The following is a 56,497-nucleotide window of genomic DNA, read 5'->3' on the forward strand; positions in this document are numbered from 1 at the left end:
AAAAAAAAATTTTAAAAATTGAGTGCATTGGGATTTATTTCACGTGAAGAAGAGTGTAGATTTCAATCATCGAAATTGTAGTGTTATATTTCTTTGTAACATACAACGATGGCAAATGTCTGTAATCCTATTATCCTTTCAAAGTCTTGATGGCTTGCTTGACATACAAAAAACATATGAGAAGTAAAATCCCAGATTGTAATTTTTCAACACTCCATAATCAACATTTTTGTCAAAATGGTTTTCTTACACGCTTTCATAATTTGATTGCAGATGTATGTATTAGTCTGAACCACCCGGACTTCCGGTATAGATAAATTAATGTATTTTGCTTTTGTTATATGTACAGAAACTGAAGTAGTGTTATAAATTTGTAAGTATTTGTCCACACATCCCAGAACTTGGAATTGAATTAATTATGATACAGTGTTTTATTTATTGCTGTGTACTGTTTTAGCCCTATCGGTGAGATATTTCGTGCCCGCACTACGACAGTTTACCAGCCCTTGTCAACTGTTGTACGATCGATTGGTTTCACAGCCTGGCCTGATTCTGCTCTTCAGGTAATATTCACCCAGGTCCTTCCCCTCATAGGAGTACATGTTTGTTCTAACTGTATTATTCTCAAACAAAATATTATAAAGGCACCACTATGGTTGTTGTTCCTATGGCCGCCATCAAAGTCAAAGTCAAAAATATCTTTATTAACATAATCTTTCAAGATTAGTAACAGAGTCATTAACATTAGAATAGTGTTAGTTATCATTTTTCCAATTAAAAAAATTCAGTCAAGGAGTAGAATGGTCGGTCCTGCAGCCCAGTTCTTGAGTTGTCGTCCAAATTGTGAATGTTCAGTTCTCTTGAGTTCGTCCCGGGAGTATATTCCATATCTTGGCACCGATATAGCTTGGTTTCTTTTCAGTGGAGGAAAGTCTGTGAGCAGGAAGATGGTAGTCGTGTGAAAATCTGGTAATATTGTAAGTAGTGAGTTTGTGCTCCCTGTCTTTTACTGTTTTTCTATTGCCTTGATATGAAGTGTAGAGTACTACTTCCAGAACATATAAATCTATCACTGTCAGGATACCGGAGGTCTTTAAAGGCTTGCCTGCAAGATTCTCTGGGCTGTAGGTTTATTTAGGAGTCTAATGGCTCTTTTTTGTAACACAAGAAGTGAGACTCAAAAATGGGCGTAATATGCTGTTTTTTGAGGTTGTCAAGTCACTTATACTTTTCATCCGTCGTATCACGAGTACAATCCGGTGCTAAGTTTTACTGCATAAGTGGTCGATGTGTGATGTCCAAGAGAGTTTGTTTGTCAAAAGTAATTCCAAGATACTTTTGCGGATGAGGTTTCGTCTAGGCCCGGAAGTGTTTCAATGCTTTTGCCATGTCTTCCCATATATCAGATGTTTTTGTTTTATTTTCATTAACAGCAAGTTCATGTTTTGTGGCAGTATTTGTATTGCCATATTTTAGTGCTACAAAAACTATCCACTTCTAGTTGTTCTGGTTTTTGACCACCCAAAAAGAAGGACAGTGTCGTCGGCATACATAAGAGTTTTACTGTAACCTTGCATGAACTCGGGGGAATAGTCATTTGTAAATAATATAAAAAGAACAGGTCCCAGCACTGATCCTTGAGGCACTCCTCGCGTGATTGATTTTGGATCAGAATTCACCGTTTTATTGATTTCTACTATTTTGACTCCTTCCAGTCAGGTAGCTGGTGAACCATGCCTTTGCAGTTTCCTCGTATTCCAAGGCTTGTTAGTTTGTTCAGAAGGTGCTTGTGATCCAGACAATCAAAACGCCTTGCTGTAATCAAGAAAGAATGGCTGCTGCGTTGCTTCCGCTCTCTCGTTGGTCCAACAAAAAAACTCAGCGAGGCTTATAAGGGCGGTTGTTGTGGACCTTCCCTGCTATAAAGCCATGCTGATGTGGTGTTTAGCAGAATGGTTAGAGGAAAGGTGTTCGAGAAGTCGGGCAAGTACTAGTTTTTCAATTATTTTGGATATAGTTGGAATTAGTGAAATGGGGTCGGTAGTTTGCTGCATCAGTTGTTAGGCCCTGTTTGAATTTTTGGATAAACCATTTGCTATCTTCAATTGCTTGCAGGGAAATATTCCTGAACTAAGTGATTTTTTGTAATGTCAATCAATGGGTCTTCTTATTTCATCTTCACACAGCTTTATTAATTTGGATGAGATGTCATCATATCCTTTTGAGGTTTTTGTTTGTATTGACCTGATGGTTTTGGTCATTTCTTGCCTGGATGTCGGTGTTAGAACCAAATTTGGACAGTTTCTGTTGGATTCAGGCAGTGCTGGCGTAGTGGTTTACAGTTCCGATTTCCCTTATTGTTTTTTTTCTGCAATGGAGGTAAAGAATTCATTCAAGTAGTCTGATATTTCTTTAGGGTTTATAAGCTCCTGGTCTTGAATTATGAGTTTATTTAATTGAATGGTTTCTTCTTTCTTCTTCCTCTCATCGTTGATAAACGTTCCAGATTGCTTTGGATTTATTGTTTGCTTCTTGGATTTTATTTACATTAGCTTGTTTTCTTAATTGCCGGAGCTGCAGGTCGTAATCTTTTTTCAAAGATAGTGCCCTTATTTTGTGCTCTTCTTGACCGGGTTGTTTGGTAAGTATTTTGGGCTTTAAGAAACTCTTGTTTTATTTGAGTTACTACAGGTGAAAACCGTACATCGCCGCTCGCACACCCACAGCAAACCATCAGGGAAGCGCGCGCCCAATGATGGCGAACGGCGATGCGGATCAAAACAAAACTAGGTAAAAAAGAAAACACCGTGGTCAGTATACTCAGGTTCATTTACTAAGACACAGCATAGGCCTATCCAGTCAATATAAAAATATATATATATACTATAAATAAAAAAAAAAATATAAAAAGTGCCTGCAGTAGTAGTATACCTCAAACAATCCTTGTCAGGTGCACCTGCATACAAAAATTAGAAACGCCATAATTTGAAACAAGAAATGCCAATTCCACCCGGTATCCTTCTCGGCTAAGGGCGGGCTCCTAATGAAATCCAAGAAATAACTAAATAATATCTAAAACTAACTTAAAATTAAATAACAAAATTTAAACTATATAAATGGCAACAATAACAATAACAAATAAATAAAGAATATGATCAGGGTATCACAGATGTTGACTAGTAGAAATGTCCATCATGGTGGCCGTCCTTCAGCAAGAGCGCAAAAGCGAAGGTTCTCTGCGACCACGCATGATGGAGAGATGACAGCAGAAAATCAACTCATCTCCTGGACCTCATCAGTGAGGGGCCGTAAACTTAGCCGCACATGTCAGAAGGAGAACAGCTCAGCAAAACTAACAAACACTTAAATAAACAAAATATTAAACTGGAGCTACTCCTAACTTGTACACCACGGCTCGGAGTCTCTACCACTCTACCGGAAAGGCCAAACGCCTTCAAAAGGTCAGTGGGCTCTGCAGCCAATAAACCATACACACATACACTATATAAAACACACATGAGCCGGGGAGATATAGGTATTGAACCGGCTCAGACTCTCCCCCCAAAAGGAGGAACTCCCCTCTGTTAATTTCTTCAAAAATGAAGAACCAAAACGAAATGCCTCTCCCCCCCAATGGTTGAAGAATTATAAACCGGAAACCCTGAAGTCTGCAGAAGGGAAAAACCAAGAAAATCCAGTTGGAGGCAAGAAATCACTCCAAGAGTTGCGTGGGTACAAAGAAGAAAACAGGAACCTTGATCAGGAAGAAAGAGCAGAGGTGATCAGGCCTCTGGACCTAAAAACCCTCCCGCACAGACTAAAGAGAAATCACGGATGACTCCGGCAAGGCTTCAGATGGGATATGTGCGCCTTCCTGAAAATCTTCCCGGACTGAGGATCTCCCAGTCGGGCAGTCACCGGAGTCAGAAACTTCAAGATGCGGTGGGGACCAGTCCACACCTGTAGCAAAGTTTAGCAGCTCTTTTATCCACAGCCGAACTGACTGGGTGAGCCTTGCAGTAAACTAGATCCCCCACCTGGAAGGGATTGGCAATACGACCTCGGTTGTACTTCCTCCTTACTAACTCCCTAGCCCGAATGAGATTCCGCCTGGCTGCCTCCCAAGTGGCTTTCACATTGGGAGTTACCAGGAGGTGGCAGAAGATCGCTAATTTTCCAAAGGTTCGCCAAAGGGTTGTTTGGCGGAAAGCCAAATAATAACTCGAAAGGTACCGCCTTGTGACTTTCATGCTGGGCCGTATTAAAGGCAAATTGGATCCAAGGTAGTTTGTTGATCCCAGGTGGTCTGATTTTTCCGCATGAAAGGCAATGAGAGCAGATCGAAGATTGCGATTTAAACCGTTCGGCGTGAGAAGGCTGGAGGATAGAAAGGGAAGTAGTCCACATGGCGGATTCCGTGCCCAAAGCACATTCTTTTAAAGATATTGGAGACAAACTGTGAACCATTATCGGAAACTAAGGTGGCGGGGATTCCAAAGTGTTGAAAAAAATGGTTACGAAGTGCTTGCACCGTGAGCTGCGCGGTAGCACTCCGCAATGGGAACAACCAAACAAACTTGGAGAAGGCATCCACACAAACAAGTAGGAACTTATTTCCGGACTTGCTACGCGGGAGAGGCCCAACATAGTCAATGAAAAACCTTCTCCAAAGGTTTTTCCGCCACCTCAGATGACAAAAGACCCAACTTGGTATTTTGAGCGGGTTTGCTTAGCGAGCACAGTTCACAAGAACGTACTCGAGCTGCAATATCCCGGTCCATACCTTTCCAGATGAACTGATCCCTAATCTTCGCGATGGTCTTATGAATTCCTAGATGTCCGCCCACAGGAGAAGAATGAAAATACTGAAAGACCATCGGAGTAGTATACTTTGGCCGTTCCTGGGACAACGCACCCGAGACCGGATCTGGGACAAACCGTGTGAGACCGAATCTGGGACAGAAAATTGTTAGAGAGCGACTAAGAGTGTGGGAGTACGGGTAGTCAGAACCGCGCCGCGCGAATCACCACGCATGTCATCGCTGTCCCGCCACCGCGCAGACACCACGCGTTGTTACTGTAAGTATACAAGCAATCGGCACGCGCCTCGTCAGCACCGCACCGCGCGACTGCTGAACCGTCACCGCCAAGCAATTGGCACGCGCCTCGTCATCACCGCGCCGCGCGACTGCTGAACCGTCACCACCACCGCGCCGAGTGAGACACCGCGTGTTGTTTCTATAAGTATACATAAACAATCGGTACGCGCCTCGTCACTGTCCAGTCACCGCCGCGCGCCGCGCGAGACACCGCACCTTATAAATTACTAGTTTGGTATAATGTAAGTGTATTGTGGATAGTATCAGGAATTAATGAAGCAGAAAAGTCGGAAAGAAATCCTGCTTCGAGCATTAGAGGTTCATAAACCTGTGGTTAAGCGATTTCCCTAAGAGAAAAATTGTAACTTTGGGTATTGATGATTTGTGGGCTGCAGACCTTGTTGTAATGATTAGGTTTTCAAAGGAAAATGATGGATTCAGATACATACTTAAATGTAATTGATACGTTTTCAAAATATGCGTGGTCAGAACCATTTAAAAACTAAAAAGCTCACAAGAGGTTACTAAATCGTTTGGTAAAATATTAAGAAAGAGCGAAATTGGTTGGTCACAAACCCCCGAACCTTCTTCACACGGATAAAGGACGAGAATTTGTTAATAAGGAATTTAGAGAGTTTTTACACAAAAATCAAATAAAGTTATACCATACTGAAAATGAGGAAAAAAGTTGCCAATTATAGAGCGTTTCCATAGAACTCTCAATGAAAAAATGAAAGTGCACTTTGAAATTCAAAACTCTTTTAGATGGGTGTCACATTTACAGAAGCTTCTACGTCAATATAACAGTAAATTTCATAGCACTATAAAGATGAGCCCATCAGAAGTGAATTCAAGCAATGAACAAACTTTAAGAAACATGTACGCAAACACTGGACGATGTCTAGTATTCAGACCCAGACTTTCGGTTGGAGACCGTGTAAGAATTACTATAAAGAAAGATTTATTTGGAAATAAATACCGCAGAAATTGGACAAGAGAAATTTTTCGGATTGTGGCTGTCAACAAAACTTGCCCTGTTACCTACAAAATCGCAGACCAGTCTGGTGAGGAAATAATAGGATCGTTTTATGAAAAAGAGTTACAAAAAACTATGTTCTAGTTTAGAGTCAAATATATTAATAATGCTCTCATCCTTCCTTCCACTCATCCCACACACCCACCCTCTTCCTACTCCTCTTCCTATTCTCATCCATCCATACCTCATCCTTTTCCATCGTCAATCGCCCATACAGTAAGAGAGTAGCCAGCTCTATAATAATGGTGTTTTCTCCTGCTAGCAAGCAAACAGCATTTCTCAATGCTACGGATGGTCTTCGAAGATCATCAGTCAAGAAATGTCCGAATTGTGGAGAAGAGGGTTACTGCATCTAACCTATCCCGCCCGCCACCAAAAACAAAGAAGTGCATCCATACCTCATCCTTTTCCATCGTCAATCGCCCATACAGTAAGAGAGTAGCCAGCTCTATAATAATGGCGTTTTTTCCTCCTGCTAGCAAGCAAAACAGCATTTCTCAATGCTACGGACGGTCTTCGAAGATCATCAGTCAAGAAATGTCCGAATTGTGGAGCTGAGGTTACTGCATCTAACCTATCCCGCCACCAAAAAAACAAAGAAGTGTATGTCAGCGTCAAATCCACCAGCTTATGCTTCTTCCAACGGATTCAATGAAAAAACCTCCTTCGATGAAACAAGTATGTTCAAGGTGTGGTGCTGAAGTCAGAAACTCCTCCATGTCCCGCCATAAAAAACAAAGAAATGCATGTCCACGTTAGACAGACAAACTCCGGATTTTGATATGTCTATGTTGGAAAACTACGCTGATGCTGTGAGTGACAATCAATTCCAGAACGTGATTGCTGATTTTGATATGTCTATGTTGCCAGAGTCCTATTCAAATCTCAGACCTGAAGAACAAGACGCGATTGCTGATTTTGATATGTCTATGTTGCCAGAGTCCTATTCAAATCTCAGACCTGAAGAACAAGACGCGATTGCTGATTTTGATTTGTCTATGTTAGACACTCCAGATTTCTATTCCAAAATTAGAGCTATAATTGGTCCATCTACAGCTGACGCTCCAAAGTTTGAACCACCAGTAAAAAGGATACACCCCGATTCATCGAAAATTATATCAATACTTGGTCCACCACCATTTGAAGTTCCGGATAAGTCAGACTATTCACTGCATATACCATATAGTCCTGTATACCATTCACCACTACATATCCCAGAGAGTCCAACATACAACGTGCTTAGTCCGACCGATGTACGTGCTCAAATAAAACCCCAGAAGAAACCATGTCCAAAATGCAGTAAGGAAATAACGGTTTCCAACATGGCTCGGCACCAAAAATCTCAGAAATGTGCCAACTACCAGCATGGTATGACATATAACGAACGTCTGAAAAAGATGGAAATCAAACCAGCTCCTAAAAGTAAAATGTGTTGGATTTGTGAAACACCAATAGAGTCATCCAACTGGAACCGTCACAAACAATAGAAACGCCATATCCGTTTGTCAGCACTTCATGAAGGTCCTCGATACAGGAGTGAAATATTACCCATTACGAGACTGACAACAAGACTGCCGGCACCCACTCCAGACATCAACATGCTGGTAAAGAAATACCCAAAACGACCAAGGGAAGTCAAACAAGTAACCGAAGGTCAATACAAACGATATAGCTCTTGAAGCGATGATCCGAAAACCGACTAGACCACAAAAGATTCCTACAGGTGTGAAAAAGATTATTAGTGAGACACCGACTAGTACAATTAATAGTGAGAGTTCGAGTAGCCCTACCATGGAAGAGAGACAGCTTCTGTCTGAAACAGAATCACCTTCAACACCTCATCTGGTTCCGGTACGTACTCCAGAGGAGTCGCAGACAATACTTGATGAAATATCAGAAGTCCAGTCGGCATTCACAGGAAGATTGAAAACGTATGTGATTATGAACAAACGTGGGATCAAAGATCCAAAAATGTTTCTTGAGATATGCAAACCACTCGTTGTTGAAAAACTTCAGGAAGCTGTAAAAGAAAAAAATCTTAAGGTAAACATGGTTTATCATGCTGAATTCAAGAAAATAAATAAACGATGTGGAGGTGACTCAAGTCATGAACTTTAAAACAAAAAATGAAATTCTTTACTCGACAACGTCTCTGTCTGACTATTATAACTCAGCAAAACTTAAGATGTTGGTTGAGATGGAGGAGTTTGAGGCAAACGGTTCTCAATTTTCACTAAAAAGTGTGAAAGACTTGGAGATCAGAGTCAACCGATACGTTTCCTTTTCACGGATCCAGCTATGTGGTTCTACCCAAAACAGATTCAATCCAAAAAGGCTGTTATTAATGTAAAAAACGAAGATCAGAAATGTTTTATGTGGTCTATTCTGGCAGCTTTACATCAAGTTAAGGTTCATCCAGAAAGAATCAGCAATTACGAACCTTTCAAATGAGAGCTGCTTCATGCACTAGCAACTTGCGAATGCCCCATGAAACTTGATGATATAGCAAAGTTTGAAAAGACGTAGTGGAATTTCTGTTAATGTCTATGCTTATGATGACAAGTTTGATATATTCCCGCTAAGAATAACTGATAACGAGATGGAAAAACATGTTAATCTACTGTTTTATCAGAGAAAAAACAAACACTCACTACTGCTGGATCAAAGATATGTCCCGTTTGGTTAGTTCACAGATCTCACGAAATGGACATAAGATGTGGATATGCAATAGGTGTTTGCAACACTTTACGAGAGAGGATTTACTCATCAAGCATAGAGAAGACTGTAACACACACGATGCTGTGAAATTGGAACTACCAGAGCCAGGAACTGTAATTAGATTTAAAGATTTCAATTGCTCAATGAGAGTGCCCTTTGTGTATTACGCAGACTTTGAATGCTGTCTAGCACCTATTTCAACATGTCAACCGTGTAAAGTGGATTGTAATGGTAATCACCAGTCGTTCACTATTAAATATCAGAAACATAATGCCATTTCCTTCTGTATGTATGGTGGTGTCAGAAGACGGCTTTTCCAAACCACCGATTAAATACTTTGGAGACGATGCTGCACATGTATTTGTAAAATCATTGATTGAGGAGTCGATAAGGATTAATGAACTTTACAAGAGTGAAGCAATAGTCCCCATGCAGTTGATGACAAAAGAGCAACAGGAAATGTTTGAATCTACTACTACGTGTCATATCTGTGGAAATTTTCTTGGTGATGATCGTGTTAGAGACCATAACCATTTGACGGGTTTGTTTTAGAGGAGCAGCTCACAGTGTAACATCAATTTCAAAAAAAACCTAGGTTCATTCCTGTTTTCATTCATAATTTAGCAGGTTACGATACTCACCTTTTCATTAAAGAGTTTGGTAAGTTCCAAAATCGCATATCATTGATACCCAACAACGAGGAGCGGTACATTTCCTTTACGGTCAGTGTGGAAGGTGGAATTGAACTACGATTCATCGATTCATTCAAGTTCATATCACACAAAGTCTCGATAGGTTGGCAAAGAATCTGACTAGATTCTCAATTCAAACACATCTCAACATATTACAATTGTAAGGACCTCAATTTATTGCTACGAAAAGGAGTGTACCCTTACGACTACATGGACAGTATAGAAAAATATAGTGAAACATCACTACCTAGTCAAGAAGAATTTTACAATAGACTGAATAAACAACACATAACAAATGAAGATTACAAACATGCGTGCGATGTATGGACCGCCTTTAACATTCAGAACATGAAAGAATATACAATGCTATATAACGAAACCGATGTCTTGCTGCTTGCAGATGTTATGGAAAAACTTCAGGGATGTATGTCTCAATACATACAAATTAGATCCTGCATGGTATTTCACAGCACCTGGGTTGGCTTGGAACGCAATGCTAAAAATTACAAAAGTTGAACTGTCCCTATTGACTGACATCGATATGGTACTCATGGTTGAAAAAGGTATTCGTGGTGGTATTTCACAGTGTTCTCATCGATATGCGAAGGCAAACAATCCCTACATGAAAGACTACAACAAATCGAAACCAAACAACTACCTCATGTACTTGGATGCAAACAACCTGTATGGGTGGGCAATGTCTGTAAAACTACCATATGCAAACTTTCAGTGGAGCAGTACAGACATCGATGTAATGAAAGTTAGTGACGATTCACCCACAGGCTACATATTAGAAGTTGATTTGGAATATCCTGAAGAACTACACGACGTACACTCTGATCTCTACCTCTCGCTCCAGAACGTAGAGTCCCACCAGGATCGAAAATGGCAAAGCTTCTGACAACTCTCTATGGCAAAGAAAAGTATGTCGTACACTACAAAAATTTAAAGCTTTATTTGAGTCTGGGTATGAAACTAAAACATGTTCATAGAGTTCTTAGTTTCAGTCAAAGCAATTGGTTGCAAACCGTACATTAATCTGAATACCATGGAGCGTACAAAGGCGAAAAATGATTTTGAGAAAGACTTTTTTCAAACTTATGAACAACTCAGTTTTTGGAAAAAACTATGGAAAATATGAGAAATCGTGTGTGGACATTCGTTTGGGTACTAAGTCCAAATTAGTGGAAAGATGGGTTAGCAAAACCGAACTTTAAGAGTCGAACCATCTTTACAGAAAACCTAGTTGCTGTACATTTTAGTAAGAAAAAAACTTTTGTTAAATAAACCTATTTTACGTAGGTATGAGTATTCTAGACATATCAAAGACACTGATGTATGATTTTAAACCTATTTACGTAGGTATGAGTATTCTAGACATATCAAAGACACTGATGTATGATTTTCCACTACAATGTAATGAAAGAGAAGTATGGGATCTAACATAAAAATGGTGTACACCGATACCGATTTCCCTGATATATGACATCAAAACGAAAAACTTCTATGAAGACATGAAACATTTAATTGGATTATTTGATACAAGTGACTACCCCAACCCCCCAACCAATATGGGCTTCCCCACGTAAACAAAAAAGTTCTGGGTAAAATGAAAGATGAACTTAATGGTCGAATCATGCGAGAGTTTGTAGGACTACGATCCAAGATGTATGCGAGCAATATAGAAGACAACCATTTCATAAAGAGGTCTAAGGGTGTGAAAAAAGCTGTAGTTGAAAATGAAATTACCTTTAGCAACTATAAAGACTGTTTGTTTAGTAACATCGAGCACTACAAAACGATGAATACAATTCGGAGTCAAGCACACAATCTCTACAGCGTAGAACACCATAAAGTGGTACTTTCATCAAAGGACGACAAGCGTTTCGTACTCGAAGACAATATCCGAACCCTAGCATGGGGTCATTATAGAATATGCGAAAAACTGTTAAATTGTAAATGTATGTAAGAGAACATACTATGGAAATTCAAGTGTATTGCAAAGATAAATTCGAAGACCAATTTTTTTTTACCTAGACCGTTACGGTGTCTTATTGTAGGACCGTCTGGGAGTGGTAAAACGAACTTGTTATTGAATTTCATTTACAACAAAGATGGAGTTCCGTTCAAGAATCTATACGTGTTCAGTCGTTTCAATAGAACAACCTGCATATGTAGATCTGCGTGAAACAATACAGTAGATTAGAAAAAAAACCTTAGAAGACAAATAGCGTTTTTCTATTCGTCCTGTCAAGATCTCATTTCTATCGATGACTGCAAACCAAACTCACTTGTGGTATTTGATGACTGCCTCCTAGAAGAGCAAACTAAAATCAAAGACTATTTCATTAGAGGACGTCATAAAGGGATTTCTTGTGTCTACCTGAAGTCAGAGCTATGGTCGAGTTGATATGCAGGTCATACGAAAACAATGTTAATCTGTTGTGTCTGTTTACAATGAACAAGTACTATACAAAGAGAGTGTTCCAGGACTTTGTAGGTTCTGACATGACTTTCAACCAATTTGAGGCTCTCTGTTTTGAGTGCTGGAAAACACCTCATGGGTTCATATCTATTAATACTACAGCTAAACCACAAAAAAGGAAATATATGTGCAATTTAAAAAGGAAACTAAGTGTTGAATAATACTTCGTTGTAAAACGTACCAGTATAAACGTAATTTGACGTTCATAAACGTAATTTAACGTTCATAAACGTAATTTAACGTTCATAAACGTAATTTGACGTTCATAAACGTAATTTAACGTTCATAAACGTAATTTGACGTTTAAGTATAAACGTTATTTAACGTTCATAAACGTAAATTTGACGTTTAAGTATAAACGTAATTTAACGTTCATAAACGTAATTTGACGTTTAAGTATAAACGTAATTTTAACGTTCATAAACGTAATTTAACGTACATAAACGTAATTTGACGTTTAAGTATAAACGTAATTTAACGTTCATAAACGTAATTTGACGTTTAAGTATATAAACGTAATTTAACGTTCATAAACGTAATTTGACGTTTAAGTATAAACGTAATTTGACGTTTAAGTATAAACGTAATTTGACGTTTAAGTATAAACGTAATTTAACGTTCATAAACGTAATTTGACGTTTAAGTATAAACGTAATTTGACGTTTAAGTATAAACGTAATTTGACGTTTAAGTATAAACGTAATTTGACGTTTAAGTATAAACGTAATTTGACGTTCATAAACATGACTTGAAAGATTTGAAGAATAACTCTGTGTCTATTACTATAAGTATACAACATGGCGAATAAACTAGATGCAAAAGAAGCAAGGCGACTTGAAAGAATTCAGAGTGTCTTGGCTGCAAAGTTCAAACGTGCTGAACAGGATGAATTAAAAAACTTCTCAAGCAAAAATACTATATCATCAAATGCTAATGAGACGTCTGCCAATCGTAACATATCAATAACACATGATCGACCACTCACTGTTTTCTAAAGCTAGAAAGTTGGACGAGTTAAACCGGAAATTACAAAGTGAGTTTGCTCAGACCCATTTTAAAGAGTTAGAAGATGTTCGTGAAAATGAGAAAAAGTACGAACCAATCACCAGAGCCATTAGGGAACAACAACATAGAGAATTGGAAACACAAAAGATACGTAGTCAAAACCGTATGAAACAGTTGGTAAGATTTCAACCTCAAGCATCAGATCGTCGAACGTTTGAGGATGTAGATTACGATGATGAGCCAGAAGTACAACCTCAAGAGCAATCGATGAAACAGTTGATGGATTCTAAAGTAGTAACACTTGGTTCTCTAGGAGCCCGATACCTTCCAAAATCCAACGACAAACAGTTTGGTATTTGGTACGATGAAAAATCTAGAGCAGCCGATGATCGGTTCCGAACCGATTACAATTTGATTATGATGACATTATATTAGTCAGCTCTCAAAAGAAATACAAAGAGACTGAGGGTCTTTGGAGATTGTTGACGAAAAACAATATAGTAGAGAAGGATCTGTACACCGATGAAGACTGGAACTCTTACAAGGACATGTTGGTGAGGACAAACTCGCTTTTCCAAAGAAACAATCCCAAAAGTAATCGTCCCAAATCAAGTCAAGGACTAAAGTGGAAACACATGATAAAACCTATTTGGGATGAGTTGGTGAATGGAAAAGTGGCAACAATTGGTTCAGGGTTAAAGGTTTACAATGAAAGTCCGGTCGAATATAAGTACATAAAGAACTTCAAAGACCTCATTGACAGGTTACACTACATTCAAGCTCAGGAAGAAGCTGGGAACAACAACTTTCATAATGAAAAACTGTCTGTGATTGATTTCCTTCACGATGAAATGGAAGACCTAATTGCTACACCTAAAGGGTTGAAGTACCTAGTCAGATGTTTGTCTGTTTTGCCTGAACATGTTATAGAAGGTAAAAGGGCTTTTGAACGACATCATTAACAAGTTACCATTCGAGTTACATGCGCCCAAGAACTGGAATCTTGATACGTACAACTACTGTGGGCCCGGCACCCAGCTTGACAAGAGACTTGTTAGGGGAGATAAGGGAATTAATCCCCTCGATGAAGCTTGTAAGAAGCATGATATATGGTATAGGGATCATAAAAACACAGAAGACAGGTGGGAGGCGGACAAAATATTACAAAAGAAAGCTTGGGAGAGGGTTACCTCAGATGATGCTGACTTGAATGAGCGTATGGTCGGCCTAGCAACAACAGGAGGAATGTGGTTGAAACGTAAACTCGGTATGGGGTTAGGAACTTCAGGATGTATCTACCCATCAGATATATAAAGCAATGAAAGCAAATATTTTTTACCCTATATATAAGAGAGGATATAATAGAACAGTGATCAGTGGTAAAACCAGTGATGGAGAAACTGTATATTGAATTTTCGAGCGGTATAGCAAGAAGTGAGTATAGAACTGCAATGCCAGTTTCAGAGCTCAACTTCAATGCACCCAACAACAATACAACATTCAAAACTGGATCATGGAGACGCATTTTATGATTCACGCATAATGTACCACATTCAAGGAAAGTATGTGCAAAAATCTGATGGATCTGATTATCAAACTAACTCTACTGTCAAACTGGTAGACAACTTCGCGGCCTTCTTGTTTTCAAGAATAGAGCTGAGGAAACACAATACATTGATCGACACAGTAGAACTCCCCGGCATCACCAGCACTATAAAAGGGGGTTGTTAGTTACAGTAACACTGAAAAACAAAACACTCTCAAGTAGTGGTTTCTCATCATCGTTTACAGGAGGTGGGAAGTTTTGAAGCACTCGGCACACTTGGGCATTTAGGATTAGGGTTCTTTGACCACCTACGTTACCCGATGTACAAGGGAGGTTTTGAAATCACATTTACTAGGAATGAAGATAATGATGCGTTGTTTCACTGGAAAGGGGCAGGGTCCACAGCAACGGATCCTGATGATGGAAAAATTGTGATAGAGTCGTTTGTGTTACGAGTCCCCATAGTCGATTATACCAGCACTTCCAAAATCCAGTTAATTGATGGTTTGAAACATCTGAGTGACAAGGATGCTTTAGTCTACAACTTCTTTCAATGGCAATGCATCGACAAAAGAGGGTGTTCGGTTCATCGTTCAGCTTCGATATTACAAGTGTTTACAGAAATGTGTACAATCCTAGATTTGTTATAATCGCACTTCAGACAAACAGAACAAACACCCAGGCAAAAGATCCTAGTAGATTTGACAGCTGCAACATCAAAAATGTGTCTGTGAAAATTAATGGAGAAAGGTACCCTCAGGAATTGCAGAATTTTGATATTACTAATGGTATATACAGGATCATGTACGATCAGTACCTAGGGTTCCGAAAAATAAACTTCGGAGACAATAACGTGTTAGTAAACCTGAAAGAATTTATTGATAACTCACCTTTGGTTGTAATTGACACACATCTACATCAACCAACAACAGACAGATCTCGAAGTGACATTCAGATTGAATTAGATTTTGTAAAAGCTATTGCATCTCCACAGGGGAGCAGCGGCACCACAGCATATGTTGTCGTTGTATCTGAGGCACATTTCTCATATGGCATTACTCGAAACATAATCAAATTCCTGTAAAAACAAATAAAAAAAACAACAAAAAAACAAAAAAAGTAAAATAAATTTTTTTTTTTCATTAGTAGGCGGCAATTATTGTTTTCATGTAAGTGTTTTGTATATAAGAAAGCGTATAGAATGGAAAGTCAGCATAATTATACAGTTCGGCTATCCGAAGCTCAAAAACGTAAGCTTCGTACAGCGTACAAAAGACGGAAAACCTACAGTAATCAGATTATCTAATGAACAGCTGTCTCACGGAAGTGATCGTATACTTCTTTCTGGAGAGCAACACAAAGCCGTTTCTAGAGCCGTTAAGAACAAAAAAGGTTTACAATTGCTTCTAAGTTACAACCAACTCGTATCTAATAAACAAGGAGGGTTTTTGAAGGAAATTATGGAAATGGTGGATTCGTCAGTTCCTGGAGGTAAACGTTTCATCTCTCCATTAATAAGAAGAAAGGTGGCTCCTTTACTGAGAGAAAAAATTTATACCTTGGTTAAAGAGTTTAGTCGATGAGGAGTTAGACACCATTATTGAAAAAGATCCTACGGGTAGAGGGTTGAAACGACGTATTGGTCGGAAGCTTGATGCATTGTTGTCTGTGAATAAAAAAAAGAGATCTTCCCGCTGTCTCTTGGTGAAATAGAAAAATTAGCAGGTATATTAAACATTAATGAGTTTAGAGGTGTTTTTCATGCGACAGTTACTTCCAGACAAACCTACAAATATTGAACGTGGTATTGTAAATCTTGGTGACCTTTCATCTGGTGGTACTCACTGGACGTGTTATGTGAAACGTGGTGAAAAGAAATTGTATTTTGATTCATATGGCGATGTCAATCCTCCAATAGAAGTAGTCAGGTATTTGGGGCCAAAAGGGTTGGTTTATAACTCAGAGCGTATTCAGGGGTTTGATGATCCCCCTATCTGTGGACATTTGTGCCTGGAGGTTCTACGGACGAGATTCAGCTGGTGAGGACTGGGAACATATTCTTCGTAGTATAAGAAACAATAAAAATGCATGGAAACCGTGGTTTTATTTTCAACAGATTTGGAGAAGAAATTGAAATTGGATCAATACCAACTCAACCCAATTCAGACCCTTCTCCTGACGAGATAATTGAGCTTGCAAGTGATGTATCAAAAGTCTCACAAGATTTATCCGAAGTCAAGATATTATAGAATTCGCATTTGGTAAAATCGGAAAAAATAATAAATGCGATCGAGATTGTCCCCACTAGTACCGTAAATGGTGAAAAGATATGGGGCAGCTTCCTACTGAAAAAACCACCAGAGAATTGGTCAAGTGAGCAAAGCAGTGGAGCCATATGATGTGGTTGTCAAAGTTCAATTGAGTGAATTAGAAGGCAAGATATACATCATGCAGAAAAAATTCAACAACGAAATAAAAAATATATGGAAAGAGGTTTTGAAGACTTCCATGATGGTAGTAACTTCATCTAAAACTTGTATAGAATTATAAGTATATAAAAAACTGCAACCATGCCATTACTCAAACTAACTGGAACTGAGTCTGTATTGACTCTCCATCTAGAAACACCCCATCCACTTGGATCCAAACGTAGAGTATTATATGGCTCTTGTTGGATTTTACTCTGAGAACAACATATACAACTTATTGCAACATGCAAAAGTCTATTTTTGGGACTTGGAAATACATTTCATTCCGAAACCACTGATACTTCAATGCGGTTACTGGACCATTGAAAAACTTGAAAAGAGTTTCAGAGATTACATACAATCGTTGAATCTTAGTGTAAATTCTAACGATTTTAAGATCTTTAAAGATGGTGACAAAATATCAATTAATTCTCCAATTAAATTCTACTTGGATAAAACCGTTAGTGATCTCTTAGGTTTTGAAAAATCGGATGCAACAAACTTACAAAAAGAATCGTCTTACTTCAACTCAAATGAAAATGTAATTGCATCGAATCCACCGAATCTCAGAGCCGTTGATGTCATCGAGATACACTGCAATATTGTCAACAACAGTCTTGTCAATCATGATGTTCACTCTCACAAACATTTGGAGACAGCAATCCTCTACTCCTTTTCCCCTAATGTACCACACGGCTACAAAATATCTCAATCACCTCAAGAAAAACACTACATACCTCTTCGGAGCGGTTTACGAAAGATTCAACAGATCACAATCACACTTGTAGACCAAAAACAACCAACTGCTCCAGAACAACCATGTAAACAACATCGTCTATTTAGATCTGATCAGTAAATCACAAACACATACATACTCACAATTGTGGTAAATAAAAACGCGTGGTGTCTGCGCGGTGGCGGGACAGCGATGACATGCGTGGTGATTCGCGCGGCGCGGTTCTGACTACCCGTACTCACACTCTTAGTCGCTCTCTAACAATTTTCTGTCCCAGATTCGGTCTCACACGGTTTGTCCCAGATCCGGTCTCGGGTGCGTTGTCCCAGGAACGGCCAAAGTATACTACTCATCGGTACAAGAAAGCTTGGCAGCACTAACTTAGGTTTTCTCCGCTGCTTGTCACGGCAGCATAGAGCACCTCGGTACAGAAAATAAGGAGGGTGGGCACCTCCGTTTTTAAGCTCATTGATGATAGCAGTCAGCTCGGGATCCTTAAGTTGGTGTGGAACAATGTCCGAAAATGCCAGAGGAAAGTCTAGGAGCACGCCACAACATGGCGGCTCTGATAAATTCTGGTGGTCGTTGGGTAAGTGATACATGCGTGACAGAGTGTCCGCTATGATATTTTGGGTGCCTCGCACGTGCTGCACTGTGAACTTAAGGGCAGAAATTTGGACTACCCAGCGACCAATCTTCCCGAGCTGACGGGGGTGGGCAAGGAGCCAAGAAAGTGCCTGGTTGTCGGTTTCCAACAAAAATTCTTTATGTTCTAGGTAACGCCTGAACTTATTAATTCCAAACACGACAGCCAAACATTCCAGCTCATAAACAGAACAACTCTTCTTCTCACAAGGGGTTAACGTGCGTGAAGCATAAGCTATGGGCTGCCGGATACCATCTACTTCTTGCGATAAAACAGCAGCAACGGCTAAGGAGGAAGCATCAGTTTGCAAGACGAACTTACGACTGAAATCAGGCATAGCCAAGACTGGAGGCTGCATCACTGCCTCTTTCAGCTGCTCAAAAGCAGTCTGTTGCGCTTCACCCGAATCAAACTTGGCACCCTTTTTCCTAAGAGAGTTCAGAGGGGCCGCCACTTCAGCAACATTGGGGATGAAACGAAGATAAAAATTTATCATTCCCACAAAACGGGCAATCCCCTTGGCATCCTTAGGAGGAGGAAACTCCCTGATTGCCTGGGTTCTCTCTGGATCAATACAAACACCTCGAGAAGAGACAAGATGACCCAGAGAAGAAAGAAACGATATTTCAGGCTGAGCAAAACTCACCTTTTCAGGATTGACGGTAAGGCCAGACTCTCGCAGCCTAGTTAGAACTTCCTCTAGATGAGTCAAGTGCTCCTCATAACTCTCACTGTACACAAGCAGGTCATCCAGATAGTTGAACACGAACTTAAATTTGACATCATGAAAGATAGAATCCAGGAGTCTGGTGAGTGTCTGGGCCCCCACAGCCAAGCCCATTGGCACTCGGGTGAACTGGTACAAATTCCAAGGCACACAAAAGGCAGTGAGAGGTCGAGACTCGTGTTTTAGAGGAATCTGATGATATGCCTGATTAAGATCAAAAATGGAGAAATACTTGGCCTTACCAAACCAGTCGAAAGCAGAATGCAAATCGGGGAGAGGCACGGAGTCAATTTCTATCTGAGCATTGAGCTTTCGATAATCCAGGACCAATCTGGACTTCCCATTAGGTTTCGGCACTAGAAACGCTGGACTGGAAAAATTTGAGCAAGACGGCTCGATTACCCCACTCTTAAGTAAATCATCAATCATATTTCTCAGAATTTCCATCTTGGGCGGAGCAAGCTTATATGGATGGGAACGTACAGGACGGGTGTCTGTAAGACGAATCTCGTATTCCAAGAGATTGGTCGTGCCCAGTTTGTCAGTTAGGACTTCAGGAAAACTGGAACAAATCTGCCTTATGTCCTCAGCCTCTTTCGGCGTAAGATGTCCTAGTTGGTCAGGAGGAGTCAAGCTCTTATCTTCCATCTCTAAGGCAGCAGTCCCACGAGACTCGACATCTGAAAAGGGAACGAGCACCCGCCTGGCGAAAGCAAAGAAAACATGACTGGAGGCCAAATCCAAAATCATGCCAGTTTTTCCGATAAAATCTGCTCCCAAGATGAAAGGAAAAGTCAGGTCCTTAGCCACCAAAAAGCTCCAATCCCAAGAGAAATAATTAATTTTGATGTGAATCTGGGCACTACAGATAATAGGTAAAGGTGTGCGTGAAGCAGTCCAGCAGATAAGTGAACTAGGCTCAACCTGCCGTATTAGCCCAGAGGATTTTAGATCTTCAAAAAACGACAAAGAAATCAGGCTGCGTGCTGACCCAGAATCAACCAGGGCCTTCTGCACCACATTCCCCACAAGTACATCCAGTTGTGGGCAGGTTGAGCGGGCAGCCCTTACTCCCTGCGCAGCCAGAGCAGCAACCTCCCCTCTCGGCCAACGATGATAACTGTCCCCAAGTCTATTTCTTTCTGTTCTGTATTAAACCAGCTACCCTTTTACCATCAAAATCAGGTACATATTTGCCCTCAAAATTACCTTTACGGCACGAGTCGGGCTTACTCGTCCGCAAGCTTACTAGTTTTTTTTATTAAGTGGACAAAACGGTCTAATATGTCCCACTTGCTTGCAGCCATAACAGGTAGGAGGCTGCCTACGGGAAGGAGCAGCTGCTGGCTCAGACTGCACCGGAGCATGGACCGGCCCCGGAGGCAAGTGAGGAAGATGCCTCGACATGGCCTCCCTTTGATCATCCGCATCCCGAACCCCTCTAGAGATGATGGAGAGGCGGTCCAAATCCGCAAAAGATGCGGGACGGCAACAAAAAATCAAACGGGAGCGTTCTTCAGGTTTAATGCCCTCCAAAATAAGGCTCACCAACTCCGTTTCGCTCAAGCTCAAGCGCAACACCCGGGCTACATCCCGTATCTCCCCGACAAAATGGCTCAACGTCTCGTCTGGTGCCTGAGGACGATAAACGCGTTCCACCCGCAAGCGCTCCCTAACCCGAGCAGGTACAAAGAACTCCAAGGTCTCGGCGTGGAACTGGTCAAAGGTGGCACCTCTCAAGGCAGTCTAGAAGGCGATCAAAAAGCGGCCTTAAGGAAAACTGCGCTAAAATCTGCATAAGCATGGCATCTGTCATACCAGGAAATTCTCTTAGCTTAAAAACTTCCAGAAGGAAATGGATAAGTAAATTAGTGTCAAGCCCATCAACTCTGGGGAAAGTGTTGTAAAACACTCCCCAAAGGATGGGGCAGTTTGCCAAAGCTAGAAAAGGAAGGCACAACTATAGATGATGCCTCACCAGCCGCTTCAGGAGGGCCACTACCCATCGGAGACATAGTAACTCTGGGAGGCTCGAAAGAAAGAGCCGGTGGATGGTTAGCAAAAGTAATGGTAGTGGGAACCTCCGTTGGAGTGACAGCGGTAAATAGTACCCCCTTCTCTTTCACCGAGCGCACCTCACTCAAACCATCTAAGGCTTGTTTTAATTTGTTACTGGCCGAAAAAGCCCAACTTTTAATATCAGAGTCTAAACTAGGAGCTGACATAAGTAAAACTATTCTGTCACGCCAATGTAAAAGCTGAGATACCAATCTAGCCTTTGCTGACCCGGACATGGGAAGTGACTCAAAATTCATATCGTCTTCTAATTCCTCCATTCGGGTTTTACAAAACTCAAATTCTGTGTTAATTTGGAACTCTGCATTCCAGCTGCGGTCCAACGCTATACAAGCCCGTAATTGAGCTCTTAATGCCCTCACATCTCCCTCGGGCTTCTGTCCTCTCGCCAGGACCTCAAAAACCAACTCGGGCTTGTGTAGATGTTCAGGCACCAGGGAAAACGCCATAACCAAACAATTAAGACAAATAAATACAACAATAAACAACAAAGCGTACGCAACAATTACTTTGTAACCTAAGTGGACTCAACTCACAAAAGGCTTACACTGACGAGGTCCAAGTGAAGAACTTAATACCTGCTACCTAATAGAAGGATACCCTGCAAATATACACTAACCTCAACCTACAAACACAGAAGCAATAAATATAACAAAACAACACATTGATAGGGGAGAAGTAGAGTACAGTTAGATAAATTTAGCGGTTAAGCAATTTAGAGTCCCTTGCTCCCTGCAAAGGGTAAGTCTGCAGGAAGCAAGACACTAAACCAATTCCACCTGGTATCCTGTGCTAGGGCGAGCTCCTAATGAAAAAAAAGTTGTGTACTCTAACCTCCCCCTACCTAACACTAACCTACACCAACAAACAAAACCAGAACTGAGAGACAGCTGAGAGAGCAGCTAACCACGATCTGCTACCATTGAAACCATACATCGCCGCTCGCACACCCACAGCAAACCATCAGGGAAGCGCGCGCCCATGATGGCGAACGGGATGCCGGATCAAAACAAAACTAGGTAAAAAAGAACACCATGGTCAGTATACTCAGGTTCATTTACTAAGACACAGCATAGGCCTATCCAGTCAATATAAAAATATATATATATACTATAAATAAAAAAAAATAAAAAGTGCCTGCAGTAGTATACCTCAAACAATCCTTGTCAGGTGCACCTGCATACAAAAATTAGAAACGCCATAATTTGAAACAAGAAATGCCAATTCCACCCGGTATCCTTCGGCTAAGGGCGGGCTCCTAATGAAATCCAAGAAATAACTAAATAATATCTAAAACTAACTTAAAATTAAATAACAAAATATAAACTATATAAATGGCAACAATAACAATAACAAATAAATAAAGAATATGATCAGGGTATCACAGATGTTGACTAGTAGAAATGTCCATCATGGTGGCCGTCCTTCAGCAGAGCGCAAAAGCGAAGGTTCTCTGCGACCACGCATGATGGAGAGATGACAGCAGAAAATCAACTCATCTCCTGGACCTCATCAGTGAGGGGCCGTAAACTTAGCCGCACATGTCAGAAGGAGAACAGCTCAGCAAAACTAACAAACACTTAAATAAACAAAATATTAAACTGGAGCTACTCCTAACTTGTACACCACGGCTCGGAGTCTCTACCACTCTACCGGAAAGGCCAAACGCCTTCAAAAGGTCAGTGGGCTCTGCAGCCAATAAACCACACACACATACACTATATAAAACACACATGAGCCGGGGAGATATAGGTATTGAACCGGCTCACAGGGTTGCATAAGACTGTGTAGTTCTTTTTCTTTCTTCGTGTAGAAGTAATGTGAGGGCAACAGTGGTTGAGGGCTCGTTGTAAGGTATTGTTGAACTTGATATAGGCTTCATTAGCATTTTCAGTGTTGTAAACTTCTTCCCAGTTTTCCTGCTTGAGTAGGTCTTTTAGTTTATGTAGGTTTCTGTCATTCATGTTTCTTCTTTTAGAGGTTGACTGAAGAGTAGTGGGTCCTGTGTCTCTTTGGATTCTGCACATCTGTCCTGTATGGTCAGATATTCCTGCATCTATAATTTCCACTTTGATCTCTTCTTCTTCCATGTTTGTACACACGCTGTCAATTGATGACATTGATGTTGGTGTTATTCGAGTTGGCGGCAGGTCTACTCTATACATGCTGTGGCAATTTAATGTATCTCGTAGTCTATAGTAGTCATTCCCCTTGTCAAGACAATCAATGTTGATATCACCCACGAGAATTGTAGGATGTTTTTCTGCACATATGTTGTCAAGTGAATCATAGATTGCTTCCAGTCCTTCTTCAAGGTTGCCATCTGTTCTGTAGACTCCCATAACAAATAGAGATGTTTTACCGGTTTTTAACTTTTACTGTCGCTAGCTCACATGTCATTTCGATACTGACATCCTCACTATCAATTGTTTCTATCTTCCCATCCATTGAATCATGAACATAAATGGCCACTCCACCTTTGCGATGTGACTTTCGGCAGTATGCTGCTTTTAGACTATATCCAATGAGTCTAGTGTTGGCAAGGGCTTCTTCTTTTTGTCCATGCTCTGTGATAATTACTAGGTTGGGTTTTAAGGTATCAAGAAGAGCATTGAGTCTATCAATTTTTTTGGCTATGGTGTCTGCGTTTTGGTGAAAGATGGTTAAAGGCATTCTATTTAATGGGTTTCTGATGAGTTCAACGTTTCCTTCGTTTTCATTTTGGTTTTGATCGTCTTGGCACTGTCTAAAAAATTACTTTGCTGTAGTTGATTTGATGGCTCTGAGGTGGATTCATTGGCTGGTAAAAGCTCTCTGTTCTCCCTGAAGTTATAATGTTGCTTCATGTGTTCTCTATAAAAGTTGATATTGTTTAGAAAGAAGTCATCATAACTTTCATCCCTCTCCTTTATTTTAGCATTTAGTGGTGGAGATTTTTTACTTTTCACTATCTGTGGTATAGAACTAGGGATGGTTCTCTTATATTGCCTTATTTTTGGTGGTGGTGAGTTACTTGATCGAGGTAGTTCTTGAGAACGGGGTTGCCCGTTATGTATATCCCAGTTGATGTTTTCACTTTTTTCCCTCAAAATGGTTATTTGGCGTGGGTTTTCTTGCTTGTTGCGCATTTGAGGGGGATTGAGATGTATTGGTTATGAACACTTTAAAAATGCTTTAGCAGCAATTTCTTGTTCTTTTAGTTTTACTAAGGTTTTTTCGTTCTCTCCCACTTAGCTTTATTAGCCACTTCATTTACTCTTTCTAGTTCATTTTTCAGTTCAGCATTAGAGATAACGAGCTTTTCATTTTCGTTTTTGAGTGATTCATTTTCGTAACCCTTCTTTTTCAGAGTAGCATCAATTTGATCAAATCTGTCTCTCAGTTGTGTGTTGAGTAATATAAGATTGTTTAGCTGGTCTGTGAAGTTTGTTCTCTCATCTTCGGCTTGTCGAATGAAATCATCTCTTATTTTCTTCTCATTTTCGAGCTTTTTGGTCATGAATGTAATTTCACTTTTTAGCTGATTGTTTTCTTCAAGCTGGTCTTTAATAATGCTTTTTGTGTTCTCCAGGGTATCTTCTAGTTCTAGTTCATGCAGTGATTTACTTGATTGTATGTCTTGTACTTTTTGTTTAAGTGTGTTGTTTTCAGACAGAAGGGCGGTTCCAATTTCAGCAGCTAATGTTAAAGATGTTTCGTGGTTGAAGTTTTCTTCCAAGGACAAGTTCTGTATTTTTGTTTGTATGTCTTTCACGTTTGATGAAGTATCATCAAGTGCACAGTTACTGCATTTCCACCTTTTAATGTGTTCTTCTGTCAAATTTTTATGATATTTGTCAGTCCAGTTTAGGCATTTTGAGTGGTACCAATATTTACAGTCTCCAGTGCAAAGTATTCCATTATACCTTACACCAATGCCACACACACCGCATGGGTATTTAGACATGATTAAAGTTGGTCAAGAGGTCCGATTGTTACGGTGAAAAAGCTGGCCAAGATATCAGTTTTTTAAGATTTTGGCTGGTTGTCGGTCAATCTTGAGGTCTGATAAGTCAGTCAAATATAAGAGTTAGTTTAAGTCTGACAGTTCTTAGTGTTTGGTCATTCGCCATGTCATGAATCATGAATTTCTTGTCCTTTCTTGAGTGTCCTTGTCCCTTAGCCTTGAGCAGGATTTTTATTTCCCCAGATTATTGGGGTTACCTGCTCTTCGTTCCCAGCTGCGCCTGTGTGGGAGGGGGACACCACAGAGGGACCTGTGCAGTCTTTCGGGCCGGGGTGCTGCGGAGCGCCCTGATACTCTTTATTAAAACCAGGGACGCTTCCAGAGTAGTTTGCCCTAGACTATTGAGATTGCTTTTTATGAGCTTCAGTTTCAGCAGAATCAGCTTTAGAAAGCACCGATATAAGCATGCACAACCATATACTACTCTGTGGCCGCAGCCACTATGCTGTCATCATGTTTTTCTGTAAGCATATGACAAATCAAGATGAAATTAGACATGCAGATATATTTTCAGATTCCTAATGTTTATTCCAATATTAAATTCAAAATAAGTGCATAACCGTTTTAATTTTTTTACATCTAAAATAAATGTTATGAAAGTGGTATTAATAATGTAAAGTTTATTAGAGCTCTTCAGCAAATTTGTCTTTATTTTCTAGCATAACAGATTTGCCACTCAGTCTTGTTTAACAAAAACGTATACGACTCCATTTAGGCTTTGTTGATTATAATTCTAATTTTTTATACATCTTAAGGAAAATTATACAAATTTAATATAATTATTATTTTAAAAGTACAATAAATCTTTTTTATAAACTCTCCTACCACTTGGGAAGAAATTTTAAGAAAATATATTAAAGAGATCTATGAGAAATAAGCAGTTAACATACCTATTATTTGTCAAAAACAGCTTATTGAACAAAATATCTTAAAATATTCCAGCTATATCATTGTTCACATTATTGATTATTATGAAAGCTAGAAAAACAACTCAAGTGAATCTATGTTATTACATCTCTTTGAAAACTGTAAATTTATATTCATTAAAGTTAAGTTGATAACTTTTGAGATAACTGATGTGAAGTACGACAGCTGATTTTATGTCACCCTCACAATAAATCACCCATCAGAGTGTTGCAGAACGTTTCTTAGACGAGCTGCCAGAGTTGGAGATCAGCAAGGTTCTGGAGCAGGGCATCGTGACAACATTCCAGTACATGCACCAGAGCGTGGTTACGGCCAGCGAGCATTACTTGCAGGTAAGTGGTTTGTTGTATCTAAGATGAGGAAATTATTGAGCAAAGTGTTGAAGCAGGGCATTGTGACAACATTCCAGTACATGCACCAGAGGGTGGTTACGGCTAGCGAGCATTACTTGAAGTAAGTGATTTGTTGTTGTCTCCAAAATGAGGAAATTATTGAGCAAAGTTTTGGAGTAGGGCATTGTGACAACATTCCAGTACATGCACCAGAGGGTGGTTACGGCTAGCGAGCATTACTTGCAGAAAGTGATTTGTTTTTGTCTCCAAGATGAAGAAATTATTGAGCAAAGTTTTGGTTGGAGTAGGGCATTGTGACAACATTCCAGTACATGCACCAGAGGGTGGTTACGGCTAGCGAGCATTACTTGCAGTAAGTGATTTGTTGTTGTCTCCAAGATGAGGAAATTATTGAGCAAAGTGTTGAAGCAAGGCATTGTGACAACATTCCAGTACATGCACCAGAGGGTGGTTACGGCTAGCGAGCATTACTTGCAGTAAGTGATTTGCTGTTGTCTCCAAGATGAGGAAATTATTGAACAAAGTGTTGAAGCAGGGCATTGTGACAACATTCCAGTACATGCACCAGAGGGTGGTTACGGCTAGCGAGCATTACTTGCAGTAAGTGATTTGTTGTTGTCTCCAAGATGAGGAAAATTATTGAGCAAAGTGTTGAAAGCAAGGCATTGTGACAACATTCCAGTACATGCACCAGAGGGTGGTTACGGCTAGCGAGCATTACTTGCAGTAAGTGATTTGCTGTTGTCTCCAAGATGAGGAAATTATTGAGCAAAGTGTTGAAGCAGAGCATTGTGACAACATTCCAGTACATGCACCAGAGGGTGGTTACGGCTAGCGAGCATTACTTGCAGTAAGTGATTTGTTGTTGTCTCCAAGATGAGGAAATTATTGAGCAAAGTTTTGGAGTAGGGCATTGTGACAACATTCCAGTACATGCACCAGAGGGTGGTTACGGCTAGCGAGCATTACTTGCAGTAAGTGATTTGCTGTTGTCTCCAAGATGAGGAAATTATTGAGCAAAGTTTTGGAGTAGGGCATTGTGACAACATTCCAGTACATGCACCAGAGGGTGGTTACGGCCAGCGAGCATTACTTGCAGTAAGTGATTTGCTGTTGTCTCCAAGATGAGGAAATTATTGAGCAAAGTTTTGGAGTTGGGCATTGTGACAACATTCCAGTACATGCATCAGAGGGTGGTTACGGCCAGCGAGCATTACTTGCAGTAAGTGATTTGCTGTTGTCTCCAAGATAAAGAATAATTGTAGTAATTGTGTCAGCTATGCTGCTTCTAGAGCGACCAAGCTGGAGGTGATACCCGTCAGCTTCCTCCTGTCAAACCTGAGAGGCTAGTTGCCCAGAAAATCTGCTCCATATTGTAAGACTTCCCAGAAATGGAAATTTACATTGGAATCTGCAGAAGACTGTCTTTTTCCCATAGACAATATTCCTAATTCATAAATTTTAATTCGAAAATATTTTTCACTATGAAAAATGAGTGTACAAAGTATACAGCTGTCTTATAAATACATGGTGCATGTTTTCTTGGTTCTAGGATCTCCTGAGTAACTCAATTTTGAGGATCTGTCATATTAAAAAATATATGTTATACTCTAATAATCAGGTGAATACATTAATATACTCAAAGTACAAAATCTTAATTTGTATTCGTATATCACATAAACTGAGTAGCGTTACCGTTTTTAAGGTGTGTATGGCTCTTTCTACTTTACCAGTTAGACAAATATTTTCATTTCATTTCAATATTTACTGTTCAATACGTTTTCTGTTATCACAATGTAATAAAATACTGGTACATAGTCAATAATTAAATCTACATAACTAAGCTTATTCTATAACATTACTGTTGATACATATTTATTGATATAAACATTATAAGATATAAAAAACATTGATTAAATCTATGGCTTAAACCCATTTTATAACTTTTTACAAGATATATTTTTACTATTCGTTTTCATCATAAACTGCCTTCAAAGAATTCATTTACACTATAATATGTCTTTTGACAAAGTGCTTCTTTTAATATATTTGTAAATGTAGGCAAAGGAAGTTTTTTATATGTCTGAGGAATATTATTATATAATTTATAACTTAGTTTATGTGCCAGATACTGAAACAAATTACAATGTATTGTGTGATATCTATAATTAAATTTGTATTTTTCAAATTGATCAGGATTTTTATGTACTAATTTAAACATTTCAAAAATATATACACATGGCAAAGTAAAGATGTAACATTTTTTTAATAACGGTTTACATGTTGTTCTTGAGTTGCAATGACCTATTGTTGTAATAATTATTGATTTTTGACTAATAAAGAGTTTTTGCACATCTGAACAATTACCCCACATATTAATTCCATAACTCAACACATCAAGTATACATGGGCATATTCACATTCAATTTCCATAGATGTTATTCTAACTAGTATATTCAAAGCATACCAGGTTGAATTAAGTTTCTTATTTCATTTATTGATATGGTCAGAAAATTTAATTTAGTCTCAAAATGTATCCCTAAAAATTTTACTACATTTATTAGTTTAATGCGTAATTTATTAGTCTTGTCTTGATTTAACAACAGACCGTGAGTAAGGAAAATTTGGTCAGGTTTCTCAATGACATCTCTGGTGTCAAGTTCTAAGTCACAACATTTTTTGTCTAATTAGAACATTTGCATATAAAAAGAGGCTACAAACTTCTTTAGGGAGGTAATTTGGCAGATCATTGACATAAACAATGAATAAAAATGGGCCTAAGATTGACCCTTGGGGTTCATCATGTTTTATATCTGCCCAATTAGAGCAATACTTTTCTGATTTATTAGTAATAACTGGCATCTGTTTACGGTTAAATAAATAAGAATGTAATAGTGTAAGAACTGTGCCTTTGACACCCATTCTTCTTAACTTTGTTAGCAGCAGTGTATGGTTTACACAATCAAAGGCCTTAGATAAGTCACAGAAAATGCCTGCAGTGTAACTTGACTCATCATTACATTGTTTGATACTTCAATGTATTAATTGTCAGTGCAATTGTCCTCTGTATGATTGGATTTTGGTTGTCTTTAAACAGTTTTTAACATTTACAACGGTTTGGTTTTTGGTTTAGCCATTTCACTTACAATGATTGATGATAATAACAAAACCGTTATTGCTGTAGGAGTTATCTCGACACAACTATGTGACCCCGACCTCTTATCTAGAGCTGCTGCAGAGTTTCGCTGCCATGCTGACCAAGAGGAAGGCTGAGATGCTGCAGAGTATCTTACGACTCCAGACTGGCAAGTTCCTCATTATTATCTGTAACTAATTTGTGTACATTTAAAAATAGGATACAAAAAACCTCGAAATGTAGTTGTAATTCCACAATTATGTGAAAGGGATGGTCGTATGATGTAAAAGGAAAGGAAACCAGATTTAGAAGCAAGTTGGAGAAAAGTGTTTCCTTTCCTCAAAGGAACTGGAGGACTTCCTAAGGCCTCAGAAGGCATCAGGAGCTAGTTAGCTTACAATAGACTCTCCACAAATAATTATTTTGTTGGCCAAGATTCAATCGGGTTCTTTTCCTTATATATTCCACTCTCTTTTACCATTCTTTAATACAATAAGGTGGAAGTCCGCCTTGTTCAAATAATAAAGGTGCTATGAGCTAGGGAAGGTACTGCAACGAAAGAATGTACTGAAGTCAAATTTTGTCACCGATGTTTAATGTTAACTTTCCACTCCATAATTTGTTCTCTTTTTACTCTTTGAATAAAGATGCCACACGTTAAAATCTCATATGATTGTACTTAGTTTGTTTATTGATTTATTTATTTTCTCGTTTTTACTATGGTTACATATAAGACCAATGTTAAAATATTCATTAACGCTCAGCCAAATTCCATCTAGTGACATGCATCATCACCGAACTCGATGTTGCCTTTAAAGAAAGGAAGCTTCAAGTTTTAAGTCTATTGATTAGTTCGTTTTCGAGAGATTGTGCGGACAGATAGACAAAACAGAAATAAAACTTTGAAGCCTTTTGAGTGATAAGTTTTTTTAATGCCCAGCCAATAACTATTAATACTGAAGAACATTCAGTATTTTCAAGAGCATATATCCTATTCCTCAAGTTACTAATCAAACTGTTTGTGATCTGAATATGTCATAACTCAAAGATCTCAGTTATTTTGGAATTAATATATCAACTTAATCGTACCTATAATATGGTTCACTGAAGCACTCCCATGAACTTACTATATGAACAAAATGACCAGTAGGCAAAGTAGGAGCTCCATAGAGACAAACATATTTGTATTATGATGATTTTATGAAGACAATACTGTTAGTTATGGTCCTTAAATAAATAAACTAAATCTTTCAATGTTCCTTTCTTATTGTAGTCTTTATGTAGTTGGTATATGTTAAAACGATTGTCTGTACAGGTCTAGACAAGTTGTTTAACACTGCAGAGATGGTGAAGGTGATGCAGAAAGAGTTGGAAGAGATGAAGCCTCAACTGGAATCTGCTCAGGTTGCAGCTCAAGAGATGCTAGTGGAGATTGAAGGAGACAGGGTCAGTGCAATTTGAACAATACAAATTTTATATTTTAACATCTTTCATCTTGAAGCTTCTCAAGCAAAAAATTTGCAGTTTCAGTAATTTTGTTATGTATTTAGAAACTTTTGAGGTTTACTAATAATAAAAATTTCCTCTTCACTCTCTTTATTTAGCTGTAATTCTCTAATACAGTTTTTTCATTGACTCTACAAGTCATAAGCAAGACCTCTAATTGTTGATAATAAATTCAAGTGAACATTTTTTGAACAGCACTGTAATTCCAGAACCGCTCTGGAATTTGTGCTGGTTCAGTTCAATTCAATCCACTAATTCTCAATTTGTAAAGTACAGAACGTATACACAACTATAGAATATACTAGAACGGCGTTAACAAAAATTATAAATTACATAATATATAATTATGGAGTATAAGGCAATAAGCAAAACTGAAAGTATAGAGGCTTACTTTAAATGCAAAATATAAATATCTATTATTTATTTATAATGTTAAAATTAATAGTATAACTAATAGTATTACTTTAGAGTAATAAAAGATCAATAAAATGCTTTTATACATTCCACAAAGTATTAAATAAAGTTTTAAAATATTCATTATTTAGTGGGTTTTCTAAACAAATATTTTTGTTTGAATTTAGTTTTGTTGGTGTTGTTTTTTATATGTTGGCGTAAATAATTACAAAATATGCCACCCTGACATGAAGGAGTCTTTTTTAAAGTACCCGATTTTATGTTGAACAGAATCAACTCCCCCTCTATGTCATGTGTCATAAGTATAGGAGTTTCCCAGATGTGGTAACTTTTCAAATGATTAGTGAAAAGGATTATTGTTTCAAATACGTAATGTGAGTACACAGTTGTAACAGGTCAAATTACGACATTTGAATATTCGCGGGGAATTGGCAGACTGTGACGTCAATGAAATCGGCAGACTGTGACGTCAGTGAATCACATGTTGTCGGAATTGAGATTTATTTAATAACGAAGAAATTTATTGAACTTTATTCGGGGAAAAGATTTGATTAATTAAAATGAAGTAAAACATAACCAAAATTCGTCGTGTTTTACAAAAACATTAAATAGAATTACGCAGAAAAGCCAATTGTGGTATGAATGACTTGTATATTGATGACGTCATAAAGCACATGTTGCTAAAAATTTAAATAAAAAGCTTTGAAAAAAATAATAAAAAGAAAATAGAAATACTTAAATTGATTAATTATAGTAAACGTAATAAATTTCGACAATTATAAAAAAAGAATTAAAATAAATTTATTCGTGAAGACGCTGATTTGAACGAGAGAGGGTATGAGTATTGTTTTGAGTCGGTATCCGTCGTTTTATACAGAGATTCGCTCTTCTTTCACCAGACTCGAAGCAAGGAGGTTGTGTTAGTTCTCCTGGGATAGTAATGATCTGTTGTATAGTATATATTGAAAATTTAATCAAGGATGGGATATTGTTTAGACTTTTCAAATTATCAAAGCACTGCAAGGTGAGTGAAAATTATAATATGTGTTGAGAGTGTGACATTTAATAAATTAATCTCGTGGTCACTTGGTTTGACTTTCTTTAAATATCCCTTTTATAAAAAGTGTGGAGTGATGTTAAATTTTGTAATCATTACTTAACATATTTTTGGAACCCTGACATACACACAGACGTCTCTGGTGATAACACCAGAGACGTTCAAATCTAATAATTTTTGAGTAATACCGAGGGAATACAGCTAGCATTGGGCAAGATGGCGACCGATACCATGATGAGCAACATGGTACAACAACGTGCCACTGGTGACAAGGGGCGTACAACTACATGGTGAGTCAATAACTCTAAAGAACTGACTTTCAGCAAATTATCGCAACCAACGTGGGGGTGACACATAGCAAATTGGCGTTATAATCTGCCACTCTCATCAAATTGACATCACTTCAAATCTGAAATACATCACAGACATATGTTTTGGTCTCTGAAGTGTAATTTTATAGAATTAAAGCAGTAATGTCAATTGTTTTACTTTACTGATTTAACAATGTATATGCATGCATATGTCTTTCTTTCATAAAATCCCGGGGAAGATACAAACACTATCATACTGACATCTGTCACATGTACAGGAGGTGGCAGAGAAGACTCGCCAGGAGGTGGAGGTCCAGGAGGCAGACGCAGCCCAAATGGCAGCTGAATGTCAAGCTATTGCAGATGATGCCCAGGCTGACTTAGGTACATAGAATAGAATATATTTATTTCCATATTTTGCATGTAAATTGTATAACAAGATGAAAAACTTGGAAAAAAATAATAACCCCCATTTACCAGTATTCAGTGGTTATTTTAGTAATTTAATTATAATATAATTACTAATTATTTAATTATAATTTAGTTTTGCCATTATTTATTAGCATTTTTCCACTTTTGAAATTACACAACATTTTACATACGAATAGAGAAAAACCAATTGTTTTTAAATAACTTGAGTACAAATAAATTTGTTCAAAGTAAAATTGTAAGTTTTGTGCAAAATAAGTAACAACATATAAATGCCAATAAATTCCATACGGTATTTTCTGAAATGTGGCCAATAACACCAAAAACTTCTGTTTCTTAAGCTTTAAAACACCTAATACAACTTTAACTTTATTATTGCCCTTCTAATGGTTAATACATCCTGAAAAAACAGGGTGGGCTTAAAACATTACAGTACCGTAGAAGTAGCCAAAGTACAGTTTTAATAACACAGCTAATGTCTGTAAATGTTTTAGTTTTGTATTTAAAAGTGAATTGCTTTCCATAGTTATAAAATACTATGGAAAATTGCGTGAGGGAATAGTAGAAAGAATAAAGAACCTGTACGGCATATGTAAAAACAGGGTAAGAATTGAAGAAAAATATACAGATACTTTTAAAACAGAGAGAGGAGTAAGGCAGGGAAGCATATTGTCACCTTTCCTTTTCAATATTATAATGGATGAAATTATTCTAGAAGTACAAGGAAACAGAGGAGCAGAAGAACTTAAGACAATAGCATATGCGGATGACATAATGATATGGGAAAAATAGGGAAGAAGAGTTAGAACGAGAGTTAAACAAATGGGCAAAAGTGGCGAAGAAATATGGTTTAGAGATGAACATACAAAAATGTAAAGTAATGAAAGTAGAGAGAAGGGATGGAAATAACAAAGACGTGTTAGTTGAAGGAAAAAGACTTGAAAAGGTGAAGGAATTCTGTTATTTAGGAAGTATCATAACAGATAGGGGCACAATAAGAGAAGAGATAGGAAACAGAATATGGAAGAGTGGAAAGTTTTTCAATATGGTAAAGAAGATTGTGTGGAGTTGGAACATTGGGAAAGAATCAAAAGTATTGATGTATAAATCTTATTTCCAACCAATTTTATTATATGGAGCAGAGACGTGGACGTGGACTAAAAATGATTTAAGCAGATTGCAAGCTGCAGAAATGAGATTTTTAAGAGGGATAGAGAAGACTACAAGAAGAGATAGAATAAGGAACGAAATAACCAGAGAAAGATTGAAGGTAGTTTCACTGCAAGAGACAATGGAAGGAAGAAGAATACAGTGGATGGGGCATGTGAAGAGGATGGGAGATAATAGAATGCCTAGAATAGCACTGGAGAAGGAGGAAGGAGGAAGAAGACCAAGAGGAAGACCGAGAGGAAGATGGGAGGACCAAGTGTGGAAAGACATAGAGAGAAGGGGACTACAGAAAATACAGGTGGATGAAGAGGAGACATGGAACGATAGACTAAAGTGGAGGAGGCTGTGTACGACGACCCGTGAGAACGGAAAACGTCTAACGACGATGATGATGATGATGAGTTATAAAATACAACAAAAAGACCTACTCGGATTGGGCAAATCCGTATTCATTGTTAGCAGTTCATGAAGTGGTGTGCACTTCAACTCCCAACCTGCACCAGAAATGCAACCTTGTACTGGTGCAACAGAACAACTCTCCCTCTCTTGGCCTTTTACACAAGTCAAGACAAGAGATGTCCTTTACCCCATGATCCCAAAACACAGATACATATTTTTTGTCCAGCACTAGAAGTTAAAAACACAGAGTTAATATCTTTGCTATTAAGAGTTGTCTTAACGAAAGTACCTACATTTTTCTTTATTCTGTATTCAATTAAAAAATGAAAACTTTTCTACTAATTAGGATTGAAATTGAACACTTAAACATGTTAATTTCATAGTGATACAAAATTTAGTACCTAAACTATGTTTTTCTTAGTTTGACATCATGCGCATAGATTTGTTGTCCAAGATGAAACATTTACTTCTTATTTAGTAATATACATATATTGTGTAAAATGTTATAGAGGAAGCAATGCCAATGCTACGTGTGCTGCCGAGGACAGCCTCAAGGCCCTCAACAAGAATGATATCACTGAGGTCAGAGCCCTCAAGAGACCTCCTGCCGGGGTCATATTGGTATTAGAGGTCATATGCATAGTAAAAGACATCAAGCCAAACAAGGTGTGTTCACCTCTTCTTAGACTTTTACAATGTCTAAATAAATGTGTATGTAGCCTTCTGTTTTGTTTTGTGAACAGGGAGTAGTTTTTATCATCAGAGTACAAGTCTACATAATGACGTACCTACGATATATAACTGTCATCTCATAAAAAAAACATCAATTGAATGTATTATAATACTGAAAAAAGTTATAACATACAATTTTTTATTTTAAAATTTTAAATTAAAAACAGTGAAGGATTTTAGTATCCAATATTTTTTAGTGGTTTACAAAAAAAGAGTACTAGTGACAATAGCTTACTCTTCTTAATGTAATAGGCTGTAAAGTCAAGCACTAACTCCAACATTTTGTGGTTACACGATGGTCCCATAGAGGTCTCAGTAATTGTAAAACGTGGCATAACTGCTGGCAGGTTGGCGGGCTCTAAGCCGGGAGAGAAGGTCCTGGATTACTGGGAGCCGGGCCGCCTCATGCTGTCGGACCCCCGGAGCCTTCCTCACCTCCCTAATGAACTACGACAAGGAAAACATGACAGAGGCGCTCATCGCCAAACTCGAACCCTACATCAACAACCCCCAACTTCCAACCAGCAAAAATCATCACTGTATGTTGACTATGGAATATCAGTTTGTTTTTATATCATCTCCCTATTTAAGAGCTCTTAAGAACTAATCTAACTATTTTATTCCTATTGCGTATACTTAGTAGTCTAGTTTTTTCAGAGGTTTTCGTCTAATTTAAATCAAATAAAATAAAAAAATTTCCGTTCATGTTGTTGAATGAAATTTTTAAGAAGTGTTGTTCAATAGATACTAAATATATCTGCTCAATAACTTCGTCTAATGAATCTAAAATCACAGGAGTGGGCCTAGTTTGATTAAGCTAAGCCTTCGCCAATAATCAAATCGTCACTTAAACTGGTATTTTCTTTCACTTTTACTTGATTGTATGCACATGGAATATTCCTGGATAAATTTTTTTAAGTGTAAATCAACGGCCATTTCTATTAGTACCACTGACTAGATCCAACGAATTCTTTTAAACTGGTCCTAGTAAGGAATCTAAGTATGATGTCTAAATAGATATTGTCTTTTGTTTCAGGTACATCAGGCCTCTCCAGGAAGGATGAAAATACATTTCAGTACCTCTGACTGCTAGTGTTTATAGATTGTAGAGTACAAATAAGTCATAAGCTGCTGGTCACTGTGTTTTACAGGTGTCGAAAGCGTGTACGTCGCTGTGCATGTGGGTGCACGCCATATACAAGTACTACTTTGTGTACCGTGCAGTGATGCCGAAGAAAGCTGCGCTGGCAGTGGCCAAAGCAAAATTGGATGAAACTGAAGCTGTTCTTGCCCAGGCTAAAGCCAGAATGCAACAGGTAAAGTATTTTGCAACTCCATTTTACAGCACAGCTCTTGTAAAAGATTAGGAAAAGAGGATAAGAAACATTAATTGGAGTAGAGCCTGAGGATTAAGACAATCTAAAATGTCTCCTTATGCTAAAGGGTGAGCAGCTCTCCTAGATCAGAGTAAGGAGGATATAAGACTGATATTAGGGATGTTGACAGGACATGGCCCCCTAAGTAAACATCTTATGAGGGTGGGCCTTAACCAGACTGACGAATGTAGACTCTTTGGAGAAGACGAGGAATCAGCAGAGCATATTTGGTTAAATTGTCCTGCCCATATCAAAATTCGGAAAAAATTCCTAGGAGCATATCTCCTCAGCCCCAAGGACATCAGAGAACAGGAGCCGTCAAATCTGATCTGCTTCTGTAAAAGTCTCAGATTCTGAGGACACAAATATAAGTAAGGGAGGCGCAAAGGTCCTTATTAGGACTAAGCGCGCGGGACAAACAGTCTTTTTCCCTCAGGATAAAAAAAAACTTTATTAAAAATTACATGATAATATATTCTATTTGTATAAGACTGAATGAATGAAAACAAAAGTACTTTTTATAAAGAGGACGAAGTGGAAAAAGAATCGAATTTGTTGGATAAGTGGTGTAGAGCAGGCTAAAATGTTTTTCTTTCTAATAGCAATATTGCATATTTGATTACTACTTTAAAAATATTGACATTTATTAAGATATTGAATTGTGAAATAGGTTATTCTCTTGTAACATGTTAATATATGTAATAATGGAATTGTTGTTTTTGATTTTTTACATTCTGTGGTTTGATGATTATCAAGTTATGAGACTCTAGTAATTTATTTTCGCCATTGTTTAGCTCTCATTATAAGTGCATATTTTTTATATTTTTGATGTTTTTGTGGTGCTATAACACATTTATAGGATCCAGCTCATGTCATTGCTTTGAATTTGAAGAGTACCTACATTCCTTGCCCTTGACATTCTATATGCTAGAGTAGATGGAATCATCACTGTTCTTTCTATATTTTTTCCTGCATCGCTTTATGTCTTTTTTCCTGACATTCAGGTGATGGACAGATTGGCAGTGCTGGAACAGACACTGCAGGAGACGATGGACCGCAAGAACGAGCTGGAAGCGAACTCCCGGTTATGTGAAGAGCGCATGAACCGTGCATTCCGATTGGTGAATGGATTGTCAGATGAGCGTTCTGCGCTGGATACAGACCATCGAAAACATCAACGAGAATATGAAGACGTTGGTCGGTGACATTTTGATCAGTGCAGGTGTGCCTTTAATAGCTATTCTATTTTACTTTTTAATGTTTCCCTAGTAAAACTTAAAATCATCCCTTAAAATTAGGAAGTTTCATAAAATATAAACAAAAAGCTTGTCCAATTATTTGGTTATTTGAAGGGTGGCTTCAATGCTTTTTTCTTGACAGTATTCATGCAATATCCAAATCAATTTTGATACTAGTTATAGCGTGTGAAAAAATAAAATTTCTCTCTTGTATATCTCTGCAATATGACTGGTAGCCTTACTCAATATCAAGTAGTTGATTTTTTGTTCTGCACATGCTGTTTTGTTCTGTGTACATATCAGTCCATTTATTTGCTCTCAAAAAGCCCATAATATACTTCTCTGTAAATCTAAGTGGCAGGATTTTTTTTCTCTTAGAGCAAGAAGCTTATAAATTGCACCTAGTCCTATAAGGACCTTTGCGCTGCTTCTGAAGTGACAGGATATTCTGGATGGGTAAGGTTGGGGGTAGAGGCTGCCTATCGAGATCCATAAGGAAGAATTTAGGGCACTAATCTCAAGTCATGTCCCCTCAAAAGAAGGGGAGGCCAGCTCTGAACAGCCTCTCCAGTCAAAGCAGGCAGGGGGTGGCACTCCCTTATGTCAAGGCTGGCAAAAACCTTTGACTCTTAGGGAACAAACCCCACCAACTCCAACATTTATCTCCAGCTGTAGACTAGACCTATTGAATTACCCTTGCGCCCGAGAATCTCGATATTTGCTGTTAGTGAAGTGCCGCTCCTGGACATTAAAAGGTTGCCCAGATTTAAGTGACACGTCGGTTTTAGCTGTGCCCAGTGTGGGTTCAACTGGAAGGTATAAACCAACCAGAAGTGATCCCTGCTAGGTCAGTGGCAGGATTAAACTCTGTAAACTATGTCCACATGTGTTAAGCAGCTAAATTAACGTTGTGCATAAAAAGCATATTTTAATTCTGAAAATTTGAAAGTAGATACTCCAGAAATCAGATTATAAAGTCTGGCTTACAGTATTTGAAATAACCCTAATTTTTAGAAGTATTGAACTGGAAACAATATGACTGTGAGCAGGGTGTGTGGCTTACATGGGTCCGTTCACCGACAAGTAGTACCGACGCGCTCTGTTGGAGGACTGGCACAATGTGGTGACGAATGCTGGAGTCCCCCACACTGCAGACTGTAACCCTGTGTCCACACTGGGAGACCCAGTTACTATCCGCATCTGGCAACTGGACGGTCTGCCCAGAGACGTTCTGTCCACAGAGAACGCCGTCCTTGTCTTCAACTCCAAGCGATGGCCCCTGTTCATCGACCCACAAGGCCAGGCTAACCGTTGGGTTAAGAATATGGTTAGCTATTTATTATTTTTCATAGAAAAACTCTGAATTTTTATTTGGGATTGTAATATATTTTCATACTTAAGATCAGACTTGACGATAGAATATAATCAAATCAAAATAATCTTAATTCATTCATTTTCACATTTTGTACATTTAATAGTGTCAATTTAATGAAAAAGTAGTCAAATTACAATATATAACTGTAATGTAAAGTTTATAGTTTAATTTATAACCAATACCTAACAAGTGTTAAACAGTATGCAATTATTATTACAAAATTTAATATTAAGGTCCTAAGGGAAAGTGCTCAAATTATTCTTAAGAATAAAAGTTAATCCTACCAAAAAATCTTTTAACTTTCTTTTTAAAACAAGTAAATTTACCCTCACTTTTTATATAATCAGGAATAAAAAAAATGTATTTCCTACATATAATGTATTTTTTTTATATAATTCCAAATGATGACAAGGGATCACAAATAACTTACATTTTTATATCTGGTGTCATAGAGATGCACCACATTACTGCTACTGATGGATGTTTGATGTTTAACATACATGATGGCTTAAAAAATATAAAGTAAACATTTAGTTAATATATTTAATTTTTTTTAAAATGTTCTTTGACAGATTCAAAAAAAATGTAATTTTGAAATGGTTCTGACAGCTTTTTGTTGAACTTTTAGTATTGCATTGAAATTTTCTTTTTTAGTAGCCCTGTATACGCACAGTCCAAATGTAATGTTGGACTGAATGTGAGAAAAATAGGTACGTTTTAAGGTGTCAGTACTGCATAAATCAGACATTCTTCTTATTGCGTACAAGCCAGAATTAATCTTATTTATAATAATTTTGGTTGTGAGCATCCCATGATAAGTTATTGTCAACTGTTTAGCCCCAAAAATTTAACTTCTTTGGCAAATACTATTTCTTTTCCTTCAATTTCAATGAGTGGAGAAATTGCTTGTTTGTTTTGTTTTGTTTTATCCGTGTTCAGATATAAATTGTGACAGTTATGTCTGAAATTCTTCTCTAGTTCTTCAGATCAGTAGCAATCTCAAGATGTTGAATTTGAACTTATTTTTATGTTTGGCAATGTTTAAATTTCATAAACACTGATGTTATCCTGTTAATAAATCTTAGCTGTTGTCACCCAGGGCAAGGCACAGGGGCTGACCATATGTAAGCTGACAGACAGGGACCTGATGCGCTCTTTGGAAGGTGCGGTCAGACTCGGGAAGCCCATGCTGATAGAGAACGTAGGCCTCGAGCTGGACCCTGCCCTGGATCCAGTGTTGACCCGACAGACTTTCGTCCAGAGCAGCCAGGTGGTCATCAAGTTAGGTGACGTCATTGTACCCTTCAATTCGGACTTCAGGACTGTTCCTCACCACCCGGATGGCCAACCCCCACTATACTCCTGAAGTTGCTGTCAAGATTCTCCTGGTCAACTTCACGCTTGTTCCCAGGTACCTCATTCAATGTCTCAAATAGATCAATGTCTTCTCGGGTTATAGGTCTGATCACAGGACGTGGTCACCTGAGAAAGCATCTTCACAGAGTTGGCATCCTTCAGGAGGATCCGCTCTGTAGAATGTGTGATAAGCAGGATGAAACTGCCGAACACTTGCTCTTTGATTGCCCTTCAATAGCAAGAGAGCGGTATACCATCTTTGGTAGTTTGGACAAGGGTGGTGAATTTTCCCAGGAGGACCTGATAGATTGTTTTCGGCGGTTTGTGGAACTGCTGAAATCATAAATTGGTAGGCTTCATGGTGTGCTTCCGGGGTGCGCAAAAGGCCCATGAAGCTTAAGTGCATGGCAGTAAGCCGCCCCATAGAAGAAGGAGAAGACCTCATTCAGTGACAAGAATTGCACCTTGATCGACTGCAGCAGATATATGTGCGTCTCCACCTTACTCGTAACAACTCTTTAATCCTTCCCCTTCCCAATAATGTGACGCAACAGCATTGCAGTTGTCTTTTTATTATAGCAAGGCATTCTGATATTACTGGAATTCCTAATTAGGAATCAGCTAAGTATTCCAAACTACAACTTAAAAACCTAATAAATACTTGGAATAATATCCTACGAAAACAATGGTACTATTAGTTTTTATCAATTTCATCTATGTTCCAAAGAATCTTTTAGCTAAGCTGTCATCATGTATATTTTGTCTCATTAATTTTCTGCAAGAACAGCAATTACTTATTGTTTTTTATTGTTTGTGGTACAGCGGTCTGCAGGATCAACTGCTGGCGTTGGTGGTTATGCAGGAGAGACCAGACTTGGAGGAGTTACGATCCAACATCGTGACCAGCAGCGCCCAAATGAGAGCTGACCTCAAGGAAATCCAGGACCGTATCCTCATCAAGCTCACCACCTCAGAAGGTTCTCCTGTTGACAAACATTGACCTCATCTTGATGTTGGAGGCATCTAAAATTAAAACAGATGAAATAAAGGTACTGCAATGTCCTGTAATAGTGATATATAGTTTTAACTGATATATACTACATTGAAATTGTTAAGATGTCATAGCTTATGATATTGAATTTGGCACTATTCACTGTTAAACTTACAGTAAGTTGGTTATTATTGGACTGATGTGATAAATATGTATCAGTAAGGTACATTCGGACTGTTTAGACTATCTTGCAGTTTTTTATCAATATTGTCGTCATTATGAAAGAATGACTTTTTATGAAGATAAAAGTGATACACAGAGGTTTATTTTTATAAACATATCTTTATAATTAATTGCATTTAAAATGAACTATATATCCTAAAATATATCCTATATCCTGTTATATCTTAAAATTTAATTTACAAAGAAGAATATTGTTGCATTTTTAAGTTATTCCTGTAGGTTTTATTGTATTTTATTTTAAATTTGCAGTGACTGATTTTACTCAATCAAAATAAATTTTTATCTCCATGTCTACATCCTTTTTCAAAGTCAAGATTTGAATAAGAATGACGGACGTAATGACAAAAAAAAAACAACCAGTGTTCCTTAAAATGTTAGCTTTTTATACAGAAATAGTTTTGTATACCTATCTTACAATGCAGCTTTCAAGTCAGAAAATTATAACTGTTGTTATTAGTATAAATATAAAATTAGTATAAAATAGTACGAGGGTTAATTCGGAAAGTAAGGTATTTTTTTTTATTTTTAAAAAAAACCACAACAGATTTTTTTTTTTTTAACTTGTTTTATTTGATTCCAGACATCAATCACTATTTTTCTAAATAATTTCCACTGTTGTTGTTTAAACACTTGTCATAACTATCTACAAGTTTTTGAATGCCGGTGTCACAGAAGTCGGCCGCCTGCGACAATAACCAGTCTTGTACTGCTTGTTTCACCTCGTCATCAGTGTCGAAGCGTTTCTTGCGTAGGAACTATTTTAGGTAGTGAAAACAAGTAGAAGTCGCTCTGCGCCAAGTCTGGGCTGTATGGCGGGTGTTCTAGCTGTTTTCCAACCAAAACAATTTGATGAGATTTTGTATTTTGGTTGGCAGAGTGGGGTCTGGCATTGTCATGCAGCAACGAAAACTATAGCTGTCAATAGGCCACGTCGCTTGTTCTGTATTGCTCGTCTAAGGTTAGTCAGAGTGTTGCAGTAATTGGCTGCATTTATTGTTGTTCCTCGCTCCATGAACTTGACTAGCAATATCCCACGTCTATATCCCAAAAACACTGTCGCCATAACCTTGTGTGTGGACAATGTTTGTTTTGCTTTCACTTTAATCGGTGTCGGCACTCCCATCGACTGGTGTTTCGTTTCTGGGGTTATTTTATTTGATTATTTATTTTATTTTATTTTCATGCTATAAAAATAGGAAATACACCCAATTACATTATAGCAGTACAAACAAATCAAAATGTTAAATAAATGTTAAATAAATGTTAATGTTAAATGTTATGTGGGAAACCCATCACAATGTGGTCTAAAAGGTTATCACCTTCCTGATGATATTGAATAAAAAAATTCAATAGCAATACCCATTCTTCTTTTTTTTTGTGTTCCTCAGTAAGCAGCCTGGGAAACCCAACATGAGCACAATTTGCGAAAATCCAAAATTTCAGAAACAATTTTAAAAAATGTGGTTCTACTCACGTTTGGAAATTCTATTACTAATGAAGAAACAGTGAATCGCTGATCTTCACGAATTTTTTTCATCAACGGCTTTTCACCAAATCTTCGGTGATCACTGACGGCCGACCAGATCGTGGTTCGTCATGGACATTTTCCTGTCCATCTTTAAAAGCTCTCACCCACTTCCGCACTTTGCTGTCACTCATTGCATTTGGACCGTACACTTCACTTATCTGTCGAATGAATATCCCGCTGCATTTAAACTGATAACAGGATGGCAATATTAGAAGAGCATAACAAGTGTTACATATGATAAGTTGTGATTTGTAACACAGAATGATGACCATGTTGATTGCTAATATGCCTAAAGGCAATAACCATTTTGATTTGGTTTGAGCAGCCCACACCAAAATAGCCCTATGAAATTTGAGACAGTGTTGCCACGTCACTGTTGACCATCAGCTGTTCCCTGGTGTTGAGCCAGATCAGTAGTTTTTCATAAAACGTAAATCTGGCATCAGTGTTGGGCGAATCTCTTATCTAACTCACTATTTTATTACCTTTATCACCGTTTTAAACGTTAAAATCGGAAAAGTCTATGAAATATCAAATAAAACGTTACGTAAAATCAACTTATTCTATTTTTTTTTTTTTAATGACCCAATATGATACTTGAGAAAATGGACGACAAATCTGCGAAACACTGACTTTTTAACAAAAGGAAACAAACAAAACTCGAACTAATTGTTTTGTTAACCGGAGTTTATAAACGGCACATGACCCCCCTTCTTTAGAAAAGATTTTTTGAGAAATCGAAATTTGAATTATTTACATATTAATCATAATATTCAATATAACTTAACAAGAATTGTATACATATTTTGATACTAGTTTTATTAATATCCACATGTTATTAACAGAATTATTTCAATTTTTTTCTAGTTATACATTTAAGGATTTGGAATAAATGGAAAATACTTTTAAAGGAAACACTAGACATAACAAAGCAATCATAAAATCATGCAATTATGGGGTAGTTTAGTGTGATACAGGGCTATTTAATACAAGGGCTGTGCCATTTTGGCTTGGAGCTGAGACACATGACCAGAAGGGTGTGACGTCACGTCGCCAGGGTGATACTTGCGTTCTCAGACAGTATTTAATGCTACGTGTTCATATGGTAATGGAACTTATATCATTTTAAATCTGTGTTTCATAATGAGTCAGTTATCAGTTCTCAAAGATGGATCATCTGGATCACAATCTGATTTCTATAATTTATTTATTGAAGATGAGTACCGTTTTTTATGAAAATTACTACAAACAAATCAATAACATTTTTCAATTATTTTACAAACCGAACTTTCTCCCAAATCTGACAACACAACTTCATAACTTTAAAAAACATGGCTAATTTTTTTCTGCTCATCAACTTTATGGTAGTACACCAGATGTAAAAGATATAATTGAGATTGCACTTTCCTAGCCAATAAAAAATGCTTCAGCGTAACACTCATTTTGAACTCTTCGGAGACTGAAAACCCCATGTGAGAAACACAATGAAAAAGAAGAGAGTGCTATTGCTATTATGGCAATCGAACAAGAAGTTTGTTAAGTGGATGGAGAGTGATAAATTAGACGAGTTAGTCGAGCTTCTTGCTAACAAAAAGGAAAGAAGGCTACTTCTTAATTAAATGAATTACGTATATATATTTTGAAACTCATTTTTTTATGTTAGTAGTTTTAGGTAAATAAAATATTCTGTTAATGTAGTTTTAAATATTTTTTTTCTTGATTCTTCATAGGTACCTATTAAGCACAAATTTCCATGAAAAAATCAATACCTCTATGTGTACTGTTCTTTGTTCCTTTACCTGAAAGAGCCTTAATACTAATTTAAAAATAATTTTTCAACTAATGGAGTTTTTGTGTTCAGTTATGATAGTCTTTTAATATTGGCCTTCAAATTGTCAAAATGTTAATGTGCTTTGCATGGCCCCCAAAGTTTGGTCACGGTACGTCTATGCTGTTGATTTTATGTAATATAAACTGACAAGTACATCACCATTGTATAAGAATATTGACAGCTATAGTTTATTGTAGACATTTCTCTCAATTTTTTTTCTTCTTACAGGGAAAATTAGTCTTATAGTTCTTCAACTGAGCTTGTTGAAGACTTTAATCTGAAATCTTCTTCCAAAAGCTAACCCTGAACTTTAAAAACTTGTTCCACTAAGGTATTTGTAAAACTTTAAGGCCATTTCCATATGGCTTGCTTACATTAAAAACTTAAAAATTTTAAAAAGCAGAGTCAAATGTGTGGTTTTCTTTTGTACTCAACAGACTTTTAATGTAAAAAAAACATTACATTACTCCCTACAAAACCTATCTAGATAGAGAAATCCCTACAAACCCTACAAAACAGTAGAAATATTCTTGTTTCTTTTAAAACACTGCAAGAAGCGGAGAACTATGAGTTTCCTAAATGAGAGATAAAGAAGTCTGATGAGGATAATACTGTTATAGACCTTGAATTTAGTCAGGAAATAATGATTTACTCCTACCGAATGAAATAAGAAAAAACAGAAAAGTTCACTTAGATAGCCAGAAGGTAAGGAGAAACAAGTCATATTAATGCTTCAGGCATATTTGAATGAAAAAATATTGAAAACATTTTATTGCCGATTAAATATGGAAAAATTAAATAATACTTAGAATTAAAGACCTAGAAATCAGTAGATTTCAAAAGTGAAATGGTATTCTAATATATCTAAACCATCAAAAGGCAACTTATTCGATTTTTCTCACTTATTATCAGTTTATAAGAACCAAATTACTAGTCTTTAAAATAAAGTAAAAAGATCTAGGGAAGATTAAACACAGAGCTTATGGATAGTATCCATCCATGCTCTCCATAAGGAAAATCATTTGCAAACAATCAGATTCTGCTACAAATCAGCTCCAAAAACCTTGCACAAACAATAACCCGCTAAATAATAAATTATTTTGAAGAACTAAAATGCAGAAAATAAAAGGCTTTTCATTGAAACAAGTTTTTTAAAAAGAAAGATGCGTGGTTCACTTACTCTAAGAACATAGACTCGTACTTAATCTACTACCACTTATACCCATTGAAGTATTGGATTCAGGAATAGAGGAAGCAAGCTACAAACTTACCTTTTAATCCCAAATCTGGTAAAATCTATTTTATATCCTTTTAAAAATGTGTCTACTAAGCACTGAAAACTTTCTCTAAAGTTATTATTTTAGGTTAACTTGATTCGACATGTCTTTCTGTTGAATTTTTAGGAAAAAGTGGAAGCAGCAGAGATGACACAGTTGGGACATTGACAAGACAAGGGCGTTGTACATTCCGGTGGGCAAATCGTGGGCAGATCCTCTTCTTCTGTTCTCTCGGACTTAGCCAGTGTTGACCCCATGTAATCAGTACTCCTTGGAATGGTTCATCAACATCTTCATCGGGAGCATGATCAATACTGAGAAAACAAGTAAAATTTTTGTGTCAATTCAGAGATGACTAGTATCAATTTATTTGCATTCACAAAAATACTGTGTAAAGGTCATAGATAACGAGGAAAATGTGTTTTAATTAACACTTGCACCTTCAATGAACAAAATACAAGGAACTATGTAATTTTCTTATTTTAACACTTGACTTTGGTGTTACTGATTTTTTAAATCACCGAACATTGGTAAATTTTTTGAAAAAATCCTATTTTTCACAATCCTTCCATTAATCAAAAACAAAACTTCAAAATAAGAATCGGTTTTGTGTGCTGTGATTTTATTCCCATATTCGTGTTTATTGTAGTTTATGTTGAAAAACAGAATTGGTTTATGCTTCTTGTCCAATAATGTTTCTAAAATCATTTTGATGCTGCATCACAGGGCATTAACGTGTTTACTTAAAATTTCCTTTGACACAAAATAAATCTTGAAGTTTTATGTTTAAAAGTACAGAAAATATATAAAATTGCGAGAATTTATACTGTAACCCTAAAAATCAGAAACTCAGAAGTTTTTATGGTAATTAAGTAATCCAAAGATTGCAATAGGCTTCGTCAAAAATAATAGTTGTTTAGCTTGATTCAAGTGATATTTTTATAAATATATGCCTAGTTTCCAAGTCATATTTATTATAATAAATACATTAAATCTACTCAAATAAATAAAAAGTCAAGAACACACAGAGAACATGGAATTAACAATCTAAAATTTAAAATAAATACAATAAATTTTGGAGTTACACTTTTCTTATTTACAGCATATCACATTTTATATACTTCTGGACAATGTAAAATTCCTTAAGCTTAAGCTACTCTGACATATTATATTTAAATTTATTTTAAAGGTAAAGATCTGACAAAAAGATGAAGCTTATTAAATAGTTTTTAATTATGGGTATTTATGGCTTTTATAATATTTATCTAGCCTTATATTAGGAGTTCTTAGATTATCTTTTTATCTGGTATGTAAAAATAATGATTATATTGTACATAAAAAAAGTGCTCTGAATTTAGTTGATGCACTTTTCAGTAACTCGTAAATAGTCATGCAAGTTTCTTAATAGAGCATTTTCTATCTGATGTTAAAGAAAGTTATGAGCCATTTTATAGTATTCTATACCTCCTAGTGTTTTCAAGTTATTTTATGCAATATTTCATTGTAATATTCATTTGTGTTTTATTTTCATTGAGAAAGCTATTACGTATATGGTAGTTTTCTTACTAAAATGCTTGGTCTGATGACATCATAAAAAGGCACACTGATCATTGCTCTAAGAAACAACAGATACACTGTAAAACTCAATTTTTAAGATACAAGTTTTGTTTTGCACTAAGGTACTTTAAATTGTTCCTTTTATTTCCCTTAGAGTATGTGGGAGCATTATCACTGGATTCCTTTGCAGGTGTATTTTGAGATTACAAAAAATGTTTTGTGTTGACTTTTATACTACAGTAAAACGGTACTATAACGGTTGCAGGCGATATCGACGACAGGATCTATGATGTTAACGAGTACTTTGACGTTTAGCCTGTACTCAAATGTGGTGTCGTAGCCTGTTTGAGAAGAACAAGCTGCAGTTCGCATTCCTGCTCTGTGTCCGTATCATGCTGTGACAAGGGCCTCATCGGACCACCCACGAGTGGATGTTCCTCTTTATCTGGCGGCTCCCCTCTTAAGGTACAGAGCGTATTTCTCATATTACTTATTGTCCAAAGAACACTGAACTAAATGGGTCGGGACTGTAAAAGACTGGTATGGTCATGCCATCTGGCAAATGGAAGGTCTGTCATGTGAAAATGAGAGAGAAAAGAGATGTTTGGAGGAGTTAGAGACATGGATGAAAGGATAACAAAAGAGGTTGAGATATTTTATAAAAATTGTTTAACAGTAACCTAATTAAGTTTAACTACTACATTTGCTTTAAATTAAAATATCTTTATTCATCACTGTACAACGCATGGGAAAAATAGAGGTTTAATAGTAGTATCAGTGTATATAGTATTATGCTAGTACAATAAAACAAAACTCATTCTAAATTCACATTTTCAAGAATATTTTTGATTAAAATATAAAATAAGCCTAGACAATCACTGAATTTTGCTCTAACTCTCAAAAAACTCTTCCAGTGAATAAAATGGGAGATTCCAAAAGGTTATGACAAACAAAAACTTTGAGTCCATGTAGGTTGTTTTCTTTTTATATAATTCCAAGCAATGGTTCCTCAAGGACTTAACCTATTCCTGGTATTATAAGCATGAGTTATGTGATTGGCCTTTGTATTAAATTTCGTGTATGTTACTGTTTCAAATATGTACTGATTGTAAAATGTTAATAATTTCAGCTCAGAAAACAGTTGTTTTACAGGTTTATATCTCCAGTTTAAAAATTTAATATTGTCCTAATTGCTAAATGCATAAGAAAGCTTACCTGACCTAGTACATCCAGCTATTGTTCTTTGGCACTGGTGTGTATAGTTGGTTTGAAAAGGTGTTGATTTATATACATAACCTCTATTTTATACATTTCTATTTTAAGAACAGCCAAAATTTTATTTAATTTTAAAAGAGTTTTTGACATAAAGAAAGAGCTAAACCGTAAAACCGATAAATGTATTCCTAATCCTCTACAAGCCTTACAGTTGACAGCTGGGCAGCCAGTAAAAGGGTATATAATAAATAGGAGCGATTTAACTACCATCTGTTGACCCTGGAAGTCTTTATTACTCTTCAGACATGTGTACACAGAATTAGTACATACAAACCTCTTCCCAGACGTTTGTAACACAAGCTTCCAGCTTGTACAGAGTTGTAGAAGGAGCTTATATTGGTCAATGTTAAATTTACATGAAAAAAACCATAAAACCAATAATTTCAAACTTTCATGTAATTGTACAGAGTTTATCGCCCAGTTGCAATTTAAATAACTCCTGCAAAAATATTTGAGATTATTATTTGTAAAAAAATTGTAAATTTTATGACAACCATTGATGTCTGATAGGCAACATGGGTTTTTCAAGCTAAGAAATCAATTGTTACAAATTTGTTAAATTTTACGGGAATATGTCTTATTTCAAATGGATAATAACTCTCAGGTAGATGTATAATATTTACAGATTTAACTAAGGCGTTTGAAGGAGTAGATCACAGAGTTTAATTTTAAGTTAAAATGCATAATTTAGGTTTCTCGTCTAAGTTTGGTTAAATTTTTTTTTCTTCTTACTTTTCTAATAGGTTACAATATGTTTCTTATATGGGGCACAATTCTAGTCAATATTTAGTAACTTCAGGGGTTCCTCAGGGGTCAAAATATGGGCCCAGTACTTTTAAAATTTGTTTATTAATGATACTTAAACTTTATAAAGTAGTCAATAGCCCTCAGGATTCCAAACACATTACAGGGGGATTTTGGATGCAAATCGTAGATTGGACTAGTAAAATATAAGATCTTTTTTAATATTAGTAAGTGCAAAGTAATGTCTCATTCACAAGATGGAAAAAGATATCAATATTTGAGTAACTATGCCATAAAACATGGTAGTAATCTTGAAAGGGTATTTGAAATTTAAGGAATTTGGGCGTACATTTGGATCCTACTTTAACTTTCAATCCTCATATCTCATCTATTGTAAATAAGCCCTACAAAAATTTGGGAATTTTATTATTAGACAGTCTTCAAATTTTCCATTCAATTTCAACCTTAAAAACGTTGCTGTATATATCACTTGTCCGATCAAAATTTAGAATTTGCCAATATAGTATGGTATCCTTATTTTGCTAATCGCATTAATTTTAAATTAAAAAGGTTTTTACGGTATTTATATTTTAAAGGAAAACTGGTCACTTTACCTTTGATATTTCATGTAATCACTTTTTAAGCATATATTTTGAAATCGAAAGTCTTCAAAAACATAGAAAATTAGCGAATTTACGTTTTTTTTTTAAATTGCTGAGAGGTGATGTAAAGTGAGGGATTCGATTTTTGCTTGTCAAAAAAATTAAATTTGTACACTCCATCATTTTATAAATAGACCCCAAAATTTGTTTTCACATTTAATTTTTCTCGTACAATGACACACTTTTCATCACCTTTGAATACAATGATGAGATTGCATAAATCTTTTGCCTGGGGGAGTTGATATATTTTTACATAATATATAATCAATACAAAAAACTTTGTCAGAGAGGATATAAAACTGAGCTAGACTATCTAATACCTCTACATATACACTTTTTACAAATATACTACACTACCAAATATGTTTTTATTAAGATTTTATACTTATACTTTTAGACTAATTAACACACACCACACACACGCACACACGTTCTTTTCGTTATGGCTTATCTTGACAAAGTTTGATTTGTTGTTTTTGTTAGTATTTATGATTATGTTTATTATTGTTGTTATTTTTGTTTATAATTTTTATTGTATGAGTTACGTTGTTATATATCTATATATATGTATCTGTTATTTATCTTTAGGCTTAATTATCTATTTAATGGGAAACTATTTTGGTGGAATACTGGACTGGACTGGATTATATATTTTGAATGTTGTGTGGATATTTATTGCATGTCATCTTAGATTTAAACAATGCACAATGTAGTTGGGTGTGTAACCTGTATTGTTGCATGTAAATAAAATCAAAATAATAACTAATATTACACATTGATCAAATTTCTGACCACTTTAAACCAAAAATAACGTTATATACCTGTATGACCTCTATATCGATATGGCCATAAATTTATTTCATTAACAATTATGCACACAAACCACTGGCTAATTTTGGACTACAATAGCAAAATTAAAATCTACCCGTACAAGTTAACAAAGAATGGCAGGGAAAGCCTGTCCATAAACTCGAAATGGGTAATATTTAACCATCTGTTTAAAAGGAGAGTACCATTATCTGACACCAAGAGGGTTGTTGGGATTTATTGAAATATTGTTGTTTGCAGCATCTTGATCACCACAACTTTAAAAAGAGCCAGCAACATGGGTGTTAATGACAGATTACAAACCCCCACTCACAGCTTAATGAATACATAACGGACTAAATAGAGAATTTGCTACTCTCCAGCAACAGCCCTGTTCTTAGATTTTAGCAAAGCATTTAGGTTGTCTCCAAACCACAACTATTCAATCCAAAACTGAGAATCGTAGGCATATATGGTAACAAGCAGCAAAACTGGTTCTGGACTAAGTTACTTGCACAACAGAAAACAGCTTCTTTGAAATTAAAAAAAACAACACAGTACAAAAAGCCCCAAATCAGTGTTCGTTTGATGTACAGACATGGGTACACACAGTGATCAGTGCTGGGACCAGTTGTTATTTTGGGACTATTCCTGGTACTATCTCAAATAAACTGTCGTGACTGGCATCAATATACTTGCGCAACACATTCGTGTTCGCAGACAGTATAGCCTTACCACGATATAGAAAACAAATCAACAGAGCACATCCAGAAAACGTAATCAATACACTTAAAATTTAACCAAAAATTAAAATATTTTAAAATGGCTCCTCCAATGCCTTAGTTTTAAATGGAAACATAGAATCACTCAAATGAGGCCAGAGGTACTCCCACAATGCCTTCCAACACGTCATCATTACAAACAGGTCAACTCACCTGACCTGATCATATTTTTATCCATTAGATCAACATTATGTTGTGACCTGAAAACTTATGATTTTTATTGTGTTTTTTAAATAATAATGAGTTAAAACCTTATATCAAGAAGTTTTTTATTTGTATAAGACATTTGGAATAAGACATTTGTATTTGAATTGTATAAGACACACTGGATGTAGCTCTGTGATAAAGAGATAATAGTTAAATATGATACTTGACACAAACAAATGAATAATTGGTTCAAAGCAAAAAATGGTCTATTACTTAACACTGGGAAAATTCAGGCAGTCATTTTTCTCCCTAATTATAGCAATAGTTTCTAAATCTGAAATCTCCTTCCTTGATGTAGTAAACATTTAATGTAACAAAAACTACAACTTTTGTTAGGAGTTCACTGTGTTGATGGGAGTCTTACTTGGGTATGAAAGCATGTTCTTTTGTTGATCATAATAGCTTAGTAAGGCATATTAAAATTTTTTCTGATTCTGTCTTCAAAAGTAAGATACAAAAACACACTGTTCACAGTTTATCTATGCATATGTATATTCCTACCTAACATATGGCATCGAATTCTGGAGTGATTCACTTGAAGTAAACAAGCTGTTTCATAATTCAAAAAAGTGACCATCTCTTAAAATAAACCGTATTAAGTATGATGCATCATGCGAAGCCCAGTTTTAAAGCCTTAAAACCTGCTTACTCTTGCACCATCAATTTATGCATACCAGACACTCATTATGATCAAGAAAAACTTAGCAAATGTTCTCAATTCATTCTCAAATATACATTAATTATTCCAGACACTAGGTAGTACTCTTTCTATTCTATCTTTTACACAAAAACACAAGCCTTTGAGAAATTGCGCCTCGAATATGGAGAAAAGGAATTTGTTTGATATAATAATTTTCCCAGATGTGTATGTCAAATTAGAGAATTGTTTGATGTTTTTAAGAATAAAGTGAAGGGCTATTTTGCTGGAAAAGTGTTTCTACAGTGGTAATGAATTCTTGACTGAAAAGAGCAATAAGTGTTTAATAATTATTTAAAAATTGTGTATCTTTGTTCATTTTGTAGGTGGGGTGTTTTATTTTTATGTTTAAATCTTTATTTACTATCATGTTAATTTATATACAAGTTATGTTTTATTTATATTAAATGAGCTTTAATAGTTCTCCATGTTTTATGATAAATTTTTATTCTACAGTATAAGTCTTGTCTACACACAATTAGTTATATTAATAATTTATGTACATTTTTTAATTGAGGTTAGGCCATTTTGTTTTAAACTATTTGACATTTCATCTAACCATTAGGTAATTAATTACTTACTGATAATTGTGTTATGTGACAACATAAAAAAAATTATTATTTTAACTATTTAACTTAAATCTCATTTTTACTCTTGTATGTAAACATTGGTTCTAGTTGGTTATCTGGATGGCAATTACGCAATGGACATAGATTGTATTGATCTCAGAAGAAATGCCACAAATCCAGCGTCCAAATTGGCTCTCCAGCCCGATCTTGGGAGTGAAGATCCTCTCGCTGAGAGAATCTGCCCCAACTTTCACAAGTTATTGTGGAGGACTGTTCTCCCCCTCCAATATTTGCTCGATACAAGGAAATATGTCGACTCCCCTGGATCCTCACCAGTAAGTTGTATAAGTTAAATTAATGTGCAAGATTTGTCTTTAAATTTGATTTTCACACATTTTTGGCATTATACTTAGATTAAATACTAGAATAAGAGCATGTAATTTGAGGTTTTTCTGATCCTCATGTTATCAAAGAGAATAATGAGTTAAAATCTTCACATATTTTATTAAAGGCCTGGTTTTACAAGTAGTTAATGTAAGTTGCCCGAAAAAAATATATTGTTAGTCTCTACAAAGATGTAGGGCTCAAAAGGGCCTATATTGTATATTTTAAGAAGTGAGATTGGTTACAGGGGGGACACGTACCCAAAAAGATATTGATTTGTTTTCTAAAAAAAAATTTTGTATTTTATTTTTTAGTTTCTAATAAGAATGTTTTGGAAACAATAATCAAATTATTGGTTTTTGGGCAATTATCAATTGGCCAAAATAGTGGTTGTTTTTTAGTAATTAAATTCTTACTTAGCGTGTAGTAGCTGTTAGTTTTTTTGTACTCCGTCCAGGTCGGGCCATTATAAATTACAAAAGCTTTAATATACATATATCTATTTCATAATATTATCATATAACTAACTATCCATTACTGAAAGATGTATTTTTAATTACTGTATTTCAGTATATTAAGAATGTCATAGTTTTTTCAGAGAAAACTTACTAAGATCCCAGAGCTTTTTTATGTGGTGGTAAATCACTCAGTAAATCAAGCTGTTGTCAGTGATCAGCTGTTATGTTCCAGTTACATGTAACTCTAATCCTCACTTGTAGTGAGAATGACCATGATAGTGTTTGTTTGAGTGTTTTTGTGTCTGAACAATTTTCGTGATTTAGACTAATTAGTTTTGATTTAGTCATGAGCAGCAAATCGCAACAAAAAATACTAATATTCTAGAACACTAAAAATTGAGTAAGATATAAAACTTGGAAATATAAAAGAAATTTCACTTCAGCCAAGTTAAAATTGGAAAAAAGATGTGTGAGAAAGGTAATAGAAATAAAAATTAAAAATAAAAGAAAGGATGTTAACACTATGGGGCTGAACCTTCTTTTAAGTGTAAAATTATTGTTTACACTAAACAAAAAAAATAATGATTATGCTACAATAGTGCTTACTTTTCATATGGCAAATTAAGACATATGAAGTTTTTTTGCCTTTTCCCAGTGAAAGTTTTGTATTTTGTCCGTGTTTTCCAACACGTTTTACACGTAACTTACTTTATTTATTGACCTAGAGAGACCTTCATATTTTCTGTAGACATGATGTTCTTCAATATATAGTGCAGACCAAAGTTGTAGTATGGGATCAAGTATAATTTTTAAAATTATACTCCTAAAATATAATTTTTTCCAATTTTATAGAAAAAATTATATATTTTTTTGAAAAAAGATTAATAATAAAATGGTCACTTACCCTATGTTTTGATAACTACAACAAAAATTCCATACTTACACTTTGTAAGGCTATTTATTAGCTTTTAAAAGAAAAAAATTATCTCAAACATTTTGGAAATAGGTGCAATACAAAAGCAGCTATGGTGTAAAACAAGGAATTCTAATTTCTTTGAAAAAACCCCCTTCCACTTTCCCATGAAGAGGGGTGGGCGAGGGGGGGGTTAAATGTAGATTTATATTTTCTCTTAAACCCTGACCTAGGGAAGACACTTTTAATGAACAAAAAAGGATTAATTAAGTGGGCAGAAATTAAAAAACACATATGTTATGTGGGTACTATTGACCACCCTTAACGCATTGGAACTATATCTGTGCTTTTGTATTGGCTACAACTTAGATATGAAAAAGTAGATTGAATGCTGTGTAGGAAGACATCGGTTAACGATTTAGTATTGCAGAGAGTTTACTAGTCAATATCTGAAAGAAATCAATTCCTTTCATTATGTGTATATTACTTTTTTTTTATTAGCAATTGATGGGGAGAACAAGAAGTACAATTTCTTATGTTGCATGAAGGCAGT

The 56,497-nt window shown here is 36.5% G+C and overlaps 1 protein-coding gene across 1 annotated transcript; it reads left to right on the top strand.

Annotated features, from left to right (window-relative positions):
• The first annotated feature begins 453 nt into the window (after positions 1 to 453).
• On the top strand, positions 454 to 41,029 carry LOC124372618 (dynein axonemal heavy chain 1-like). Its single transcript, XM_046831022.1, has 12 exons — positions 454 to 563; positions 26,371 to 26,499; positions 29,705 to 29,825; positions 30,972 to 31,102; positions 33,223 to 33,328; positions 35,452 to 35,524; positions 36,022 to 36,049; positions 36,145 to 36,213; positions 36,826 to 36,990; positions 38,055 to 38,243; positions 39,376 to 39,615; positions 40,763 to 41,029. Exons 2-12 carry the CDS (start codon positions 26,458 to 26,460, stop codon positions 41,027 to 41,029), a joined length of 1,431 nt encoding a protein of 476 aa, XP_046686978.1. The 5' UTR covers positions 454 to 563; positions 26,371 to 26,457.
• Positions 41,030 to 56,497: the final 15,468 nt, after the last annotated feature.

The sequence above is a fragment of the Homalodisca vitripennis genome, unplaced genomic scaffold (assembly GCF_021130785.1).
Source record: "Homalodisca vitripennis isolate AUS2020 unplaced genomic scaffold, UT_GWSS_2.1 ScUCBcl_3650;HRSCAF=9309, whole genome shotgun sequence".
Classification (NCBI taxonomy): domain Eukaryota; kingdom Metazoa; phylum Arthropoda; class Insecta; order Hemiptera; family Cicadellidae; genus Homalodisca; species Homalodisca vitripennis.

Excerpts from the sequence above, each read along its gene's own strand:
- LOC124372618 (XM_046831022.1), top strand. The coding sequence starts at position 26,458 with ATGCACCAGAGCGTGGTTACGGCCAGCGAGCATTACTTGCAG. Across the intron at positions 33,329-35,451 it reads TGATGCCCAGGCTGACTTAG|AGGAAGCAATGCCAATGCTA; the intron begins GTACATAGAATA and ends AAAATGTTATAG. Across the intron at positions 36,050-36,144 it reads GCTCTAAGCCGGGAGAGAAG|AGGCGCTCATCGCCAAACTC; the intron begins GTCCTGGATTAC and ends AAAACATGACAG.